Consider the following 72,089-nt stretch of genomic DNA (forward strand, 5'->3'; position numbering starts at 1 on the left):
CTCCCGTTCGGCCCGGACATAATTCGGCTGTGAGTCCCTCGCCAAGGACAGATTCTTTAATGATTCTAGCACGTCGCCGAAAGGCGAGTGTTGGAAGATGTCTGCGGCGCTGAATTCGAAGATCGATAACCGATCAAGCTCGGCATCCGTGGACGCAGATGGTTTGGAACTTATAGCCGGAAATGAGTCCGGAGTTCCGGTGACACATATATCACATAAGGCTAAGTCTATGTGCGGCTTCAACGCCGCGGAATCTTTGGCCTCCGTGGCGGGGTTGAGCTTCCCGTCCTCGGATGGCGCAATTTGCTCCGGATCTAAGGCCAGAGTAGTTACAGGAGCTATCTCCTAGATGTGGTTCAATGACAGATTTAAGTCATGTTCATCGAGGTGACAGGGAGCGGCTGCCGCGGTCTCGAATCCGTTGAAGATCAAGTCTCCGTGGATGTCCACGACGTGATTCAAGCTCCCGAATCTGACCTGATGGCCAGGGGCGTAGCTTTCGATCTGCTCCAGATGGCCAAGCGAGTTGGTCCGCAGTGCGAAGCCACCGAATACGAAGATCTGTCCGAGGAGGAAGACTTCCCCCTGGACAGCATTGTTGTAGATGATTGAAGGAGACACCAAACCTCTTGACGACGGCACAGTGGAACTGTCAATGAAAGCACCAATGTCGGTGTCAAAACCGGCGGATCTTGGGTAGGGGGTCCCGAACTGTGCGTCTAGGATCGATGGTAACAGGAGACGGGGGACACAATGTTTACCCAGGTTCGGGCCCTCTCTATGGAGGTAATACCCTATTTCCTGCTTGATTGATCTTGATGAATATGACTATTACAAGAGTTGATCTACCACGAGATCGTAATGGCTAAACCCTACAAGTCTAGCTTGTATGACTATGGTTATGAGTATCCTGATCCGGACTAAGCCCTCCGGTTTATATAGACATCGGAGGGATCTAGGGTTACATAAGGTCGGTTACAGAGAAAGGAAATCTTCATATTTGATCGCCAAGCTTGCCTTCCACGCCAAGGAGAGTCCCATCCGGACACGGGTGAGAGTCTTTGGTCTTCGTATCTTCACAACCCATCAGTCCGGCCCATGGCTAACAGGCTGGACGCCCGAGGACCCCTTAGTCCAGGACTCCCTCAGTGTCCCTCAAGATAAGGTGGTTCATGAGTCATTTTACCTCCTCTAGTCGCAACTCTAACAGCAAAGTCATGTATGTTGTTATTCATTACATCAAGCAATTCTCTTTGTGATTTAGCAACTTGTTCTAACTGCGTTTGTACCAGAGAAGCATGTTTTCCAACACCTCCAACATCATTTGAGATTCTAAATAACAAGTCACTCAAGCGAGCAATCATATCAAAATTGCATTTCAATTGTTTCATAACATTTGCATTGAAGTGATATTTTTTTCTAATGTAATTTGCAAACTCATAAAGGCATTGACTAGGGTGCATATTGTGAGGATTGTCATTAGCATTGAACTTCATTAGAGAATTTACCTCTACCACCTTAGGCAGTGGTGGTGGTGTATTAAGCCCATGTATTTCTTCAATAGGAGGTAAATTTTTAACATCCTCAGCTTTAATACCTTTTTCCTTCATAGACTTCTTTGCCTCTTGCATATCTTCAGGACTGAGATATAATATACCCCTCTTCTTTGGAGTGGGCTTAGGCGGTGGTTCAGGAAGAGTCCAATCATCATAATTTTCCAATATGTTTTTCAATAATTCCTCAGCTTGTCCAACAGTTCGTTCCCTGAAAACACAACCAGCACAACTATCTAGGAAATCCCTAGAAGCATCTGTTAGTCCATTATAGAAGATATCAAGTATTTCATTTTTCTTAAGAGGATGGTCAGGAAAAGCATTAAGTAACTGGCAAAGCCTCCCCCAAGATTGTGGGAGACTCTCTTCTTTAGTTTGCACAAAGTTAAATATTTCCTGTAAAGCAGCTTGTTTCTTATGAGCAGGGAAATATTTTTCAGAGAAGTAATAAATCATATCGTGGGGACTACGCACACAACCAGGAGCAAGAGTATTGTACCAAGCCTTAGCATCACCCTTTAATGAGAAAGGAAATAATTTGAGAATAAAGTAATAGCGAGTTTTCTCATCATGAGTAAAAAGGGTGGCTATGTCATTGAACTTAGTAAGATGTGCCATAACAGTTTCAGTTTCATGACCATGGAAAGGATTGGATTCAACCAAAGTAATTAACTCTGGGTCGACAGAGAATTCATAATCCTTATCATCAATAAAGATAGGTGAAGTAGCAAACTTAGGATCATCTTGCATTCTAGCATTCAGAGATTTTTCTTTAAACTTGCATAATAATTTCTCTAGATCATCTCTACCCGTAAGAGCAAAAATATCTCTAGTTGTCTCCTCATTCATAATATAACCTTCCGGTACCTTAGGCAATTCATATCTAGGGAGGCTAGTTCTAGCAGGTGTTTCAGGAGTTTCAGTTTCAAGCTCATCATCAGATTCAACAACATCATGTTGTATTACTCTAGCAATTTGTTCATCAAGAAATTCACCAAGTGGCACATCATCATTATCAAGCAAGGTACTAGCATCATCATAAGCATTATCCGTAGCAGAAGTAGCATCATCAATAACTTGTGACATATCAGAATTGATAGCATGTGGTGGTGCTGCAAGTTTACTGATAACAGAAGGTGAATCTAAAGCGGAACTGGATGGCAGTTCCTTACCTCCCCTCGTCTTTGAGGAAAAAATCTTAGTCTTAGCATCCTTCATATTCTTCATAGTGATAAACTGATAATAATCCCAGGTGACTCAACAAATATAGTTATGGTCCCCGGCAATGGTGCAAGAAAAAGGACTTGATAACCCACAAGTATAGGGGATCGCAACAGTTTTCGAGGGTAGAGTATTCAACCCAAATTTATAGATTCGACACAAGGGGAGCCAAAGAATATTTGAAGCTATTAGCAGCTGAGTTGTCAATTCAACCACACCTGGAGATTAATTATCTGCAGCAAAGTGATCATTAGCAAAGTAGTATGCTAGTTTTGATAATAGTGATAGTAGTAACAATAACAATAACAGTGATAACAGTAGTTTTGTCACAAGTGCAACAGTAACAATAGCAATAGTAACTTATAGCAAGAACAATATAAGATAAATTCGTAGGCATTGGATCGGTGACTTGTGCTACCTCTTGAGCACTGCGTTGGTTTTCCCTTGAAGAGGAAAGGGTGATGCAGCAAAGTAGCGTAAGTATTTCCCTCAGTTTTTGAGAACCAAGGTATCAATCCAGTAGGAGGCTACGCGCGAGTCCCTCGCACCTACACAAAACAAATAAATCCTCGCAACCAACGCGATAAGGGGTTGTCAATCCCTACACGGTCACTTACGAGAGTGAGATCTGATAGATATGATAGGATAATATTTTTTGGTATTTTTGTGATAAAGATGCAAAGTAAAATAAAAAGCAAAGGAAATAACTAAGTTTTGGAAGATTAATATGATGAAGATAGACCCCGGGGCCATAGGTTTCACTAGTGGCTTCTCTCAAGAGCATAAGTATTTTACGGTGGGTGAACAAATTACTGTTGAGCAGTTGACAGAATTGAGCATAGTTATGAGAATATCTAGGTATGATCATGTATATAGGCATCACGTCCAAGACAAGTAGACCGACTCCTTCCTGCATCAACTACTATTACTCCACACATCGACCGCTATCCAGCATGCATCTAGAGTATTAAGTTCATAAGAACAGAGTAACGCCTTAAGCAAGATGACATGATGTAGAGGGATAACTTCATGCAATATGATAAAAACCCATCTTGTTATCCTCGATGGCAACAATACTATACGTGCCTTGCTGCCCCTACTGTCACTGGGAAAGGACACCGCAAGATTGAACCCAAAGCTAAGCACTTCTCCCATTGCAAGATAGATCAATCTAGTAGGCCAAACCAAACTGATAATTCGAAGAGACTTGCAAAGATAACCAATCATACATAAAAGAATTCAGAAGATTCAAATATTGTTCATAGATAAACTTGATCATAAACCCACAATTCATCAGTTTCAACAAACACACCACAAAAGAAGATTACATCGAATAGATCTCCACGAGAGAGGGGGAGAACATTGTATTGAGATCCAAAAAAAGAGAGAAAGCCATCTAGCTAATAACTATGGACCCGAAGGTCTGAGGTAAACTACTCACACTTCATCGGAGGGGCTATGGTGTTAATGTAGAAGCCCTCCGTGATCGACGCCCCCTCCGGCGGAGCTCCGGAACAGGCCCCAAGATGGGCTCGTGGGTACAGAAGGTTGCGGCGGTGGAATTAGGTTTTTGGCTCCGTATCTGATCGTTTGGGGGTACGTAGGTATATATAAGAGGAAGAAGTACGTCGGTGGAGCAACAGGGGGCCCATGAGGGTGGAGGGCACGCCCTAGGGGGGTAGGCGCGCCCCCTACCTCGTGGCTTCCCTCTTGGTTGCTTGACGTAGGGCCCGAGTCTCCTGGATCATGTTCGTTCCAAAAATCACGTTCCCGAAGGTTTCATTCCGTTTGGACTCCGTTTGATATTCTTTTTCTGCAAAACTTAGAAATAGGCAAAAAACAACAATTCTGGGCTGGGCCTCCGGTTAATAGGTTAGTCCCAAAAATAATATAAAAGTGAATAATAAAGCCCAATAATGTCCAAAACAGAAGATAATATAGCATGGAGCAATCAAAAATTATAGATACGTTGGAGACGTATCAAGCATCCCCAAGCTTAATTCCTGCTCGTCCTCGAGTAGGTAAATGATAAAAACAGAATTTTTGATGCGGAGTCCTACTTGGCATAATTTCAATGTAATTCTTCTTAATTATGGTATGAATATTCAGATCCGTAAGATGCAAGACAAAAGTTCATATTGACATAAAAATAATAATACTTCAAGCATACTAACTAAGCAATTATGTCTTCTCAAAATAACATGGCCAAAGAAAAGTTATCCCTACAAAATCATATAGTCTGGCTATGCTCTATCTTCACCACACAAAATATTTAAATCATGCACAACCCCAATGACAAGCCAAGCAATTGTTACATACTTTTGACGTTCTCAAACCTTTTCAATCTTCACGCAATACATGAGCGTGAGCCATGGACATAGCACTATATGTGGAATAGAATGGTGGTTGTGGAGAAGACAAAAAGGAGAAGATAGTCTCACATCAACTAGGCGTATCAACGGGCTATGGATATGCCCATCAATAGATATCAATGTGAGTGAGTAGGGATTGCCATGCAACAGATGCACTAGAGCTATAAGTATATGAAAGCTCAACAAAAGAAACTAAGTGGGTGTGCATCCAACTCGCTTGCTCACGAAGACCTAGGGCATTTTGAGGAAGCCCATCATTGGAATATACAAGCCAAGTTCTATAATGAAAAATTCCCACTAGTAAATGAAAGTGATATCATAGGAGACTCTCTATCATGAAGATCATGGTGCTATTTTGAAGCACAAGTGTGGTAAAAGGATAGTAACATTGTCCCTTCTCTCTTTTTCTCTCATCATTTTTTTATTTGGTTCTTTTCTTCCTTTTTTATGGCCTCTTTTTTTTCGTCCGGAGTCTCATCCCGACTTGTGGGGGAATCATAGTCTCCATCATCCTTTCCTCACTTGGGACAATGCTCTAAAAATGATGATCATCACACTTTTATTTTCTTACAACTCAACAATTAGAACTCAACAATTACAACTCAATACTTAGAACAAAATATGTCTCTATGTGAATGCCTCCGGCGGTGTACCGGGATATGCAATGAATCAAGAGTAACATGTATGAAAGAATTATGAACGGTGGCTTTGCCACAAATACAATGTCAACTACATGATCACGCAAAGCAATATCAACTACATGATCATGCAAAGCAATATGACAATGATGGAGCGTGTCATAATAAACGGAACGGTGGTAAGTTGCATGGCAATATATCTCGGAATGGCTATGGAAATGCCATGATAGGTAGGTATGGTGGCTGTTTTGAGGAAGGTATATGGTGGGTGTATGATACCGGCGAAAAGTGCGCGGTATTAGAGAGCCTAGCAATGGTGGAAGGAGGAAAAGTGCGTATAGTCCATGGACTCAACATTAGTCATAAAGAACTCATATACTTATTGCAAAAATCTACAAGTTATCAAAGCAAAGTATTACGCGCATGCTCCTAGGGGGATAGATTGGTAGGAAAAGACCATCGCTCGTCCCCGACCGCCACTCATAAGGAAGACAATCAATAAATAAATCATGCTCCGACTTCATCACATAATGGTTCACCATACGTGCATGTTATGGGAATCACAAACTTTAACACAAGTATCTCTCAAATTCACAACTACTCAACTATCAAGCATCAAACTTCTGATAGTATTCAACACACTCATAAGAATTCTTACAAATCTTGTATGCCTAGCATATTAGGATTATTTAAGCAAATTACCATGCTATTTAATACTCTCAAAATAATCTAAGTGAAGCATGAGAGATCAATAGTTTCTATAAAACAAATCCACCACCGTGCTCTAAAAGATATAAGTGAAGTACTAGAGCAAAAACTATATAACTCAAAAGATATAAGTGAAGCACATAGAGTATTCTAATAATTTCCAAATCATGTGTGACTCTCTCAAAAGGTGTGTACAACTAGGATGATTGTGGTAAACTAAAAAGAAAAGACTCAAATCATACAAGACGCTCCAAGCAAAACACATATCATGTGGTGAATAAAAATATAGCTCCAAGTAAAGTTACCGATGGAAGTAGACGAAAGAGGGGATGCCTTCCGGGGCATCCCCAAGCTTTGGCTTTTTGGTGTCCTTAGATTATCTTGGGGGTGCCATGGGCATCCCCAAGCTTAGGCTCTTGCCACTCCTTGTTCCATAATCCATCAAATCTTTCACCCAAAACTTGAAAACTTCACAACACAAAACTCAACACAAAATCTCATGAGCTCCGTTAGCGAAAGAAAACAAAAGACAACTTCAAGGTACTGTAATGAACTCATTCTTTATTTATATTGGTGTTAAACCTACTGTATTCCAACTTCTCTATGGTTTATAAACTCTTTTACTAGCCATAGATTCATCAAAATAAGCAAACAACACACGAAAAACAGAATCTGTCAAAAACAGAACAGTCTTTAGTAATCTGTAACTAACGCAAACTTCTGGAATTCCAAAAAATCAGCCAAAATAGGATGACCTAGAAAATTTGTTTATTGAACAGCAGCAATTGGAATCAATATTTTATCACGTTTTGGTGATTTTTAACAATTGTTTTCGTGAACAGAAAGTTTCTGGAATTTTCTGTAAGATCAAATAACTATCATCCAAGAAGATCCTATAGGTTTAACTTGGCATAAACACTAGTTAAAACATAAAAACACATCTAAACAGAGGCTAGATCAAATATTTATTCCTAAACAGAAGCAAAAAGCAAAAAACTAAAAATAAAATTGGGTTGCCTCCCAACAAGCGCTATCGTTTAACGCCCCTAGCTAGGCATAAAAGCAAGGATAGATCTAGGTATTGCCATAATAATGGTACGGCAAGTCATGAAATATTTTCTCATATTCTCTACGTTCAGCATCAAGTTTTCTTTGAGGCAAGCAAAAATAATCAAAAGGGCTAAATTTAATGGGACAAAAGTCCCCAAGATCAATCTCGGGAGGTATGGGTTCCTCCCTTGGCCCTTTTTATTGCACAACCAATTCATCATTACAAGCATTCTTTTGGCAAAAAGTCACAAGCCTTCGTTCAAGAGAAAACCTAATCCATTATTCTGAATAGCAAAATCATCATTAAGCTCGGAAATTCTATCAACTAGAACATCGGCTGGAACCTTTTTCCTAAGATTTTCACTATAAGCAACATGATCCAAAGATTGTAAACGCATCATGTCTTCTTGATTAAAAAGGATAGCTTCTGTGGGAGGATGACTAGCATCTACCCTATAATGCGCAAAGATTTCTCTAGCCTCTTTCATTATGAATCTAAACTCATGAGCCAAAAAGATAGTGGCGGCATGCTTAACAGAAGAATGCTCAATATTAGAAAATTCTAGGAAAATTCTTTGTATGCTAGGATGCATATGAAGAAATTGCCTTTCAAGTTCAACAATACTATACGTGCCTTGCTGCCCCTACTGTCACTGGGAAAGGACACCGCAAGATTGAACCCAAAGCTAAGCACTTTGCCCATTGGAAGAAAGATCAATCTAGTAGGCCAAACCAAACTGATAATTCGAAGAGACTTGCAAAGATAACCAATCATACATAAAAGAATTCAGAAGATTCAAATATTGTTCATAGATAAACTTGATCATAAACCCACAATTCATCAGTTTCAACAAACACACCACAAAAGAAGATTACATCGAATAGATCTCCACGAGAGAGGGGGAGAACATTGTATTGAGATCCAAAAAGAGAGAGAAAGCCATCTAGCTAATAACTATGGACCCGAAGGTCTGAGGTAAACTACTCACACTTCATCGGAGGGGCTATGGTGTTGATGTAGAAGCCCTCCGTGATCGACGCCCCCTCCGGCGGAGCTCCGGAACAGGCCCCAAGATGGGATCTCGTGGGTACAGAAGGTTGCGGTGGTGGAATTAGGTTTTTGGCTCCGTATCTGATCGTTTGGGGGTACGTAGGTATATATAGGAGGAAGAAGTACGTCGGTGGAGCAACAGGGGGCCCATGAGGGTGGAGGGCACGCCCTAGGGGGGTAGGCGCGCCCCCTACCTCGTGGCTTCCCTCTTGGTTGCTTGACGTAGGGCCCGAGTCTCCTGGATCATGTTCGTTCCAAAAATCACGTTCCCGAAGGTTTCATTCCGTTTGGACTCCATTTGATATTCTTTTTCTGCAAAACTTAGAAATAGGCAAAAAACAACAATTCTGGGCTGGGCCTCCGGTTAATAGGTTAGTCCCAAAAATAATATAAAAGTGAATAATAAAGCCCAATAATGTCCAAAACAGAAGATAATATAGCATGGAGCAATCAAAAATTATAGATACGTTGGAGACGTATCAACTTGTTGGATGATATTCATCATGAGACAGTTATAAGCTAGGGCGATACAGCACTAGCTCCAGTTCATCAATATAATGTAGGCATGTATTCCGTAAATAGCCATACGTGCTTATGGAAAGAACTTGCATGACATCTTTTGTCCTACCCTCCCATGGCAGCGGGGTCCTATTGGAAACTAAGGGATATTAGGGACTCCTTTTAATAGAGAACCGGAACAAAGCATTAACACACGGTGAATATATGAACTCCTCAAACTACGGTCATCACCGGGAGTGGTCCCGACTATTGTCACTCCGGGGTTGCTGGATCATAACACATAGTAGGTGACTATAACTTCCAAGATCGGATCTAGAACATGGATATAATGGTGATAACATAAACGGTTCAAATCTGAATTCATGGCGCCGAGCCCAAAGTGACAAGCATTAAGCATGGCAAAGTCATAGCTACATCAATCTCAAAATATAGCGGATACAAGGGATCAGGCCCTAACAAAACTGACTCGATTACATGATGGATCTCATCCAAGTCTGCACCGACCAGCGAGCCTACAAAGGAATTACTCACTCCCGGTGGGGAGCATCATGGAATTGGCGATTCAGAAGGGTTGGTGATGATGAAGAACGAAGATCCCCCTCTCCGGAGCCCCAAACGGACTCCAGATCTGGCCTCTCGAGGAAGAACAGGAGGTGATGGCGGCTCCGTCTCGTGGATCGCGATAATTCTATCTCCCTTATTTTTTTATGGAAAAATAGGATTTTATAGCGTCGGTTTCAGGGTCTGCGGGGCCACCAGGTGGGGACAACCCACCTGGGTGCGCCAGGAGGGGGGCGCCCTGGTGGGTTGTGCCCACCCAGGTGCCCCCCTCCGGTGGGTCTTGGCTCAAGAAATTCTTATTTATTGTATAAAAAATCCTCGCAAAGTTTCGTTCCATTCCGAGAACTTTTTTTGCTGCACAAAAACAAGACCATTGTAGTTCTGCTGAAAATAGTGTCAGTCCGGGTTTAGTTTCATTCAGATCATGCAATTTAGAGTCCAAAACAAGAGGAAAAGCGTTAGGAAAAGTAGATACGTTGGAGACGTATCAATCCATCACGGAGGGTCGGCAGTGATACGTCCATTTTGCATCATGTTTTCTTACTATTATTTAGGAAATTTTTATCCATAATAATGTTTTTTGGAGTAATTCTAATGCCTTTTCTCTCATAATATGCAAGGTACACACAAAGAGGGAGAATTCCGGCAGCTGGAAATCTAGACCTGAAAAAGCTATGTCAGGCTACCTATTCTGCACAACTCCAAACAAGCTGAAACTTCACGGAGAATTTTTCTGGAATATATGATGAATATTGGAGCAAATAACTACCAGATTGGGCCCACCAGGTGGGCACAACCCACCTGGGCGCGCCAGGGAGCCCAGGCGCCCCCTGGTGGGTTGTGCTCACCCAGGCCCACTTCCAGTGCCCATCTTCTGGTATATAGGTCATTTTGACCTAGAAAAAATAAGGAGAGGACTTTTGGGATGGAGCGCCGCCATCTCGAGGCGGAACATGGGCAGGAGCACTTTTGCCCTCCGGCGGAGCGATTTCGCCCGGGGAACTTCCCTCTCGGAGGGGGAAATCATCGTCATCATCATCACCAACAACTCTCCCATCTTGGGGAGGGCAATCTCCATCAACACCTTCAACAGCACCATCTCATCTCAAACCCTAGTTCATCTCTTGTGTTCAATCTTGTTACCGAAACTATAGATTGGTGCTTGTGGGTGGCTAGTAGTGTTGATTACATCTTGTAGTTGATTACTATATGGTTTATTTGGTGGAAGATTACATGTTCAGATCCAATATGCTATTTAGTACCCCTCTGATCTTGAGCATGATTATCATTTGTTGAGTAGTTACTTTTGTTCTTGAGGTCACGGGAAAAATCATGTTGCAAGTAATCATGTGAATTTGATATGTGTTCGATATTTTGATAGTATGTATGTTGTGATTCCCTTAGTGGTGTCATGTGAAAGTCGACTACATGACACTTCACCATATTTGGGCCTAAGGGAATGCATTGTGGAGTAGCAATTAGATGATGGGTTGCGAGAGTGACAGAAGCTTAAACCCCAGTTTATGCGCTATTCCGTAAGGGACCGATTGGATCCAAAAGTTGTGCTATGGTTAGAATTTATTCTTAATACTTTTCTCGTAGTTGCAGATGCTTGCGGGAGGGTTAATCATAAGTAGGAGGTTTGTTCAAGTAAGAACAACACCTAAGCACCGGTCCACCCACATATTAAATTATTAAAGTAGCGAACACAAATCGAACCAACATGATGAAAGTGACTAGATGTAATTCCCGTGTACCCTCAAGAACGCTTTGCTTATCATAAGAGACCGTTTTGCCTGTCCTTTGCGTCAAAAGGATTGGGCTACCTTTCTGCACTTTGGTTACTACTATCGTTACTTGCTCGTTACAAATTATCTTGCTATCAAAATACTCTGCTACTTACAATTTCAGCACTTGCAGACATTACCTTACTGAAAACCACTTGTCATTTCCTTCTGCTCCTTGTTGGGTTCGACACTCTTACTTATCTAAAAGAGCTACAATTGATCCCCTATACTTGTGGGTCATCAACGCCATTTTCTGGCGCCGTTGCCGGGGAGTGAAGCGCCTTTGGTAAGGAAACATTTATATAGTGTGCTGAAATTTATTGTCACTTGTTACTATGGAAAACAATCCTTTGAGGGGTTTGTTCGAGGTATCTTCACCTCGACTGGAACCACAATTAGCTACCCCTCAACCTACTGCACCTATTGAAAACATTGAATATGAAATTCCTTCGGGTATGATAGAACAACTGCTAGCTAATCCTTATGCAGGAGATGGAACTGAACATCCTGATATGCACTTGATATATGTGGAACAATTTTGTGGATTGTTTAATCTTGGAGGTTTACCCGGAGATGAAGTTATGAAGAAGGTTTTCCCTTTATCTTTGAAGGGAAAAGCATTGGCACTGTATAGGCTATGCGATGATATTGGATCTTGGAATTGGAATCGATTGAAATTGGAGTTTCACCAAAACAATTATCCTATGCATCTAGTTCATCGTGATCGGAATTACATATATAATTTTTGGCCTCGTGAAGGAGAAATTACCGCTCTAGCTTGGGGGAGGCTTAAGTCAATGTTATTATTCATGCCCCAATCATGAGCTCTCAAGAGAAATTATTATCCAGAATTTTTATGCTCGGCTTTCTCGTAACGATCAAACCATGCTTGATACTTCTTGTGCTGGTTCTTTTATGAAGAAGACTATTGAATTCCGATGAGATCTTTTGGAAAGAATTAAACGCAACTCTGAAGATTGGAAACTCGACGAAGGTAAAGATCAGGTATTAAACTTAAGTATGATTGTGTTAAATCTTTTATGAATACCGATGCTTTTCAAAAGTTTAGCACTAAATATGGACTTTACTCTGAGATAGTAGCCTCCTTTTGTGAATCATTTTCTACTCATGTTGATCTCCCTAAAGAGAAGTGGTTTAAATATCACCCACCTATTAAAGAAGAAACTAAAGAACTGGTACCAATTAAAGAAGAAACCATAATTTATAACGTTGATCCAGTTGTTCCTTCTGCTTATATTGAGTAGCCACCTTTCCCTGTTAGGATAAAGGAACATGCTAAATTTTTGACTGTGGTTAACAAAAGCTATATTAGAACATCTAAACCTGATGAACAATTCAAAGTAGAACCTAGTATTGCTATGGTTAAAGATCTCTTGGAAGAAGATATGGATCGGCATGTTATTTACTTCTGCGAAGAAGCTGCTAGAATTGCCAAACCTGACAAAAAGGATAAACATAGACCTGTTGTTGGCATGCCCATTGTCTAAGTTAAAATAGGAGATCACTGTTATCATGGTTTATGTGATATAGGTGCTAGTGTGAGTGCTATTGCTTACACCTTATATCAAGAAATTATGAATGACATAGCACCCGCAGAGATAGAAGACATAGATGTTACTATTAAACTTGCTAATAGAGATACTATATCACCAACTGGGATTGTTAGAGATGTTGAAGTCTTGTGTGGGAAAATAAAATACCCTACTGATTTCCTTGTTCTTGGTTCCCCACAAGATGACTTCTGTCCCATTATCTTTGGTAGACCTTTCTTGAACACTGCTAATGCTAAGATAGATTGTGAGAAACAAACTGCCGGTGTTAGTTTTGGTGATGAGTCTCATGAGTTTAATTTCTCCAAGTTTAGTAGAAAGCTTCATGAAAAAGAATTACCTAGTAAGGATGAAATAATTGGTCTTGCTTCTATTGCTGTTCCACCTACTGATCCTTTAGAACAATATCTGCTAGATCATGAAAATGATTTACATATGCATGAAAGAAATGAAATAGATAAGATTTTCTTTGAACAACGTCCTCTGCTTAAACACAATTTGCCTATTGAAACTCTAGGAGGTCCTCCTCGACCTAAAGGTGATCCTGTGTTTGAATTAAAACAAATGCCAAACACTTTGAAATATGCTTATCTTGATGAAAAGAAGATATATCATGTTATTATTAGTGCTAACCTTTCAGAACATGAAGAAGAAAGATTATTGAAATTTCTAAGGAAGCACCGAGCTGCTATTGGATATACTCTTGATGATTTAAAGGGCATTAGTCCCACTCTATGTCAGCACAAAATTAATATGGAACCTGATGCTAAACCCGTTGTTGATCACCAACGTCGGTTAAATCCGAAGATGAAAGAGGTGGTAAGAACATAAATATTAAAACTTCTGGAAGTAGGAATAATCTATCCCATAGCTGATAGTATATGGGTAAGTCCTGTTCATTGTGTTCTTAAGAAAGGAGGTATTATTGTTGTTCCTAATGATAACAATGAACTTATTCCACAAATAATTGTTACACGCTATAGAATGGTAACTGATTTTAGAAAATTAAATAAAGCAACTAGAAAAGATCATTACCCTTTTCCTTTTATTGATCAAATGTTAGAAAGATTATCTAAGCACACACACTTTTGCTTCCTTGATGGATATTCTGGTTTTTCACAAATACCTGTTTCTCAACCTGATCAAGAAAAGACCACTTTTACTTGTCCCTTTGGAACTTATGCTTATAGACGTATGCCTTTTGGTTTATGAAATGCACCTGCCACCTTTCAAAGATGCATGACTGCTATATTCTCTGACTTCTGTGAAAAGATTGTCGAGGTTTTCATGGATGACTTCTTTGTTTACGGGAAGTCTTTTGATGATTTTCTAAGCATTCTTGATCGAGTTTTGCAGAGATGCGAGCAAACAAATCTTGTCTTGAATTGGGAGAAGTGCCACTTTATGGTTAATGAAGGTATTGTCTTGGGTCCTAAAATTTCTAAAAGAGGTATTGAAGTGGACAAAGCTAAGGTTGATGCAATTGAGAAAATACCATGTCCTAAAGATATCAAAGGTATTCGTAGTTTCCTAGGTTATGCTGGTTTCTATAGGAGATTTATCAAAGACTTTTGTAAAATTTCTAGGCCTCTTACCAGTCTTTTGCAAAAGGATATTCCTTTTGTTTTTGATGATGATTGTTTAGAAGCCTTTGAAATCTCTAAGAAATCTATCCCATAGCTGATAGTAGATGGGTAAGTCCTGTTCATTGTGTCCCTAAGAAAGGAGGTATTATTGTTGTTCCTAATGATAACAATGAACTTATTCCACAAAGAATTGTTACACACTATAGAATGGTAACTGATTTTAGAAAATTAAATAAAGCAACTAGAAAAGATCATTACCCTTTTCCTTTTATTGATCAAATGTTAGAAAGATTATCTAAGCACACACACTTTTGCTTCCTTGATGGATATTCTGGTTTTTCACAAATACTTGTTTCTCAACCTGATCAAGAAAAGACCACTTTTACTTGTCCCGTTGGAACTTATGCTTATAGACGTATGCCTTTTCGTTTATGAAATGCACCTGCCACCTTTCAAAGATGCATGACTGCTATATTCTCTGACTTCTGTGAAAAGATTGTCGAGGTTTTCATGGATGACTTCTTTGTTTACGGGAAGTCTTTTGATGATTTTCTAAGCAATCTTGATCGAGTTTTGCAGAGATGCGAGCAAACAAATCTTGTCTTGAATTGGGAGAAGTGCCACTTTATGGTTAATGAAGGTATTTTCTTGGGTCATAAAATTTCTAAAAGAGGTATTGAAGTGGACAAAGCTAAGGTTGATGCAATTGAGAAAATACCATGTCCTAAAGATATCAAAGGTATTCGTAGTTTCCTAGGTTATGCTGGTTTCTATAGGAGATTTATCAAAGACTCTTGTAAAATTTCTAGGCCTCTTACCAGTCTTTTGCAAAAGGATATTCCTTTTGTTTTTGATGATGATTGTTTAGAATCCTTTGAAACACTCAAGAAAGCCTTAATTTCTACACCTATTGTTCAACCACCTCATTGGAACTTGCCTTTTGAAATTATGTGTGATGCTAGTGATTATGCTGTTGGTGCTGTTCTAGGACAAAGAGTTGATAAGAAACTGAATATTATTCATTATGCTAGTAAAACTCTAGACAGTGCTCAAAGAAACTATGTAACTACTGAAAAAGAATTCTTAGCAGTGGTGTTTGCTTGTGATAAATTTAGACCTTATATTGTTGATTCAAAAGTAATAGTTCACACCGATCATGCTGCTATTAAATATCTTATGGAAAAGAAAGATGCTAAACCTAGACTTATTCGATGGGTTCTCTTGTTGCAAGAATTTGATTTACATATCACTGATAGAAAAGGAGCTGAGAACCCCGTAGCTGATAACTTGTCTAGGCTTGAAAATGTGCCTGATGACCCACTACCTATTGATGATAGTTTTCCTGATGAGCAGTTAGCTACAATAAATGGTTCTCATAACACTCCTTGGTATGCTGACTATGCTAATTATATTGTTGCTAAATATTTACCACCTAGCTTTACTTACCAACAAAAGAAAAAAAATTCTTTTATGATTTAAGACACTGCTTTTGGGATGACCCACATCTTTATAAAGAAGGAGTAGATGGTATTATTAAACATTGTGTACCTGAGCATGAACAGGGACAAATCCTTCAGAAATGTCACTCCGAAGCATATGGAGGGCATCATGCTGGAGATAGAACTGCTCACAAGGTATTGCAATCTGGATTTTATTGGCCTACTCTCTTCAAGGATGCCCGTAAGTTCGTCTTATCTTGTGATGAGTGCCAAAGAATAGGTAATATCGGTAAGCGTCAAGAAATGCCTATGAACTATTCACTTGCTATAGAACCATTTGATGTTTGGGGATTTGATTACATGGGACCTTTACCTTCCTCTAATGGGTATACACATATTTTGGTTGCTGTTGATTATGTTACTAAATGGGTAGAAGCTATTCCAACCAATAGTGCTGATCACAAAACCTCTATTAAAAGGGACAATTACATTTTACCCCTAGTTGGTTCCTACCCACGGGTTTTGCCCTTACTTTTCGAGCTTGCTCAGTTTTGCCCTTACTTTTTTCGTCGAGGTCCCTCGAATGCCCTTTGACCGTTTGACCAAAACTTTGAAAATTCATAACTAATTCATATGAACTAAGAAAAATGCAAATAAGATATAAAAATGTTCAGATAAACATTACCTTTATGTGCATATCATTTGCATTCAGGACAAACACACCCTTTTAACTACGTGAGTTAATCAATGTTATTAACATTATTAAAAATAAAAAGGTATGAACAATATTTTTTTCATGAATAAAAACTACATGCAAATGTAGGTGATGTTTCTGAACATCCTAATATCTTATTTACATTTTTCTGAGTTCGTATCAACTTGTTATGAAGTTTCCAAATAATGGTCAAAGTCGTTAGAATATTCTTAACAAGATGATACGAACTCGGAAAAATGCAAATAAGATATCTGGATGTTCAGAAAACATCACCTCCATTTGCATGTAATTTTTATTCATGAAAAAATATATTGTTTATACCTTTTTATTTTTAATAATGTTAATAACATTAATTACCACAGGTAGTTTAAAGGGTGCTTTTGTCCTGAATGCAAATGGTATGCACACAAAAGTAATGTTTATTTGAACATTTTGATATCTTATTTGCATTTTTCTGAGTTCATATGAATTAGTTATGAATGTTCAAAGTTTTGGTCAAACGGTCAAAGGGCATTTGAGGGACCTCGACGGAAAAAGTATGGGCAAAACTGAGCAAGCTCGAAAAGTAAGGGCAAAACCCGTGGGTAGGAACCAACTAGGGGTAAAAATGCAATTGTCCCCTATTAAAATGCTTAAGGAAGTTATTTTCCTAAGGTTTGGAGTTCCCAGATATTTAATGACTGATGGTGGTTCACACTTTATTCATGGCGCTTTCCGTAAAATGCTTGCCAAATATGATGTTAACCATAGAATTGCATCACCTTTTCATCCTCAGTCTAGTGGTCAAGTTGAGCTTAGCAATAGAGAAATAAAATTAATTTTACAAAAGACTGTTTATAGGTCCAGGAAGAATTGGTCTAACAAATTAGATGATGCACTTTGGGCTTATAGAACAGCATATAAAAATCCTGTGGGTATGTCTCCTTATAAAATGGTTTATGGAAAAGCTTGTCATTTGCCTCTTGAGTTAGAACATAAAGCATATTGGGCAGTCAAAAACTCAACTATGATTTCAAACTTGCCGGTGAAAAGAGGTTATTTGATATTAGTTCATCAGATGAATGGAGAACCCAAGCTTATGAAAATGCAAAATTATTCAAAGAAAAAGTTAAAAGATGGCATGAAAAGAGAATCCAAAAGCGTGAGTTTAAAGTCGGAGAATATGTTCTTTTGTACAACTCTCGTTTCAGGTTCTTTGCAGGAAAAATCCTCTCAAAATGGGAAGGCCGATATATTATCGAGGAGGTTTATCGGTCTGGATCCATCAAAATAAATAATGCTGAAGGTACCGACCCGAAGGTTGTCAATGGGCAACAAATAAAACATTATATCTCAGGTACGCCCATTAATGTTGAAAGTAATATTATCCAAACTTCGATACCGGAAGAACACATAAAAGAGTCCTTCCGGAACACTCTAGAATCGCGAGAATAATGAGGTACGTGACACGGTAAGTAAACGGACTCCGAAAAATCCGCAAAAATATTTTTTGTCAGTTTTGGAATATTTAGAAAAATAGGAAAATAAGAAACTTCTAGGAAGCGTACCCTGGTGGGCACAAGACACCAGGGAGCCTGGCGCGCCTAGGTGGGTTGTGCCCACCTGGGACACCTTCCGGACTCTTGCTTGTTCCCCAACATAAAAAAATCTTTATATACCCCCTGAACCTGTTGACCACCGTATCACGGAGAAATCCTCTATTCTGTTTTCTTGCTGTTTTCGGTCAGATCTATCAAGCTTGGCATCATGTCTTCCTCCTCCTCCAACAACATGGAAGAAGATGCTTGGTTGATGAAGATGAGCTAAGAGGGAGGAGCCCACGGACGCCGTCAAGGGAGACAAGGGCAAGGAGGCTACTGTAGAACCAACCTCGGTGGCAGAACAAGCACTGCCGGCCGAGGAGGAAGAAGAAGATATCCTTAAGCCTTACCTTGCTCATCTTACCCCTACTGAGATTGAAGCCTTTCGCATCATTGAAATAGTTTGGGTGCAAAACAAGTATCTCACTCGTGAAAATATTCTGCATCAAGAGCATATCATCCACCTCTGCAGCATCATCCCCCGCTTGGAGAATCTCTTGATCCTTAAGGATATGATCGCTTCATCACCACCACCATCTTCTTCATCACCAAAGGAAAATTTAGTTTCGGGTATGGGCAGTCCCCTTGGCTTTCGCCAAGCTTGGGGGAGGTGCCCCGGTATCGTATCATCCCACTATCTTTTTGCCCGTACTATTTTAGTTCGGTCTTTTGCTTTACATGAATAAAAGTTTAGTTCGATCCTTTCTTCTTTGAGAGTTTGCTTAGTGATCTATCCTTGTAATCATGTGTAGGATATATAATAAAGTTTAGTTTGAGTTTTTGCTTTGTTTACTTTCTTGCTGCAATTAAAAGGAAAGGAAATAAATAAAAGAAAGGAAATAAATCAAGATGATCGTATACTAATCTTATGGTAGGTGACGGCACCACATAAGGAAAAGTATAAGTAGAAAATTTTATTAGAGATTGACAAACATAGCATTAGTCAATGATGCAACTCATGAAAGAATTAATAATGGAAGAGAAGATTCACATATAAATATACTATCATAGAAATGTTTTGTGATTGTGAGCCCCCATCAAAATATTATACGCCAAAATTGTTGACGTTGGACAAGGAAGACAACTTAATGATTTATGTTTGTTCATAAGTCATATTGTCATAGATCCTTTAACATGTGGTGCTTGCCCCTATCTTTGCTAGCCAAAAATTCCGCACTAAGTAGAGATACTACTTGTGCATCCAAAAACCCTTAAACCCAAATCTAACTTTTTAAGTGTCCACCATACCTACCTAGGGATTGAGCAAGATCCCTCAAGTAAGTTGTCATCGGTGCAAAAAGGCAATAAAAATTGCTTCTAAATGTGTGAGATCATTTAGTGTAAGAGAAAATTGAGCGTTTCACGAACTTGTGATGGTGAAGAATAAAAGCGACAGACTGCATAATAAAGGTCGCTATCACAAGGGGCAATGCAACGTGACGTTCTTTTGCACTAAGGGGTTGAGCATACAAACAAATAAGCGCATGGCAACCTCTGCTTCCCTCTGCGAAGGCCCTATCTTTTACTTTTATGCAAAGAGTCAAAGTTTTCTTTCTATTCCTTTTTATTTTCTCCTTTGGCAAGCATCATGTGGTGAGGAAAGATCTAGGCACATATGTCCAGTTGAATATGGGTGGCGTGAGTTATTATTGTTGACATCACCCTTGAGGTGAATACGTTGGGAAGCGAAACTATAAAGCCCCTATCTTTCTATGTGTTCGGTTGAAACGTTTTGCTCATGTGTATGCAGTGAGTGTTAGCAATCATAGAAGACTATAAGATGGTTGAGTATGTGGACTTGCCTAAAGGGTCCGATACGTGACCCTTCCTGAAAACATGATGAATTGTAGTTGCAAAGTTGATTGAGAACATAGTTTGTTGGTTTCTAATAGAGTTTTTGCTTTCTACTTCGATTGTGTGATGAACTGTTACTTATTCATGAGAAGTATATGATAAAAGCTCTATGATAAAAGTCCTATGTTTAAATTTGTTGCTGTTATAATAATCTACATGATGCTTCTATGTCCGTATTTTGTTTTTATCGACACCTCTCTCTCAAAGCATGTGGACATGTTTTTCGATTTTGGTTTTCGCTTGAGGACAAGAGGGGCCCAAGCTTGGGGGAGTTGATACGTCCATTTTGCATCATATTTTCTTACTGTTATTTATGATGTTTTTATCCATAATAATGCTTTTTGGAGTATTTATAATGCCTTTTCTCTCATAATATGCAAGGTACACACAAAGAGGGAGAATTCCGGCAGCTGGAAATCTGGACCTGAAAAAGCTACATCAGGCTACCTATTCTGCACAACTCCAAACAAGCTGAAACTTCACGAAGAAATTTTATGGAATATATGATGAATATTGGAGCAAGTAACTACCAGAGGGGGCCCACCAGGTGGGCACAACCCACCTAGGCGCGCCAGGGAGCCCAGGCGCGCCAGGGAGCCCAGGCGCGCCCTGGTGGGTTGTGCTCACCCAGGCCCACCTCTAGTGCCCATCTTCTCGTATATAGGTCATTTTGGCCTAGAAAAAATAAGGAGAGGACTTTCGGGATGGAGCGCCGCCGTCTCGAGGCGAAACTTGGGCAGGAGCAGTTTTGCCCTCCGGCGGAGCGATTCCGACGGGGGAACTTCCCTCCCGGAGGGGGAAATCATCGTCATCATCATCACCAACAACTCTCCCATCTTGGGGAGGGCAAACTCCATCAACACCTTCAACAGCACCATCTCATATCAAACCCTAGTTCATCTCTTGTGTTCAATCTTGTTACCGGAACTATAGATTGGTGCTTGTGGGTGGCTAGTAGTGTTGATTACATCTTGTAGTTGGTTACTATATGGTTTATTTGGTGGAAGATTAGATGTTCAGATCCAATATGCTATTTAGTAGCCCTCTGATCTTGAGCATGATTATCATTTGTGAGTAGTTACTTTTGTTCTTGAGGTCACGGAAAAAATCATGTTGCAAGTAATCATGTGAATTTGATATGTGTTCAATAGTATGTATGTTGTGATTCCCTTAGTGGTGTCATGTGAAAGTCGACTACATGACACTTCACCATATTTGGGACTGAGGGAATGCATTGTGGAGTAGCAATTAGATGATGGGTTGCGAGAGTGACAGAAGCTTAAACCCCAGTTTATGCGCTATTCCGTAAGGGACCGATTGGATCCAAAAGTTTAATGCTATGGTTAGAATTTATTCTTAATACTTTTCTCGTAGTTGCAGATGCTTGCGGGAGGGTTAATCATAAGTAGGAGGTTTGTTCAAGTAAGAACAACACCTAAGCACCGGTCCACCCACATATCAAATTATCAAAGTAGCGAACACAATTCGAACCAACATGATGAAAGTGACTAGATGAAATTCCCGTGTACCCTCAAGAACGCTTTGCTTATCATAAGAGACCGTTTTGGCCTGTCCTTTGCCTCAAAAGGATTGGGATACCTTGCTGCACTTTGGTTACTACTATCGTTACTTGCTCGTTACAAATTATCTTGCTATCAAACTACTCTGCTAGTTACAATTTCAGCACTTGCTGACATTACCTTACTGAAAACCACTTATCATTTTCTTCTGCTTCTTGTTGGGTTCGACACTCTTACTTATCTAAAAGAGCTACAATTGATCCCCTATATGTGTGGGTCATCCGGCGGCCCTAGTCCTTGACCCCATCATCGATGGGTACCACCTCACTAGAGTCCTTATGGACGGAGGGAGCAGCCTCAATCTGATCTATTCAGATACAGTGAGGAAAATGGGTATTGACCCGTCAAGGATCTAACCTAGTAACACTACCTTCAAAGGGGTAACCCCGGTGTGGAAGCCCGCTGCTCGGGCACCCCGACTTTGGAAGTGGTATTTGGTTCACCGTACAACTTCCGCAGCGAGGACTTGATCTTCGACATTGTTCCTTTCCACAGCGGCTATCACGCACTCTTGGGCCGGACAGCGTTTGCTCATTTCAACACTATCCCCCATTATGCATACTGAAAGCTAAAAATTCCCGGACCTAAGGGTGTCATCATAGTAAACGGCAAGACGGAGCGCACACTCCGTACCAAGGAACATACGGCAGTCCTGGCAGCCGAAATTCAAACTAATATCGAGGGGCCCCACTATCAGCCTGCCGTCAAGGCATGGGAAGCAAGGAAACAGGTCCGAGCTTTATCTACATTTGAGGAACATCCCTACGCTCCGCGTAAATAGGGATATGCCCGCCACAGCATGCCCACCCAATTCACATATTATGTGCCTCATCAGCACAGTTTCACACTCAAAATACCATGTGTAGCTATGGGGACCAAATTCACCTAAAAACCAAGTGTTCGGCTCAACCGAACTATGGTCATACACGTCTCCGGACGTTGAAAAGGTACCATTACGAAGCTATTTGGCATTAAGCTAGAACAGCTCGGCGACCTGTCAAGGCTCCTAGTCAAGGACTCGTCGGTCGATTCTCAACAACTCTTCGAAGTCCCCCTCCCCAACAGAAGCAAAGGCGCAGACGTGCAGTGGGGCACAGTAGGGATATCAACCCACGCTTCAAGGCCTTGTGTAAACCTTTCATCCGTAAATCTTTTCCTTTTCTTTTATAAAGTGCCTGTAACAGATGACTTGGCAGTTCGAATTGTATGGATAGACGTCATGAGCCTTTTGGAAATAAACACCACTTTTTACAGTGCTCTCGTAGTCTCTTATATGGAATCTTTCTTCCACTCTTCGACGCCACTATAAACTAGTTTGGCACAATTTTTCCTTAAGGCAGCAATCGGGTAATAGACCAGGGGCTCAACCATAATACTGGCCCTATGCCTCAAGTCTGGCACTATTCTTTGTTTACGTGTTCGGCATCTCGGGTATTGCATTATATGCATCGGTTCCAAATTATGTCTTGGGTTAATAGTTGGGTTGCCCGACTCCTGTGCTTACCTTCTTATGTTCCGCTCATCAGACTAAGGAAGTAAAGGGAGAACCACTACGATTGTACTTTCGGCTAGCCTAGTTAAGTACCACAGTGGAGAAAGCCGAAAAATGACTATCATAATAAGCAAGAACTGGTCAGCAATCCGATGACAAGTATGAAACTAAAAATCGATGGTGATTACCCCATGTTACACGAAGGGTTTGTCTTTGAACAAACCACGTGATAAAAGGCATATGCCTCGGCTCTACCATACATCACAAAACACTAGGGGCTAGTTACTAGCCCTCGCAGCCAAGCTCCTATTGCTAAGTGAAGGTAATAAAGCGACATAGTCTGATTGCCTTGTTCCCCTCACGCACTACCGCCTCCGGGCACCAAGACGTCGGATAAGGGTCACAATGCGGAGGTGAAACACCCCTCGTAGCATCTACATGGGGGCTGAAGCCGACGACTAGAGACTTTCAGATTCAAAACGAATGCACATGAGTCAAAATAAAACCAAAACATATTCAAGTATGATAAACCATACAAAGGGCCACATTAAGCAAAAGGTCTAATTGTCATTACATGATAGTTTACTCAAGGATTACATCTTTGGGACACCGGTCCTCTATCGCCCGAGCACCATCCATAACAATGGGGAAATACTGTTAGGGACGATGATGCTCCGTTCCAATAGGCGGAGGACTGGTGGCCATCTCAACTGGCTTGATTTTCGGCTAGTGCACCATGGTCTTTGTGAAGGCCATCCGCGCCCCTTCGATGCACGCGGAGCGCTTCACAACATCAACCCGGGAGGACGCGTCGCGCACCTTCTGCACCAGGCCAATGTAACTACTCGGTATTGGCTCTGCGGGCTCAGCCATCCGATGCAGCTCCATCAGCTGCTTCATCTGGTTGCTAAGGAGGGGAGGATGTTCAGGCGCTTGGAACTACGCCCAGAACAACTTGTGTTCTGTATCACCCTCCCATGTGGCGTAGTGCCTTGCCGCATCCGCCGCACTCCTCGGGAGCTCCACAAATGCGCTTGAAGAATGCGAGACTCGTGTGAGCAACGCGAACTTCTGACCACCAAAGACACTTTGCAGTAAGTATGGCTTACCATCTGCAATTTGCTTCACTTGGCGGAGCTCCTCCCGGGTGCTTCGCGCCTTTGTCCTCGCCTTCCGGATCTCTTGCCATATTTTGGACAGCGCGGTGGTTTTCTCCTTATTTTTCTGCTCAAGGTCCTCATATTTAGTGATGGCATCCTAGGGCTCTTGTTGTACTTTGGCCACTCTGTCCTTGTGCTTCTCACTCATGATTTTCACCATCTTGAGTTCGGCGGCCGCTTGATTGGCCGCCGCCTTCTGTTCGGCTACCGCCTCTTTGGCCTTCTTTAGTTCGGCCCTAATGCCTTAGACCTCCGCGGCGGTAGCTGCAGACATAATTAAGCACCTTTTGCTTAGGGCTAATCCCGAACACCTTGATCAATAAAATACATGTAAAGTCTCGACCGAGCTAACCTTGCGCTTCATCAAACCGCTTGTTGACGAGGTCAAGCTCCTCATCGGAGCTCTTGAGCTTCCGATTCATCTCGTCCAGCACCGCGGCATTAGCAGCCACCGCAAGAGCTGAGGCCTGCAATAGCAAAACAAAACCCCGCATAGTTCAGACTCCCGATTGCATGATTTTTTGATCCTCTGTCGGGTTTTTCAAACCTGACAAAGTCTCGGGGGCTGCTATATACAAGGGGTGTATAACTTTGTTCAAAAATCAGTTTTGTGAAAAGAACATTACATGGCTTACCTCGAAGCCCGTGAGGAGGCCGTTGAAGGCTTCCTTCAGTCCGCTGTTAATAGACCGAATACTCTTTAAAACCACGTCCATCAGGGCATGATGTTCTGCTACGATGTAGGAGTTGTTCACCACCTCCTCCGTCACGTCCGGCCACCCTGCCGCACCCTGATCGTTGGTGTTCGGCGCTGGCGGCGGGGCCCTAGCTCCCCCCTCGGTGGAGGGTGGAATTGACGCCTCTGAGGTCCCCGGGGGCTCTGGAATTGTCTTTTGGGAGGGCTCGGGCTGGCCGAGTTCCCCCTCTTTGTTCACCAGGAGGGATCCCTCCTCCTAGTCTTCGGGAGCCGAGGTGTTAGCCTCGGCCATAATCTTGTCGCCGCTACCTCCCATGTCCAGGCCGGGAGGGGTCCTTCGGGACAGCACCTCCCCGGTCTCCCCGACGACCGAAGGAGGTGAAGAGTGCGATGCAGACCCGCTCTCCGCCAGTTCGACTGGCAGAGAAGTCCCCACTGAGGGTTGATCAGCGGGGTGGGCGCGCGGTGGACTGCAACATAAAGGGCACGCATGCTATCAACAAATAGTATATTAAAACAAACACCTAAAGAGCATCCTAATTCATACCTTTCTGCAGGGGGCTTGACCCTGGGGTTCCTCTTCGGAACCTCTTCGGACGCCGTAGACTCCTTATCAATGTCCGAGTTGTTTTTAGGCAGGATCAGCTTGGGCCTGCGTTGCTTCTTTGGGGCATGAGGGGGTTGTTCCCCCTCAGCGCCATTCGATGCTGACCTCTTCTTCAAACTGGAGGAGCCGCTCTCCTCCTCGTCCTCCTCCTATTCCGCTTGGGTGGAGGGGGTCTGGGTGTCTCCGGATTTGTTACCCGGATGCTTTCTTGGGCGGAGATCTTCCCTGGCCACCGGCACCTCCTCCTTCTTCTCCTCCCTGTTGTCTGGTGCCTTGTACGACACCACGGTCAGCATCTCCTCCAGTTGAGTTGACCGAGGGTCTTCGAGCAACAGGGCCGGACTGTCGATTTTCTTGGCCTTCCCGAGCCAGCCCTGTGGAATTAGGAAAACGGGGAGTAAATCTCCTGTAAGAACAATATTCGAACATAGAACAGTTAGAGCTTTATTACCTCCTTTGGGGGGTGTGCGGTGTCGAGACCGATGTCCTCCTCGCCTTTTGAGGCTTGGACAACACCTTCCACAGCTTGTCGTGGGTAGTAACGTAGATGTACGGTATGATGACTGGATCCGTGAGCTTGTAGGACCACATTGGGGTGTCCCTCTGTTGGCATGGGAGGACGCGGCGGCAGAGCATTACCTGGACAACCTTGGTCAGCTGGGCACCCACCTTTATCATATTGGAGACCCGCTTTTGCAGCGCCTCCACATCAGCAGTGGACCCCAGTCAGGACTTTTCTTGGTCCACGAGGTTAGCCTCGCCGAGGGTCCGGATCTGAATTCGAGAGCTGCCGTCCAGGCCGCATCCCGTGGTTCTGTGATATAGAACCACTCCTTCTGCCAAATTTTGACAGTATCAATGAATGCGCCCTCCGGCCACTCGACCCGGGCAAGCTTGCTGATCATTGCCTCCCCCCCGAGTCCACCTGTTGGCCGTCAAGTATCTTCGGCTTGACATTGAAAACCTTTAGCCATAGGCCTAAGTTTGGCCGGACTCGCAAGAAGGCCTCGCAGATGACGATGAAGGACGAGATATGGAGGAAGGAATTCGGGTCCAGATCATAGAAACCCAGCCCGTAGAAGAACATCAGCCCCCTGACCAAGGGGTGGAGTGGGAAGCCCAATCCCTAGATGAAGTGGGGGATGAACACCATCCTCTCGCCTGGTCGAGGCATGGGGACGACCTGGCCCTCCTCTAGGGCCCGGTGAGCGATTCTGGCCTGGAGCTAACCGGCGCGCTTCAAGTCCTCAATGTCGTCGTTGGTGACGATGGAGACCTCCCACTTGCCTCCTGCGCCGGATCTGGCCATGGCTAGATCCAGGGAACGGCTAGAGAGAAGCGCTTGAGGAGAGTAGATTTGGGGGTGCTAGAGCTCTGCTGATTGGAGGAGAGAAGATTTGGCAAGAGGAAGGAGAAGGCGTACCCAAATAAGCGGTGGCCGCTCCTCTTTTATAAACTGTTGTGAATCCGAATAGTCCTTTAACTGCGCCACGGGCTTCGCTACTTCCCGATATTATCATGTCGTTGTGCGCGAATGGGGGAATTGAAATCATTGATCAATCCCTTAAAAAATGGGCATGATCTCTACCTCGATGGGACGTGCCAATAGAGGCGCTGCCTCGAACCACAAATCAAGCTTTAACAACGGTTCGATGTATATGATCGGGTGTGACCCTTCACCGAAAAGTTGTCAGGCAAAGGTACTACTCACACTTGGGCAGTTAGGCCTTCGGGGCTAAGTAATATCTGCAGCTCGGATTCTGAACACTGCCTCGTTAGCACATGCCGAATTCTAGCTTAATAGATCCGGGAAATTGGTTAAAGAAGGTAGTGTAGAACATGGAGAAGGAGAGGAACTCACCCCGCAAGCCGGAGGCGTCGGGTATATCAAGATCTCAAGACACGATGAAGCAAGGCGGTTTTACTAATGGATCACAACAAAGCCTCGGGTCCGGATGGTTTTCCCGCTAAGTTCTATGAGAACTTCTAGTAAGTAGATACGTCCATTTTGCATCATGTTTTCCCATTGTTATTTATAATATTTTTTGTCCATATTTTACTTAATGACCTGAAATTTTATGGATAATTATTTTGGAATATATAAAAAAATACTGAAGGAAGAAGTACCAGAGAAGAGTCACCATTGATGTCTGCTAGAACTACGTCGGTATTTCCCCAAAGAGGAAGGGATGATGCACCACATCGACGGTAGGTATTTCCCTCAGTGATGAGACCAAGGTTATCGAACCAGTAGGAGAACCAAGCAACACTACATAAACAGCACCTGCACACAAATAACAAATACTCGCAACCCGACGTGTAAAAGGGGTTGTCAATCCGTTTTGGGTAACGGCGACAAAAATTGGAAAAAGGACGGGATAAAGTTGTAATAGATTGGATACATAGATCGCAAAAAAATAAAGTGCAGCAAGGTATTTTTGTATTTTTGCTTTAATAGATCTAAAAATAAAATCAAATAAAAATAGATCGCAAAGTCAAATATAATAAAGAAGAGACCCGGGGCCGTAGATTTCACTAGTGGCTTCTCTGGAGAAAAATAGCAAACGGTGGGTAAACGAATTACTGTTGGGCAATTGATAGAACTTCAAATAATCATGACAATATCCTGGCAATGATCATTATATAGGTATCACGTCCAAGATTACTAGACCGACTCCTGCCTGCATCTACTACTATTACTCCACACATCGACCGCTATCCAACATGCATCTAGTGTATTAAGTTCATGGAGAAACGGATTAATGCAATAAGAACAATGACATGATGTAGACAAGATCTATTTATGTAGAAATAGACCCCATCTTTTTATCCTTAATAGCAACGATACATACGTGTCGGTTCCCCTCCTGTCACTGGGATCAAGCACCATAAGATCGAACCCATTACAAAGCACCTCTTCCCATTGCAAGATAAATAGATCACATGGCCAAACAAAACCCAAATCTCGGAGAAGAAATACGAGGCTATAAGTAACCATTCATATAAGAGATCAAAGAAGACTCAAATAACTTTCATGGATAAAAAGATAGATCTTATCATAAACTCAATGTTCATCGGATCCCAACAAACACACCGCAAAAAAAGAGTTACATCATATGGATCTCCCAAAGACCATTGTATTGAGAACCAAAAGAGAGTGGGGAAGCCATCTAGCTACTAACTACGGACCCGTAGGTCTACAAAGAACTACTCGCGCATCATCGGAGAGGCACCAATGGACATGCTGAACCCCTCCGTGATGGTGTCTAGATTGGATCTGGTGTTTCTAGAACTTGCGGCGGCTAGAATTGATTTTTGTCGACTCCCCTAGTGTTTCTGGAAGATTATGGTATTTATAGAGCAAAGAGGCAGTGCGGGAGGCCAACGTGTGTCGACAAGGGTGTGTACAACCTCTCAGTGGCAACCCTGTCTTAAAGGTCATGTTTTGGACAACGATGAACCTATGAGCTATGGAGAAGCGATGGTGGGCCCGGATTCCAACAAATGGCTGGAAGCCATGAAATCCGATATAGGATCCATGTATGAGATCAAAGTATAGACTTTGGTGGACTTGCCCGATGATCGGCAAGCCATTGAGAATAATTGAATCTTTAAGAAGAAGACAGACGCTGATGGTAATATCACCATTTGTGAAGCTCGACTTGTCTCAAAGAAGTTTCCGACAAGTTCAAGGAGTTGACTATGATGAGACTCTCTCAATCATAGGGATGCTAAAGTCTGTTAGAATTATGTTAGCAGTTGTTGCATTTTCATTTACGAAATCAGGTAGATGGATGTCAAAACAAAGTTTCCTTATGGTTTCCGTGAGGAAAGGCTGTATGTGACACAACCAGAAGGTTTTGTCAATCCTGAGGATGCTAAAAGGTATGCAAACTCCGGCGATCCTTCTATGGGCTGGAGCAAGCATCTCGGAGTTGGAACATACGCTTTGATGAGGTGATCAAAGCATTTGGGTTTATACAAAGTTTGCAAGAAACTTGTATTTGCAAGAAAGTGAGTGGGAGCACTACAACATTTTGACAAGCATATGTGGATGACATATTGTTGATCGGAAATGATGTAGAATTTCTGGAAAGCATAAAGGGTTGTTTGAATGGAGTTTTTCAAAGGAAGACCTGTGTAAAACTGCTTACATGTTGGGTATCAAGATCTATAGAGATAGATCAAGACGCCTGATAAGACTTTCACAGAGCACATACCTTGACATGATCTTGAAGGAGTTCAAGATGGATCAGTCAAAGAAGGATTTCTTGCCTGAGTTGTAAGGTGTGAAGTTAAGACTTGAAGCTCGACCATGACAGAAGAAAGACAAAGGACAAAAGTCGTTCCCTGTGCATTAGCCATAGGCTCTATATGATATGCCATGCTGTGTACCGCGATGTGCCTTGCCACGTCTCTAGCAAGGGGGTATAAGAATGATCCAGGAGTGGATCATTGGACAGCGGTCAGAATTGTCCTTGGGAATAAGGAAATGTTTTCTCGATTATGGAGGTGATGAAGAGTTCGTCGTAAAGGGTTACGTCGATGCAAGCTTTAACACCTATCCGGATGACTCTGAGTAGCAAACCGGATACGTATAGTGGAGCAACCATTTGGATTAGCTCCAAGTGGAGCATAGTAGCAACATCTACAATATGAAATAGAGATTTGCGAAGAACACACGGATCTGAATGTTGCAGACCCATTGACTAAAACCTCTCTCGTAAGCATAACATGATCAAACCCTAGAACTCATTGAGTGTTAATCACATGGTGATGTGAACTAGATTATTGACTCTAGTAAACTCCTGGGTGTTAATCACATGGCGTTGTGAACTAGATTATTGACTCTAGTAAACTCTTGGGTGTTAGTCACATGGCGATGTGAACTATGAGTGTTGATCACATGGCGATGTGAACTAGATTATTGGCTCTAGTGCAAGTGGGAGACTGTTGGAAATATGCCCTAGAGGCAATAATAAAATGGTTATTATTATATTTCCTTGTTCATGATAATTGTCTATTGTTCATACTATAATTGTATTGATCGGAGACCGTAATACATGTGTGAATACATAGACCACAACATGTCCCTAGTAAGCCTCTAGTTGACTAGCTCGTTGATCAATAGATGGTCATGGTTCCTGGCCATGGACATTGGATGTCGTTGATAATGGGATCACATCATTAGGAGAATGATGTGATGGACAAGACCCAATCCTAAGCATAGCACAAGATCGTGTAGTTCGTTTGCTAGAGCTTTTCTAATGTCAAGTATCGTTTCCTTAGACCATGAGATTGTGCAACTCCTGGATACCGTAGGAGTGGTTTGGGTGCATCAAACGTCACAACGTAACTGGGTCACTATAAAGGTGCACTACAGGTATCTCCGAAAGTGTTTGTTGGGTTGGCACAAATCGAGACTCGGATTTGTCACTCCGTATGACGGAGAGGTATCTCTGGGCCCACTCGGTAATGCGTCATCATAATGAGCTCAATGTGACTAAGGAGTTAGCCACGGGATCATGCGTTACGGAACGAGTAAAGAGACTTGCTGGTAATGAGATTGAACGAGGTATGGGGATACCGACGATCGAATCTCGGGCAAGTAACATACCGATGGACAAAGGGAATTGTATACGGGATTGATTGAATCCCCGACATCGTGGTTCATCCGATGAGATCATCGTGGAACATGTGGGAGCCAATATGGGTATCCAGATCCCGCTATTGGTTATTGGACGGAGGTTGTCTCGGTCATGTCTGCATGGTTCCCGAACCCGTAGGGTCTATACACTTAAGGTTCGGTGACGCTAGAGTTCTATGGGAAATAGTATGTGGTTACCGAAGATTGTTCGGAGTCCTGGATGAGATCCCGGACGTGACGAGGAACTCCGGAATGGTCCGGAGGTGAAGATCGATATATTGGATGGAGGGTATTGGAGTCCGAAATTGTTCTGGGGGTACCGGGTGACGACCAGCATGTCCGAAAGGGGTTTCGGAGGCCCCGACAAGCGTTGGGGGGCCTTATGGGCCAAGGGGAGGGGGCACATCAGGCCAATAAGGGGTTGTGCGCCCCTCCCACCCCATCTCACGTAACGTGGTGAGGTGGGGGCGCCTCCCCTAGGGCAGCCACCCCTCCCGGCTTGGGGGCAAGTTTCCTAGGGGTGGGGGCGCCCAAACCCATCCAGGGTTTCCCCTGTGGCCGCCGCCCCTCCCCTAGGGAACCCTAGGGCGCCTCCTCCTCCCCCCTTCCCCTATATATAGTGAGGGAGAGAGAGGGCAGCCGCACACCCTTCCCCTGGCGCAGCCCTCTCCTCCTCCGACACCTCCTCCTCGTCCATAGTGCTTGGCGAAGCCCTTCCGGAGAACCGCAAGCTCCACCACCACACCGTCATGCTGCCGGAGCTCTCCCTCAACTTCTCCTCTCCCCTTGTTGGATCAAGAAGGAGGATACGTCCCCGGGCTATACGTGTGTTGAACGCGGAGGCGCCGTCCGTTCTGCGCTAGATCGGATCTTTCGCGATTTGAATCGCCGCGAGTACGACTCCATCAACCGCGTTCTTGTAACGCTTCCGCTTAGCGATCTTCAAGGGTATGAAGATGCACTCCCTCTCTCTCGTTGCTAGCATCTCCTAGATTGGTCTTGGTGACACGTAGGCAAATTTTGAATTATTACTACGTTCCCCAACAATTTCATCGCATAACTATTGACTTTCGTGCTTGCATAGGGAATCACAAACCTTAACACCAATATTCTTACTATAGCACAATTACTCACCAACATAACTCACACGTCACATCATCATCATATCTCAAAACTATTACAATGAATCAAGTTTATTTTGTCCAATGATCTTCATGAAAGTTTTTATTATATCCTTCTTGGATATCTATCACTTTGGGACTAATTTTCATGTGTTGCTTTTGATAAGCTCAAACAAATATAAGTGAAGATCATGAGCATAATATATGTATTCTCTCAAATTAATTTAAGTGAACCAAGAGAGAATTTCTTAAAAAAATTACTAAATCTGAAATAAATCTAAGTGAAGCATGACATCATTTCTTCAAAAATAACAAAGCATACCGTGCTCAAAAAGATATAAGTGAAGCACTAGAGCAATTCCCTAGCTCATAAAGATTTAAGTGAAGCATAGAGAGCAATTCTAACAAGTCATGGCATAATTTTGTTTCTCTCAAGTAGGTGTGTCCAGCAAGGATTCAAGACTTAAAACAAAAAGCAAAACTCATATCATACAAGACGTTCCAAGCAAAACTCATAGTATGTGAAGCATAAAAATATAGTTCCGAGTAAAATACCGATGGTCGTTAGAAGAAAGAGGGGATGCCACTCGGTCATCCCTAAGCTTAGTTGCTTGCTTCTCTTTGGATAATAGCTTGGGATGCCATGGGCATCCCCAAGCTTACGCTCATCTTACTCCTTATTCCTTAATCCATCGTAACAATCACCCAAAACTTAAAAACTTCAGTCACACAAAACTCAACAAAACCTTTGTGAGATCCGTTAGTATAAGAAAGCAAATGACTAATATAAGTACTGTATCAAACCAATTCATATTTTATTCTTGCATTATATCTACTGTATTCCAACTTTTCTATGGCAAAAACTCTTCAAAGAAAACCATAGAATCATCAAAACAAGCACACAATGCAAAGAAAACAGAATCTGTCAAAAACAGAACAATCTGTATCAATCTGGATATTTCAAATACTTCTGTAACTCGAAAAATTCTGAAAACTTAGGACCACATGAGAAATTTGTATATTGATCTACTGCAAAATAATTGGTATTTTATCATGCTTCTGTGATTTTTAATAATTCTTTGACTGGCGTGCAAAGTTTTTGTTTTTCAGCAAGATCAAATCAACTATCACCCAACATAATCCTAAAGGCTTTGCTTTGCACAAAAACTAATTAAAACACAAAAAACACAATCATAACAGTAGCATAATTGTGCAAACACTCAATACCAGAAAGCAAAAGAAAAAAATACATTTTATTCATTGGGTTGCCTCCCAACAAGCGCTATCGTTTTACGCCCCTAGCTAGGCATAAAGCAAGGATCTAAGTATTGTCATCTTTGTTTCTAGATCCATAATATGCCCTCATGATTGATTCATATGGTGGCCTAATTCTTGTTCTAGGGAAGTGTTCAATACCCTTCCTTATAGTGGAAATTGAAATTTAATATTGCCTTCTTTCATATCAATCACAGCACCAATAGTACGTAAAAACGGTCTACCAAGAATAATTGGACAAGACGGATTGCAATCAATATCAAGAACAATAAAATCTATGGGCACAAAATTCCTATTTGCAAGAATAAGAACATCATTAATTCTTCCCATAGGCTTTTTAATAGTAGAATCCGCCAAGTGCAAATTTAAAGAACATTCTTCAATATCTGTAAGACCAAGCACATCACAAAGAGATATCGGACTTGTAGAAACACTAGCACCCAAGTCACATAAAGCAAAACACTCATAATTTTTAATCTTGACTTTGATAGTAGATTCCCACTCATCATGTAATTTTCTAGGAATGGAAGCTTCTAATTCCAACTTTTCTTCCAAAGCTTTCATCATAGCATCAACAATATGTTTAGTAAAAGCTATATTTTGTTCATAAGCATGGGGTGAATTTATCATGGATTGCAATAAAGAAATACAATCAATCAAAGAGACACTATCATAATTAAAGTCTTTGTAATCCAAAAGAGTGGGCACATCACTAGTTAAAGTTTTGACCTCTTCAAACCCACTTTTGTCAATTTTCTCAACAAGATTTTCACCCTCCGAATTATCGGGACGCCTTCTAGCTAAAGTTGACTCTTATTTAGTCCCTTTATCATCAATATTAACTTTACTAAACAAAGAAGCAATAGGAGAAATACCAATCATTTTAAGATCTTCATCATTTCTATGAAAACAATCACTAGAGAATGCTTTTTCTAAAAATTCTCTTCTAGCTCTAAGCATAGCAATTCTTTTCTTACTTTCATCGATAGAAACATAAAGTTCTTTAATTGATTCCTCAACCTTAGGCACAAAAAATTTCATCTTGAGATTTTCCACATCATGAGAAATTCTATCAACACTTCTAGACAAATCATCAATCTTATTCAACTTTTCTTCCATTGAAGCATTGAATTTTTTTTAGTATTGATAAATTATTTAATATTATTCTCACGATGAGAGGTGTTCCTATTATTATTATAAGAAGGCACTACTGCAGGATGTTGCTAACGCGACACTACGATCACAGACCCTTCGACGAAACTGTGTGCGATGCCATAATCGCAAACAGTGGTGTAAAATAACCGTCAAAAAAGGTGCAAAACGTTTGCGATGGAGGATGCATCAAACACAATTCAGATTTTAGTTGCATGTGCGATGCAGGGCATATGGTTCAACTCAATTAACTGTTTGCGATGAGGATGAACAAAAGAAACGGGCAGCCAGATGAAGGTGTGTGCGATGTACAACATACGGCTCACTCGGATGAACTGTTTGTGATTAGGCAACACACAAAAAATGGTCAGCCCGATCAAGGTGTGTGCGATGTACATCATATGGTTCACTCGGATGAACTTTTTGTGATTAGGAAAGAGAACGGAAACGGTTCAATATAACAAGATGTGTGTGATACGCGGCAAGCAGTTCTGTAATCAGAAATGTGTGCGAAGACCGATAATAACGCAGACGATTGCTTCTAATAAGACGTATGTGATATGCTCTGTCTACACAACATCTATTGGCCATTGTGGGATGGGCGGTCATCCGGATACGCCATAAGGATGTGAAGAGGCATTCCTATCAGCAAGGACTAGCTGTTCCACCAGTAGCTCATGTAAGAAAACTATCAAGTTAAGTGTGCTCAGGCTGGAGTAGCCATCAGATGGGTGACTGGATGGGAAGTTGTGTCGATGTTAAATTAGCTGATGGGATAGGTCATTTCGGTCAAATGACCGAAATGCCCCATTCCCTCAGCTAATTTAACCTCGAGGTCCTTGTTTTTTATTTTTGAACACATGTTAAAGAAGGTCTACCGCATTACTTTTTGACAATGTGCGATACATCGCATACAGTTGATCCATCCGACCTATTTGTGATGGAATAGGCTGTGTGTGTTGTGGGCAAACGCTTGCTAGTATTCAACCGTTTGGGATTGATGAATTCATCACCGACGGGTTCCCTAGTGTGGTCCGTGTTCATCCGATCATCATCTACTTCTTGTGCTAGCTCGATGCTAAGTTTCCATTAATTGATGGGGTTTTATGAACACGCCACCATTTCCCGCCATTTCCTCACCTGTTTCCCGCCACCCTGCTATATTGCACATAGGGGGCATGCGATGCACGGAGGTGACAAGCGCAGCCTGTAGCACATCCACCATTTCCAAGCATGCCAACCCACCAAAGCGCCGCCTCTGCCATCAACCTCATCGACGAGGAAAACGAGCAGGCGCCACGGCCCGTCGAGGCTGAGGCGCTCCCCGGCAACACGATGGACGATGCCGTGATGCGCGTCATCGCCAGGGTTGAGCAGACCTTTGGCGCATGGCGCTTGAGCGCCGCGGCTCAAGATAGACATGTTAGCGCCGACAGGCTGCAGCTCGCCGCACAACATGATCGATGGTGCGCCGCAGAGTAAGCTAGGCGCGTCCGCACCGATAGGCTGCGGCTCGCCGCATGGCGAGACCGTTGGAGCGCCGCAGAGCGAGAGGCGCGGCGCGCCGCACAGCAAGAGCGGATCCATCGGCGCTTGCCTGCTGTCAACACGGCGTTGCAGCTGTGTACACGTCCCGTCAGTACCCCCATTCCTCGCCAGGAGTGGGCAGAGGCCCTCAGCGCCGTACTTGCACCAGAGGCCGGCCGCGCCGTACTTGCACCGGACGCCCGCCGCGCCGTTCGCATGGGTGCCGCCATTCGCCTTGTCCATGGCCCGCTGGATGCTAACGTGCTGGTCCATAGGCTCGACCGCCTCCATGGCCCAGGTGTCCACCTGGGCGCAGTAGAGGAACAAGGCCGTCGCATCCTCGAGCTGGTGATCTCCGATGAAATAGCCAACTTGGAGCTCGAGATCGCCCTCCAGATGTACCGCGAGCATGTCGACCGCTTGGACAAACGGCTGCACGAGTTCAGGCAGACTGAAGAGCTACCCTAGGCAAGGGTTGCTGGTCATGGTCTCATGGACGCGTTTTATTTTGAAAAGTCGTTTCGACGTGGATAGCTATGTATTCACAACAATCATAGTATTGCTCTGTTTATTGCTCTGTTTCAATGTGTGTACTCTGTTTTCCATTCTTATATGTTCTGTTTCAATGTGTGTATATACGCTTTCCATTCTGTATATGTGGATGATAACAGCTAGATTCGAATTAGTATACAAAAACAGATAGAAAAAGGAATTCATAATATATATATATATATATATTAATTGTTCATTATATCATCAAAGAATATATATATATATATATAATATCATCACATATATGTGATGATACTTAACTACTAGGTACAATGCATAAAATTGGAAATGAACAATACTAAAACTAATAATCCCTCCTGGGGCCAGTATTTCGGCAGCCCCTCGCCAGCAGCTCCCTGGTGTGCGGCGTCTTCCCAGTGCTGAGGCAGTACTCCGACTCCTCCGCCTCGCAGCACTTGACGTATCGATCTGCCTCTTGCTGGCGGACGCGCGCGGCCGATCTTGACATTTCGTTGGGCGCCCACCGGAGCTCCTCGTCGGTGGCACGCTGGAGCTTATCGACCCACCTCCACGCAGCGACGAGGCGCCCAACGCCTATGACCTTCCTCGTGAAGTACCCGTCTTCGTACACCTCCTCGGCATGACGACGCTCCCGCCCCCAAAGCTCCGCCGCCTCCTTTTTCCAGGCGGCATCACGGGCTTCACAAGCCGCCTGGTACCTGGCTTCCTCCTCCGCCATCTCCTTATTGAACGCCACTTGCCTGGCTTTCTCAGCCGGCGGCAGCGACTTCCACAGACAAAGATTGTACTGGCCCCAAAACCAATCCAAAGTTGGGGGGTCCGGCACAACCTCGTCAGGCGGCGCGTAGGGGTCCTCGTCGCTGCTAATCGAGTGAGCATCCTCGGGGGGCGGCGACTCCTCGTCGGTGCGTGGGCAGACCGGCGGCGCCATGGCAGAGATTTGTGTGTGAGAGAGAGAGGGAGAGCGAGGGGAGGATGTAGATGAGAATGCAGGCGGGACGGCGTGAGCAAGGTAGTATTTGTTGGCGCCGGAATCTAGATCGATGGGGATAGTACACACGTCGGTCGCCGGAATTTACGAGTACTGTAGTTTGAATTACACACAATTCCCGAATCCACGAATCCCGATCCCCATTCCCGCACCCCCTTCTTGCAAAGATGACGCCGTGGAAACGCTTCGTGAAGGCTCGTACTATGGCCGCGTCCCCCCCCAAGCGCCGCCGCCTGCGTCGAGAGCGCGGCCTCCTACGCCGAGAGTGCCGCCACATCCGCATTCAGCACCGACGCTTCCGCCGAGAGGGCGTCTGCGGCAGCCGACAGGGCAGCTGCACAAACACCGAGAGCGCTCGAGCGCCCATCCGTGCCGCCGATGTCGCCCTAGCCCGGGTCGAGGCCATCCATGCCAAGATCGAGGATGCACACGCCAAGATATTCCAGGCCACCTCGGACTCCAGCATGCAACCCACATCTGAAAAGGCGGTGGTGGCCATGGAGCACCTGCTTCCTTATGAGGTCGCCGAGCGGGAGCTGGAGATGCAGGAGGCGGCGGAGATAGAGGAGAGCTGGGAGGAGGAGTTGCGTGTGGCTGAGGTTGAGGTAGAGAAGAGTCTGTCCGTCGAGGAATCGGTGGTGGAGTACCAATGCGAGCTCTGGCGCAGCCACTACTACGAGTACTAGAACCTTGAGGACGAGCACGAGGACAAGGACACGGTCGACTTCAGCAGGGGGGCGCGGAGTCCACCAGCGGTGGCATGTCGCCAGGACAAGTCATAGACATCTCATCCTACACCGGCGATGCATAGGCCGGCGCGGCGGCGGATTTTTAATTATGCGTACTTAGACTTTGTTTTTAATGCTGGTCTTTTGTTAGAGCAATGTTTAGGTCAACTGGCTCTGTGTAATTACTAAAATTGCTCGATTCAGTAAGTGTGGTATGTCTGCTGTACGCTCTTTTGTGTGCCCAAATTAGCAAGCGATGTTAAATTATGCAATGACGTACCCGGGGAAATTTCCACCAAAATTTGAATTATCAAACACATCCCATGCGCGTAAAGCAGAAGAATCGTTTGCGATGCACACAATCATTCAAAGTGAATGGTCCGGCGGCACCGCGTGCGTTCAAAGTGAATGTGCCCATGCCTTGAGACCAAATTTGAATTATCAAACTCATCCCATGCGCGTAAAGCAGAAGAATCGTTTGCCATGCACACAATTGTTCAAAGTGAATGGTCCGGTGGCACCGCGCGTAGATTTTCCCTCCACATTTCCAAAATTTTGGCCTACCGCCAAAATATCTACCCCGGCCACCCATCCCCCCTTCCCCACCCCCTTTTCTCCCCGACCACAAGTCACATTTCCCTTGTTTCCTCCTTCCTTCCTTGCTAAGCTATAGCCGCTTCCTCGCTCTCGCCGTCTCGCATCCTACTGTCGGGTTCGCCATGGTCTTCTTCAAAGACATCTCGAGCGGTTCCTCCTCCAGCAACTACTCCTTCACCACCCGGGTATGCCTCTCTTCTCTCTCTCGGGCTATGACTTGGAATGAAGGATTTTTACCTGGAGGTCGATTTGAGTCATTTCTTCCTCTTGTAGCTCCCTAAGACCATCAGTGGCAACGAATGGAGCGGGGTAGCTGAAGATCTATCTGCTCATTGTCACCATCGATCCCCATGCGTGAAGCTAGTTGCGTTTGATTCCGTGGACAATGGGAGGAAGTTTCTTGCATGTGCAGAGAAGGTTAGACCCTCTTTCGTTGTTACAAATCATTTGTTAGATGTGATTCAGATACTGTCACGGTCCCAACCCATTCATACCACACCTTCAACCAAACGCATCCTAAGACAGTGTCACAGTTTGTACCTAGTATCTTAAATTGTTGCCATCTCATCAACGGTGCCATTAGAAAATTATTTGGCACCGCTTCAGCAGTTTGTGCAGCCAACTTTGGTCCACACATCCGAGCAGCCAAGCAGTAAAATACTAAATATTTATGGCACGAAGGAACTGGGCATCGGAGCAACTACATGCTTCGGAGTCCGGGTCCGTGATTTTTTTCCGCTGCATCGGCTCGCCAGTGCAGGGCACCGGTGCGAGCTGTAGCGACAGTTGTCTTTACACCAGTTTTGGCATACATAGTGGACGGCCTTAGTGCTAGTAGTTTTATGATACTAAATTTGTGCATGTACACACCTGCTAGTATCAATTTGCTGTCATCCAAACAGTGTCGCTATACTGTTGCAGTTATATTTACCTTCCTCATAAAATGTTCAATTTGTTATTTATTGTACATGAGTAAGAACTTGTAGCGTCGTTGTAGTTAATTATAGCTTCTAATGTTCCAGAATTTGGTTGTTGTCTCAGTACCAATTATTTCATTTGCACATTGATATTTTTGAGAAGACATGTCATAATTAACATGTTTCTTCAGTTTTTCAAAATAAGCATTGGTGATTTTCTATGTTGCTATAAACCCATTTACCCTACAATTGTTACTGATCTAGTTTTAAATATTATAGGATGAACGGAAGTGTTCTTACTTGGAGTGGGTTGATCAAGAGTGGCCACAGTCTTTGAAGATGTGCCTAATGAAGCTCTGGAGCATGTATGAGGAAGAGAACACACATAGGCTTAGAGAAAGTCTTGTCAACGCTGAAGAATATTTCAAGATGCGGGATAAAAAGTTGAAGGTGGAGAATGAGCTTAGATTTTTTAAATCAGACTTTGCTAAGATGGTGTTGGCGAAGGAGGATGCACTTTCCCAGTTGGCCCGTGCAAAACGGGTTCTTACTGAACTGAAAGCAGAGGTGGATAAGACGAGCCTAGATGATCTCGATTAGGGAAATGAATATATTGTTCTTATGAAGTTGAACTAGCTATATGTTGTACTGTGTTGTTTTCATGTATCTACCGTATTGTGATGTTATAATATATTTATGTGCCTGATATGAAATTGGCAAACAACTGTTCGATATGAAATGTGAATTTGCGTAATACTGGAATTATTAATTGTAAACTAATAAACCTGCTAAATGTGCTTGCGATGGATAGCCCAATGCCACACAGTTTTCTTCATCAAATCGTGTGTGATATAGTTGATAAAAGCAAACAGTTAACCAAGGAAGATCGTGTGTGATAGTTACACCTTTCACACACGAGCCTACACATAAAACTGTGTGGGATGTACGTCCGAACGGAAACATTTTCCCTGGATTGATTGTGTGGGATCTACATAAGAACGAAAACGTATTCCTTGGATTGACTGTATATGATATACATACGAACGGAAATGTTTTTCTGGGATTCACCATGTGGGATGTACATACCTACGGAAATGATTTTCTCGGATTACCGTGTGGGATGTACATACCTACGGAAATGATTTTCTGGGATTACCGTGTGGGATGTACATACCTACGGAAATGATTGGGTTTCGATGCCTCGCCCGATCGCACACGGCCCCTGATACGTCTCCAACGTATCTATAATTTTTTATTGTTCCATGCTATATTATATTCTGTTTTGGACATTATTGGGCTTTATTATACACTTTTATATTATTTTTGGGACTAACCTATTAACCGGAGGCCCAGCCCAGAATTGCTGTTTTTTGCCTATTTCAGAGTTTCGCAGAAAAAGAATATCAAACAGAGTCCAAACGGAATGAAACCTTCGGGAACGTGATTTTCGGAACGAACGTGATCCAGAGGACTTGGACCCTACGTCAAGACATCAACCAGGAGGGTACGAGGTAGGGGGCGCGCCTACCCCCACTCAGGCGCGCCCTCCACCCTCGTGGGCCCCCTGTTGCTCCACCGACGTACTCCTTCCTCCTATATATACCTACGTACCCCCAAACTACCAGATACGGAGCCAAAACCAAATTCCACTGCCGCAACCTTCTGTACCCGTGAGATCCCATCTTGGGGCCTATTCCGGAGCTCCACCGAAGGGGGCATGTGTAACATCCCAAATTTTCAATTTGGAATGTTATACATTAGATCATCATGCATACATATTTTATTGCATTTTGTTTTGCGATCCTAGAAATTCTACGCAACTCAAGGACCCACGGAGAGAGTTGGGGATTTCATTATTTTCATATTTGGATTTTCTCAAATTTCGAAAATAGGATCATTTGTTTTAATTATTTTTCTCTCCGAAAATATTTCATATCAAATATATGAGAGGGGAGAATATGACTTCTCCAAAAATAATGAAATATTGGAGGAAAACATTAAAAACAAATATTTGTTATTTTATTTTATTTGAATTAGGAAAAATACGCGTTTTTCAAAATTGCATTTTAGGCCCAAATAAATGTTCATCTTGTCCGGCTTATGTTTAGAGGACGGCGAAAATTTATTTCGGGATTTTTGGAGTCCATTTATTATTTCTTTTCTTACTTTTTCTGCACGTCCGATTTAAAAAAACGAACCGACTCGGGCCGCCGTGGGCGACCCGGACTCTGCCTCGCCCCGGGCTTTATAAGCCGCCCCGCCGCCAGCCCACCCCAGCCCACGCCGCCCCTAAGCCTAACCCTAGCCCCGAGCTGCCGCCGCCGTCGCCCGCACCGCCGCCGATCGCCGCCGCCCCGCCGGAGCCGACCGCCGCCGCCCGTTGACCCGCCGCCGCCGCCCGCTGACCCGCCGCCGTCGCCGTTGACCCTCCGGAGGTAGTCACCACCGCCGCCGCGGTTTTCGAGAGAAAAACCGTCGGTTTTTTAGGAACCCGGTTTATTTTCTTTTAGATCGGTTTTATTTTTTCTTTCGGTTTAGTCTATTTCGCGGACGTTCGTCCGTACATTTGTTTTAACGAACGGTTTTCGTCGTTTAACCGCAGACAGCGAACGTTCGTTCGTTAGCCTGTTCGTCAGTTTTTCTTTTTCTCGGATTTTTCGCGATTATTTTCGATCGCGATTTCCGATCTGTTTTTCGTTTTAGTATATCTTTTCGCTCGTTTATCAGAATCAGGCGATTCAAGCGCCTAGAGTTTCATCTCGAAACCCTCTTTCTGATTAACCAACTCAAACAACTTTTTGCTACTGTAAAATTTGACTTAGGTTCAGATTAGTAAACGAAGGTTGTTTCTTTCGCCGTTTGAGTTTCGTTGCTGCGTTCGATTTGATTCTTTTTGCAAACTGGAGTTCTTAAGTTCAACTTTCTTGTTAGATCTCTTATTTTGAGTTTTATCTGTGCACCCTTGCTTGATTGCTTATGTATGTATTGTTTGTTTGCGATAGAGTACCCGGAGTGCGAAGCGTGCTACTACGAGTCTCTAGGTTTCACGGATCATCAGCAAGGCAAGTAACACTTTGATCATACCTCTTTACCACTCAGTTTTATTGCATTAGATCAATCCTCAAACTATTGCATGATTAGGATCTGATTAAAATGTGGGTTTTGGGAAGTAGTTTAGGTAGTACCTATTGCCCTGTTTATATCAAACCATTGGGAGTTGCTTCTACGTTTGCTTGTATTGCTATGCTATGCTCGTAGACGTGGATTGGGTTTGAGTGAATTTTTCCATGACAGATGTGAGATTCTTAATTAATGGTTCGGTAGGCTGAGCCTCTTCTGGGGCAGAAAATTGGTCTATACCCACAGTTGCTTTTGTTTTTTCGTATGGCACTCTTAGGGTGATTTGCGAAGTTGTTGTTTCTGACTGTAGCCTGTAAGAAAAGAAGTGTGTCTGCATCGATCGCATCAAGATTAATCTATGTTATTTTTCATACGCATTTCATTTCACTGGGCTGCGGTTGGCCTTAGCTTTAGTAGCAGGGTTGGCGCTTTCTTTTCAATGAGGGAATGGCTGGCGCTATCACCCATGGCACCTTCATCCTCAGCAAGAAGTGAGTAGTTGGCATTTCCGGTTTAGGTGGCTACTTTAATTTACATCTGGGTGGATTGAGGCACCTGGAGAACCCAGTGTTGCCTGTATTTTTGGATATCCCGGAGTACCCGTGTGATCATCCTATGGACCACCACCCAGACTCAAAGGGATCATGAGATTATTCATACTAGAAACTTCCTTGTGCAGCCACAAGCTATTATGGGCTCTAGCATAGTTGATTAAGCCGTGTGAACTCTTACAGTGCTAGACTAGCAGATGTAAGGGAAAGTAGGTGTAACTGTCTACCCATCGTAAGGTGCTAACGCTTCTAAAAGACTGTGTCTCGGTCATCCATTTCTCAAACACCATGTAGTGCGAGAAATCAAGCGGAGGCGATCGAGTCTTGTTGGGAAAAGTGCGCAAACCTCTGCAGAGTGTACAATCTAATCATGGTTAGCCGTGTCCCCGGCTATGGACATCTTGAGTATCTAGTTCTTGGATTATCATGTGAATCTCATCATCATGTTACTTAATTTAATTTGATTGGGTTAATCACGTTCTTAATTGGGATTGAGTTGGAGGTACCTTCTCAATGTTTAACAACCACCATGATAGTTAAATAAAATTTATTCCTTTGTGGTAGGGAAAAATTGACTTTTCGCAAAACTGTAACCATAGAGCTTTCCACCAGCCATATATGCATGTAGTGATAGCATTATTCTGTTCATTACTCTCTATGTGTTACATTGCCAGCATATTCCATGTGCTGACCCGTTTTCGGGCTGCAACGTATCATGTTGCAGACTTTTCAGACGACGAGTAAGGTGCCACAGGTAGTGGTCTTATACTCAGTGATGCCATTGGAGTTGATGGACTCACTTTATCTTCCAAGCCTTCCACTGTTATCGTTTTTAGATGGCCTTAAGCCGTATTTATTATATTAAGTTCTCTTTTGAGACATTCAATGTAATAATTGTGTGATTGCTACTCTGTTATAAAACCTTCAAGTACTGTGCGTGTCAGCATTACCGATCCAGGGATGACACTGATGCACAAAGACTAGACCGTTTGAGGTCTGGTCGCTACAAAGATGGTATCAGAGCACACGCTGACTATAGGACACGACCACTAAGCTAAAGCCCTAGATCACTACTCTCTTCTCATTTCTAACTCCTCTCCTCTCTTCCACTCTTTTAGGATGGCGGATGCAAGGAATAAGTTCGCCCAACCGGATGAGGATACACCTTTTGGACGACACTTGAAGAAAGTTACTAAGTACTTGAACATCGGAATACCAAGCTTCACCGGAACCTACAATGCCACACTACTAGAAGAGGAGTGCTGGAGGATTCAAGTTCAAGTTCCAGGAAGGACGTTGATGCCAGTCACTGAGCCCATAGAGTTTTCCTTTGATGCACCAACCTGGAGTCTAGGAAAGAGCATGGCAGCCCACATCACCATGCGACGCATTGGAGAAGTGTACCACAATGATCTCAAGGATACTATCTATCAGATTTGTGGGCGCCGAGACGAGCAATGGGAGATGATCAGCACCAGGAAGGATAGATCTATTGCAACTTTCATTCAGGAGTTAAACCAGCACATTCGTCGCCAGGAGAACCAGATGTGCCCAGACATGATAGAACTGAAGAAGGCAAAGACAAGGATCATGGAACTGAGGAAGAACTCAAGGCTACACGCGATGGATATGAGGAGGAAATCGCAACATTGTTGCAGAAGAATATCGACCTGATAAAGAAGCTAGGAGTTTTCATGGGAGACCCAGCACCAGGAGGAGATGATGACGATTCTGCTTGCCCGGAGAACTACATCATCATCGACGACACTGACTCAGACCCCAGTGATGATGATTCGGAGGATGAAGCCGGAGCAGATATCAGGGAGTCTTCGACTGAGCAAATTTTCTAGTAGACCACCAAAGTAGTAGTAGTATTCCACCATGTATATAGTATAGTCCAAACACTTTGTAACGATAGATAGATCGATTGTATGCCTTGTTTGAATTGATTGGAGTGATATGATTGTGTTTGTCTCATGTGCATATGGGTAGTGTTTTCCCTCTAGACCTCATTCTATCCTATTTTCTCATCTTTTCTAAACCCATCAGATGCCTCCGAGACGCGACACCGGATTTGTTTTCCCATCGGAGATCACTCAGTTGATTCAGCAGCAGAATGCCCTGATGCAAGCGCTAGTTCAGAACCAAGGCAACAACAACAACAACCCACCACCACCACCACCTGTTGATCACTTAGCCCGTTTTCTTAGGCTGAATCCGCCGGTGTTCTCCAGTAGCACCGAGCCGATTGTGGCAGATGATTGGCTCCGTAAGGTTTGAAGGGAGCTGACCACTGCAGGATGCACAGATGCGGAGAGAGTGCGTTTTGCCGCACATCAGCTTGATGAACCCGCAACATCATGGTGGGAGAATTACACAGCCACTCACCCCATTGACACCGTCACATGGGACCAGTTTCAGCAAGCTTTCTGTACTGCCCACGTTTCAGCAGGAGCTATGGCCATGAAGAAGCGTGAGTTTCGCAACTTACGCCAAGGAGGACGTACCGTTGGCTAGTACGTGGAGGATTTTAGTAAGTTAGCACGTTATGCCCCAGATGATGTTGCTACGGATCTAGCTAAGCAGGAGAAGTTTCTGGAAGGACTGAATGATGAGCTGAGCATGCAGTTGATGGTGGCAACTTTTAACAACTACCAGGAGTTGGTAGACAGAGCTCTCATGATTGCAGGGAAGCACCAGCAGATTGAGAGCCATAAGAGGAAGTATGGACAAGGAAAGTACAGTACAGGAGCTCATCAGAAGCCTCGTTTTACCCCGAACTCGGGAGGACACCTTCAGCATAACCATGGAGGTCACACTCATAATGGAGGAAGTTCGCACAATCATGGTGGCCCCAAGAATGGCAATGGGAACGGAGGAAGCAACGGACAGAACCGTACCAACCCATCAACCCCAGCCAAGAAGGATCTACGCCACGTGACGTGCTACAAATGCCAGAAGACCGAACATTATGCCAATGAATGTCCTAAAACCAAGAATGGAAATGGCAATGGAAGCTCGGGGAAGAAGCCGAACCCTTTCAACAGAGGACAGGTGAACCACGTGAATGTGGAGGAGGTTGAAGCACAGCCTGATGCAGTAATAGGTAAGTTTTTGGTTAAGTCATTTACTGCAATCATTCTTTTTGATACTGGTGCATCACATTCATACATATCAAGGGGATTTGTGGATAAGTTTAAGTTGCCCACCAAAGTTCTTAGAACACCTATGTTAGTAACCTCGCCAGGAGCAGAGTATATGGCAAGCCAAGGATGTTTTCAGATGCCATTGACCATAGGTAGGCATGTTTTCCCCTCAGACCTAATATTTTTGGAGTCGCAAGGTTTGGATGTGATTTTGGGAGTGGATTGGCTATCGATGTATGGAGGAAACATCGATTGCGCCAGTAAGAAAATTTTGCTTACTACCCCAGAAGGAGGAAGGATTAAGTATGTATCCCGGCATGTGCCGAAGAGGACTCAAGTGAATTCCTTATCAGGAGTTGTACAGGAGGAAGTGCCAGTGGTGAAGGATTTCCCTGACGTATTTCTAGAGGAGTTGCCAGCCATGCCACCGAATAGAGACATCGAGTTTTTGATTGAGGTTTTCCCAGACACTGGGCCAATATCTAAGAGACCGTACAAGATGCCCGCTAAGGATTTGGAAGAAATTAAGAAGCAGATTAAGGAGTTACTGGATAAAGGATATATTCGCCCAAGTTCGTCACCTTGGGGATCACCCGTACTTCTAGTGGAGAAGAAAGATGGATCGTTGAGGATGGTTGTTGATTATCGTGGATTGAATGAAGTAACAATCAAGAACAAGTACCCACTGCCGATGATCAATGATCTGTTTGACCGACTACAAGGATCCAAAGTATTTTCCAAGATTGATTTGCGATCAGTATACCACCAGTTGAAGATTCGAGAGCAGGATATACCCAAGACAGCTTTTACCACAAGGTATGGGCTATATGAGTACACCGTTATGTCATTTGGCCTGACTAACGCACCCGCCTATTTCATGAACATGATGAACAAAGTGTTTATGGAGTTTTTGGATAAGTTCGTCGTAGTGTTCATTGATGATATTCTGGTCTATTCGAAGAATGAAGAAGAGCATAAGGAGCATTTGCGTTTGGTACTTGGAAAGCTCGGAGAACATCAGTTATATGCCAAGTTCAGCAAATGCGAGTTTTGGTTAAAGGAAGTTGGGTTCCTTGGACATGTTATATCCGGAGAAGGAATCGCAGTAGATCCCACCAAGGTTAACACTGTGACAAATTGGGAGTCACCCACGACAGTTGGAGAAATCCGGAGTTTTCTTGGACTCGCAGGATACTACCGGAGATTTATTGAGAATTTCTCGAAGATTGCAAAGCCTATGACGGAGTTGTTGAAGAAAGACACCAAGTTCAATTGGACTGAGGAATGTGAGGCTAGTTTCCAGGAGTTGAAGAAACGTTTGGTTACAGCGCCAGTGTTGATTCTGCTAGATCAACGCAAGGATTATGAAGTATATTGCGATGCTTCTCGTCGAGGACTTGGAGTAGTGCTAATGCACGAGGGAAGAGTTGTTTCATATGCCGCACGACAGCTTAAACCCCATGAGTTGAATTATGCTATACATGATTTGGAGTTAGCAGCCGTAGTGCATGCGTCGAAGACATGGAGACATTTTCTCATCGGAAACCATTGTGAGGTATACACGGATCACAAGAGTTTGAAGTACATTTTCACGCAGAAGGAGTTGAATCTCAGGCAAAGGAGATGGTTGGAGCTCATTAAGGATTATGATATGAGATTGCATTATCACCCAGGGAAGGCTAACGTAGTAGCCGATGCGTTGAGACGCAAGAGCCATGTCAACACACTCATGACCGGAGAGTTACCCAGGGAGTTAGCAGAGGATCTTCGCGAACTATGTTTGGAAATAGTTCCAAGAGGCTATGTAGCAGCATTGGAGATTCAGTCTACTTTGATGGATAAGATCAGAGAAGCTCAGAAGACGGACAAGGAAATTGCTGAGATAAAGGAAAGGCCAAGGGATTTCGTGAGGATGAGCACGATACCTTATGGTTTGAGGACCGCGTTTATGTGCCCAATGATCCGGAGTCAGGAAGTTGATCTTGCAAGAGGCCCATGATTCACCATATTCGATTCACCCAGGAAATACCAAGATGTACCAGGATTTAAAGGACAGTTTCTGGTCGACCGGAATGAAGAAGGATATTGCGGAGTATGTAGCAGTTTGTGATGTATGTCACAGAGTAAAGGTAGAGCATCAGAAGCCAGCAGGATTGCTACAACCATTGCCGATACCCGAATGGAAGTGGGATAAGCTAGGCATGTATTTTATCACAGGATTGCCCAGGACTCGTTCAGGCTATGACTCGATATGTGTTGTAGTCGATCGTTTGACAAAGGTAGCTCATTTCATCCCAGTAAAGAACACTTATACAAGTGCTAAGTGAGCAAAGATATACATGACCAGGATCGTATGTCTGCATGGAGTTCCAAGGACCATTGTATCAGATAGAGGAACCCAGTTTACTTCAAAGTTTTGGAATCCATTGCACGAAACTTTGGGTACCAGGCTAGAGTTCAGTACAACCTTTCATCCACAGACAGACGGACAGACCGAGAGAGTCAATCAGATTTTGGAGGACATGCTGAGAGCTTGTGCGCTAGATTATGGATCTAGTTGGGACGACAATTTGTCATATGCAGAGTTCTCTTACAACAACAGTTATCAATCCAGTTTGAAGATGGCCCCTTTCGAAGCTCTGTACGGAAGGAGGTGTAGGACACCGTTGTTGTGGGACAAAGTTGGAGACCGCCAGTTGTTTGGACCAGATTTGATTAAAGAGTCTGAACAGAAGGTGAAGTTGATTCACGATATGCTCAAGGTAGCCCAGTCCAGGCAGAAGAGTTATGCAGATTCTAAACGCAAGGAGACAGTTTACGAAGTCGGAGATAGAGTTTATCTTCGAGTATCACCACTTCGAGGAGTGAAGCGATTTGGAGTTAAGGGAAAGTTAGCGCCACATTTTGTAGGACCATACAAAGTCTTGGAGCGTATGGGAGAAGATGCTTACAAGTTGGAATTGCCCGGAGGATTGTCGGGAGTTCACGATGTGTTCCACGTTTCTCAGCTGAAGAAGTGCCATGCAGAGATGGCTGAGATACCACTGAGAGATACAGTGCCACTGGAAGCGATTCAGCTGGATAGCGATTTGACCTATGAGGAGAAACCAGTCAAGATTCTCGAATATGCCAGCCGAGTCACCCGCAGCAAGGTTATCAAGTTTTGCAAAGTTCAGTGGAGTCACCATACCAAGGATGAATCCACCTGGGAGCGAGAGGAAGATCTACGGAAGGACCACTCTCACCTATTTTCTAGCCAACCCGAATCTCGAGGGCGAGATTCATCTTAAGGGGGGTAGGTTTGTAACATCCCAAATTTTCAATTTGGAATGTTATACATTAGATCATCATGCATAACATATTTTATTGCATTTTGTTTTGCGATCCTAGAAATTCTACGCAACTCAAGGACCCACGGAGAGAGTTGGGGATTTCATTATTTTCATATTTGGGTTTTCTCAAATTTTGAAAATAGGATCATTTGTTTTAATTATTTTTCTCTCCGAAAATATTTCATATCAAATATATGAGATGGGATAATATGACTTCTCCAAAAATAATGAAATATTGGAGGAAAAATATTAAAAACAAATATTTGTTTTTATTTGGATTTTATTTGAATTAGGAAAATACGCGTTTTTCAAAATTGCATTTTAGGCCCAAATAAATGTTCATCTTGTCCAACTTATTTTTAGAGGACGAGGACAATTTATTTCGGGATTTTTGGAGTCCGCTTAGTATTTCTTTTCTTAATTTTACTGCACGTCCGATTTAAAAAAAACGAACCGACTCGGGCCGCCGTGGGCGACCCGGACTCTGCCTCGCCCCGGGCTTTATAAGACGCCCTGCCGCCAGCCCACCCCAGCCCACGCCGCCCCTAACCCTAACCCTAGCCCCGAGCCGCCGTCGCCCGCGCCGCCGCCGCCGATCGCCGCCGCCCCGCCGGTGCCGCCCGCCGTCGCCCGTTGACCCGCCGCCGCCGCCCGTTGATCCGCCGCTGCCGCCGTTGACCCGCCGGAGGTAGTCACCGCCGCCGCCGCGGTTTTCGAGAGAAAACCGTCGGTTTTTTTAGGAACCCGGTTTATTTTCTTTTAGATCGGTTTTATTTTTTCTTTCGGTTTAGTCTATTTCACGGACGTTCGTCCATACGTTCGTTTTAACGAACGGTTTTCGTCGTTTAACCGCAGACAGCGAACGTTCGTTCATTAGCCTGTTTGTCAGTTTTTCTTTTTCTCGGATTTTTCGCGATTATTTTCGATCGCGATTTGCCATCTGTTTTTCGTTTTAGTATATCTTTTTTCGCTCATTTATCGGAATCAGGCGATTCAAGTTCCTAGAGTTTCATCTCGAAACCCTCTTTCTGATTAACCAGCTCAAACAAGTTTTTGCTACTGTAAAATTTGACTTAGGTCCAGATTAGTAAACAAAGCTTGTTTCTTTCGCTGTTTGAGTTTCGTTGCTTCGTTCGATTTGATTCTTTTCGCAAACTGGAGTTGTTAAGTTGAACTTTCTGGTTAGATCTCTTATTTTGAGTTTTATCCATGCACCCTTGCTTGATTGCTTATGTATGTCTTGTTTGTTTGCGATAGAGTACCAGGAGTGCAAAGCGTGCTACTACGAGTCTCTAGGTTTCACGGATCATCAGCAAGGCAAGTAACACTTTGATCATACCTCTTTACCACCCATTTTTATTGCATTAGATCAATCCTCAAACTATTGCATGATTAGGATGTGATTAAAATGTGGGTTTTGGGAGGTAGTTGAGGTAGTACCTATTGCCCTGTTTATATCAAACCATTGGGGGTTACTTCTACGTTTGCTTGTATTGTTATGCTATGCTCATAGACGTGGATTGGGTTTGAGTGAATTTTTCCATGACAGATGTGAGATTGTTAATTAATGGTTCAACTTAAGGTGACTACTTTAATTTACATCTGGGTGGATTGAGGTACCTGGAGAACCCAGTGTTGCCTGTATTTTTGGATATCCCGGAGTACCCGTGTGATCATCCTATGGACCGCCACCCAGACTCAAAGGGATCATGAGATTATTCATACTAGAAACTTCCGTGTGCAGCCACAAGCTATTATGGGCTCTAGCATAGTTGATTAAGTCGTGTGAACTCTTACAGTGGTAGACTAGCAGATGTAGGGGAAAGTAGGTGTAACTGTCTACCCATCGTAAGGTGCTAACGCTTCTGAAAGACTGTGTCTCGGTCATCCGTTTCTCAAACACCATGTAGTGCGAGAAATCAAGCGGAGGCGATCGAGTCTTGTGCGGAAAAGTGCGCAAACCTCTGCAGAGTGTACAATCTAATCATGGTTAGCCGTGTCCCCGGTTATGGACATCTTGAGAATCTAGTTCTTGGATTATCATGTGAATCTCATCATCATGTCCAGCGCCCGGTAAACGGCGGGTCTTGGCCCTGCTCCTCTTTGGCATCGTCGTCCATACCATCAATGTCTTTGGAGCCGTAATCGAGTATGTCGGTTAAGTCTTCGATAGTGGCTATGAAGTGGGCGGTGGGTGGGAAGCGAAATTCTCCATGATCAGCCTCTAGGTTGAACCGGACATAATTCGGCTATGAGTCCCTTGCTAAGGAGAGGGTTTTTAATGTGTTTAGCACATCACCTAAAGGTGAGCGCCGGAAGATGCCCGCGGCGCTGAATTCAATGATCGGCGCCTGACTAGGCTTGATGGGCGCGGATGCACGTGGTTCGGAACCTATGGCCGGAGACGAATCCGAGGTTCCGGTGACGCAGATCCCGCTCGAGGTTGGGTCTGTGTGCGGCTCCAATGCCGCTGAGTCTGCGGCTTCCGTGGCGGGGTTGAGCTTCTCGTCCTTAGAGGGCGCAATCTGCTCCAGATGTAGGGCCGGAGCACTTATAGGTGCTATCTCCTGGGTATGGTCCGATGACAAATTTAGGTCATGTTCATCGCGGTGGCAGGGAGCGGCTGCCGTGGGCGCGGATCCATCAAAGATCAAGTCTCCGCGGATATCAGCGACGTAGTTCAAGCTTCCAAATTTTACTAGATGGCAAGGGGCGTAGCTGTCGATCTGCTCTAGATGGCCAAGCGAGTTGGCCCACAGTGCGAAGGCGCCGAACACGAGGATCTGTCCGGGGAGGAAGAATTCCCCCTGGACGGAATTGTTGTAGATGATTGACGGGGCCATCGAACCTTTTGGAGATGACGCAGCGAAACTCTCAATGAAAGCACCAATGTCGGTGTCAAAACCGGCGGATCTCGGGTAGGGGGTCCCGAACTGTGCGTCTAAGGTCAATGGTAACAGGAGACTGGGGACACGATGTTTTACCCAGGTTCGGGCCCTCTCTATGAAGGTAATACCCTACTTCCTACTTGATTGATCTTGATGAATATGAGTGTTACAAGAGTTGATCTACCACGAGATCGTAATGGCTAAAACCCTAGAAGTCTAGCCTGCATGATTATGGCTATGATTGCAATATCCTCTACGGACTAAGCCCTCCGGTTTATATAGACACCGGAGGGAACTAGGGTTGTACAAAGTCGGTTACAGAGAAAGGAATCTTCATATCCGGGCGCCTAGCTTGCCTTCCATGCCAAGGAGAGTCCCATACGGACACGGGAGAAAGTCTTCGGTCTTGTATCTTCACAGCCCATCAGTCCGGCCCATACCAACAGGCCGGATGCCCGAGGACCCATTAATCCAGGACTCCCGAAACACCGCTTTCGGAATCCGCTCACAACCGGAGAGAGCTCGAAGTCGATCCCCGAGCCAGCCGTCGCCGCCATGGCCTGGAAGCTCAAGCATCCCGAGCACTACCGGGCATCAGTCAGACGCAGCGAGAAGAAATGGCGAAGCAGAGCCACAGAGGGAGCAATGCCGACCATGGCCTCACAGACGAAGGCGAAGACGGCAAGGAGAATGATGGACTGGGGATCCAAGTGGAGCGCATTCACTTGGTAGTGAGACAGCACGGCTTTGAAGAAGGTGGAGAAAGGGGGGATCAGGCCAGCCCAGAGGGCGTGAAGATGGAAGGGGATCTCCGTGGCTGTCCTATCAATCGCAGCGCGGGATGCAGGCCAAGCCACCGTCGCCCCCACTCATTGGAGTCGGCGGCGAGCACTGGGCAAACCTTGTCCATCCCTTCCTAGTTGAGCACCACCGACCGCTCGACGGTGGGCTCGAAGGCCAGCAGCGCTTCGGCTGAGGCTGGGGGCTTCTTCTTCCCCTTCTTCTTCCTACTCGGCGCCATGGCGATGGAGAGGGTTGGATCGTGCTCGGGTCGGAGGAGGAGATCGCTATTTTCTGGAAGGCGGAAGAGTTGGGGGAGCGCGCTGCTAGCGATGGAGGTGGAGCTGTGTAGACAATGGCGGCCGCCTAGCCTGGCGGATATCAAGGCCGCGTGGGGAAGTGGAGGAGCCCACATACCATCGAGCACCACGCGTCGATCGAGGCTGCAGGCGGTTGGGCCCTGCGGCGCTCCGCACTTGCCCTTTGGCTTCGCCTCGAAGCCAAGTTCGATCGCGCCTTGGGCCCAGGGGCTACTGTCGGTGTCCTAGGAACGGGGGTACCTAGACTTGCTTGCCTTCGGCCCATGGCGTGGCTCTACCAACGGCCCGGTACGGCCCAGCTTCGGCTGCAACAACTCAAGACCATCACGAGGGGCCAAGCCTCGCGAGGCGGGCGACACCAAGACCTCACTGGGGCGGCCTCGCTAGGCTGGCTCCCGAGGAGCGGATATATCTATGCAAGTGGCACCTCGCGAGGTTCGCATGACGTGAGCCATGACGACCAAGGCCAGGCGGGCGCCAGCGGGCGCAGTGTGCCAGTTTCCTCTTTGGTGCTAAAGAGGCAGGCGTAGGCGAGGAGTGCCGAGGCATCAGGCAAAGGTTTCCATATCGGTGCAACAAGACCAAGACCAGCAGGACTGAGGACGGACGTCACCACGGAGCCCACAACAGCGTCACCATCAGAGCCTTTGGCAGGAGAAGACCACCTTTTGTCAGGATAGCTTGTACTAGTTGTCTCCCTTCAAAATTGGCTGTTGTGGGATCCCTTCCCGCCTACATTTGGGAAGAGGACCAGGGCCTCTATAAATAGGACTAGCCACCACCATGGGGGGGGGACGGATCTTGGACGAGAGAACCCATCTTGGATCGGATCCACTCCACCAAGGCCATCTCACCAGCTCATCGAGCTCAATAACACCTCTCCTCCGGAGGCCGTTCATCCACTGTACTAGTTCATCCTTAGCCCTCGAGGCAATCCACCACCACCACATTGGTTTAGGGTATTACACCACAATGGTGGCCCGAACCAGTATAAACCTCTGTGTCTCGTGTTCTTTGGGTTCATCGAGCTAGGCCGTGAGACTGTTGAGCGAGCAAACTAGGGAGAGAGAGTTCTTCGTGCGCACCCTAGAGTTCGAAGCTCACAAGGGTTTGCCGGAACCCAGAATCCGGCAGAGCTCTTTTGGTATGCCATTGTGAATAGTTTGCCATGATATTGTCAAGCAATTTGGTAGCTTCACCCAAAGTAATTTCCATAAAAGTACCACCCGTGGCGGAATCTAAAAGATTGCGAGAAACAAAATTCAACCCCACGTAAAAAATTTGTATGATCATCCAAAGATTTAACCCATGAGTTGGGCAATTCCTTAGCATCAATTTCATCCTTTCCGAACATTGTGCAACATGCTCATGTTCAAGTTGCTTGAAATTCATGAACCGGGTTCTAAGGGAAATAATTTTCACGGGCAGAAAATACTTAGTAAAAAGCATCTTTGCACTTATTCCAAGAACCGATACTATTGCGAAGCAAAGAAGAAAACCAAATTTTTGCATGATCTCGCAAAGAAAACAGAAATTTCAACTTCACTACATCATTGTCCACATCTTTTTTCTTTTGCATATCGCATAATTCCATGAATGTGTTAAGATGGGACGCGACATCCTCATTAGGAGTACCGGAAAATTGATCTTTCATAACAAGATTCAGCAAAGCGGTATTAATATCACAAGTCTCCGCACTAGTGGCGGGAGGAGCAATCGGAGTGCTAAGAAAATAATTGTTGTTGGTATTTGAGAAATCACACAGCTTGGTGTTCTCTTGAGTCATTGTGACTACCCAACAAGATTGCACTCAAAAACAGATCTGGCGAGAAAACGACGAACGAAAAAGGAGGGCGAATAAAAACGGCAAATTTTTGTGAAGTGGGGGAGAGGAAAATGAGAGGCAAATGGCAAATAATGTAAATTGCGAGGAGATGAGATTTGTGATTAGGAACCTGGTAGATGTTGATGATGTCTCCCCGGCAACGGCGCCAGAAATTCCTTTTGATGTCTGCTAGAACTACATCGATATTTCCCCAAAGAGGAAGGGATGATGCAGCACAACGACGGTAGGCATTTCCCTCAGTGATGAGACCAAGGTTATCGAACCAGTAGTTGAACCAAGCAACACTACGTAAACAACACCTACACACAAATAACAAATACTCGCAACCCGACGTGTAAAAGGGGTTGTCAATCCCTTTCGGGTAACGGCGCCAGAAATTGGCAAAAGGACAGGATAAAGTTGTAATAGATTGGATAAATAGATCGCAAAACAAATAAAGTACAGCAAGGTATTTTTGGTTTAATAGATCTGAAAATAAAAGCAAATAAAAATAGATCGCATAGGCAAATATAATAAAGAAGAGACCTCGGTGCTGTAGATTTCACTAGTGGCTTCTGTCGAGAAAAATAGCAAACGGTGGGTAAACAAATTACTATTGGGCAATTGATAGAACTTCAAATAATCATGACGATATCCAGGCAATGATCATTATATAGGCATCACGTCCAAGATTACTAGACCGACTCCTGCCTGCATCTACTACTATTACTCCACACATCGACCGCTATCCAGCATGCATCTAGTGTATTAAGTTCATGGAGAAACGGGGTAATGCAATAAGAACGGTGACATGATGTAGACAAGATCTATTTATGTAGAAATAGACCCCATCTTGTTACCCTTAATAGCAATGATACATACGTGTCGGTTCCCCTTCTGTCAGTGGGATCAAGCACCGTAAGATCGAACCCATTACAAAGCACCTCTTCCCATTGCAAGATAAATAGATCAAGTTGGCCAAACAAAACCCAAATATCAGAGAAGAAATACGAGGCTATAAGCAATCATGCATATAAGAGATCAAAGAAGACTCAAATAACTTTCATGGATAAAAAGATAGATCTGACCATAAACTCAAAGTTCATCGGATCCCAACAAACACACCGCAAAAAAGAGTTACATCAGATGGATCTCCAAGAGACCATTGCATTGAGAATCAAAAGAGAGAGAGAGAAAGCCATCTAGCTACTAACTACGGCCCCGTAGGTCAACAAAGAACTACTCACGCATCATCAGGGAGGCACCAATGGACATGATGAACCCCTCCGTGATGGTGTCTAGATAGGATTTGGTGTTTCTGGAACTTGCGGCGGCTGAATTGATTTTTGTCGACTCCCCTGGGGTTTCTGGAATATTGGGGTATTCATAGATGAAAGAGGCGGTGCGGGAGGCCACCGTGGTGGGCACAACCCACCAGGGCGCGCCTAGGCCTCCAGGCGCTCCCTGGTCTTTTGTGCTCACCACGGGCCCGCTCTTCGGTACTTCTTTGGCCCACTGGATGTCTTCTGGTCCAAAAAAATCCACAAAAAGTTTCGCTGCATTTGGACTCCGTTTGATATTGATTTCCTGTGATGTAAAAAACATGCACAAAACAACAACTGGTACTGGGCACTATGTCAATAGGTTAGTACCAAAAAATGATATAAAATGACTATAAAATGATAGTCAAACATCCAAGAATGATAGTATAACAGCATGGAACAATCAGAAATTATAGATACGTTGGAGACATATCAACCATGGGCCCACAAGTCAAGGGGCGCACCCTGGTGCCTTGTGTAGCCCATAGATGCCCACCAGTGCCCATCTTCTGTGAGGCCATTTTCCCTATCAAAAATAAGAGAATACTTTTGGGATGAAGCGTCGTCGTCTTGAGGCGAAACCTAGGCAGGAGCACTTTTGCTTTCCGGCGGAGAGATTCTGCTGGGGATACTTCCCTCTGGGAGGGGGAAATCAAAGCCTTCGTTATCACCAACGTTCTCTCATCATGGTAGGAGTCATCTCCATCAACATCTTCACCAACACCATCTAATTTCCAAACCCTAGTTTATCTCTTGTATTCAATCTTTGTCCAAAATCTCAGATTGGTACTTGTGGGTAGCTAGTAGTGTTGGTTACATCTTTTAGTTGATGCTAGTTGGTTTATTTGGTGGAAGATCATATGTTCATATTGTTAATCATATATTATTCACCTCTGATCTTGAGCATGAATATGATTTGTGGTTGTTCTTGAGGACATGGGAGAAGTCTTGTTATAAGTAATCACGTGAAGTTGGTATTCGCTCAATATTTTGATGAGATGTATGTTATTCTTCCTCTAGTGGTGTCGTGTGGACGTCCACTACATGACACATTACCATGCTTGGGCCTAGAGGATGGCATTGTGGAGTAGAAAGTAGATGATGGGTTGTGAGAGTGACAAAATTTAAATCCTAGTTTATGTGATATTCCGTGATGGGTTGATTTGGATCCAAATGTTTCATGCTATGGTTTTATTTATATTAATTCTTCTTTCATAGTTGCAGATGCTTGTGAGAGGGGGTAATCATAAGTGGGTTGTTTTTTCAGGTAAGAACAACACCCTAGCACCGGTCCACCCACATAAAAATTTATCAAAGTAGTGAACACGAATCAACTAAACATGATGAACATGACTAGATGAAATTCCTATGTGTCCTCGAGAACACTTTGATCATTATAAGAAATACTCTTAGCTTGTCCATTGCAATATAAGGATTGTGCCACCTTGCTGCACCTTGTTACTTGCTATGAATTATCTTGCTATCGTACTATCTGTTACTACTCTTTTACAGTAGTTGTAGAGAATACCTTGCTGAAACCGCTTATCAATTCCTTCTACTCCTCATTGTGTTCGACACTGTTACTTATAGAAAGTACTACAATTGATTCCCAATACTAGTGGGTCATCAGAAGTCATCAATCCGGATCTCCTACTTTTGTTTAGCTACCTACATGCTGGCCAACTAGAATTGTTTCTCTTAAACTTCGGCGGGATTATTTTATTACCTAGGGTTGACCAGGCTACAACAATATAGACCTATTTATCTCCTTAATGTTAGTTTTAAAATCTTCACGAAAGTTACAACGATTAGGCTAAATTCGGTTGCTAAACATGTGGTTCGTCCTTCACGGACTGCTTTTATGCAAGGCAGACACATCCTAGATGGATTTATTATCCTTCATGAAACAGTACATGACTTACATCGGAAAATGTTAAATGGGGTGGTACTTAAAATCGACTTTGAAAAATCTTATGACAAAGTCAAGTGGTCTTTTCTTCAACATACTCTTAGAATGAAAGGATTATCTGCAGAGTGACGCAATATGATCCATAGTTTCGTTTGTGGAGGTAGTGTAGCCTTTAAAATCAATCATGACACTGGCCTATTCCTAAACGAAGAAAGGATTGCGACAAGGTGACTCATTATCTCCCATGCCATTTAGTATAGTGGTGGATATGTTAGCTGTAATGATTGAGCGTGCTAAGGTTGATGGCTAGATTGATGCGGATAGTGAATCATCTAGTTAATGGTGGTCCCTCTATCCTTCAATATGCCGAGGATACAATGCTCTTCATGGATTATAACATCGGGAAAGCGAGAAATCTGAAAGTAATTTTATCAGCATTGGAGCAACTCTCAGGTATTAAGATCAATTTTAATAAAAGTGAATTGTTTTGCTTTGGCGAGGCAGCGGACCCTGCCAAGAAAAAAATGTAGCAATAAATAAATCCATGGAATAATATTTGTAAAATAGTTCCATTGAGTCCAATGTTGGTTATGGAAGACGAGGCTCACTTGTACGCTGATCTGTTCGGATGCGGGTTAGGCCAGTTTTTGATCACATATTTGGGGGTACCGATACATTATCGGAGACTTACAAATGTTGAATGGAAACACATCGAGGAGAGTCTACAAAAAAGACTAAGTAGTTGGAAAGTTAAACTGCTATCTCTGGGTGGAAGATTGGTCCTCATAAATTCAGTACTAAGTAATATGGTACTATATATTATTTTCTTCTTCCAGTTGCCGAAAGGAGTTTTACATAGATTGGATTACTTTCAATCAAGATTCTTTTGACTAGGAGATAGCGAGAGAAAGAAATACTGGCTAGCTAAATATATTGTGGCTTGCCATCCCAAAGACCAAGACGAGTTGGGCATTGGTGACCTTGAGGTTAAGATAGGGCACTCCTCAGCAAATGGTTGTTTAAGAGAGTGACAGAAGACGGTGTAGGGCAAACCCTCCTAAGAAGAAAATGTGCGGGTTCCAAGGCGGTATCCCAAGTATACTAGAAGCCTGGGGATTCTCACTTTTGGATGGGTCTAATGGCTACGAAAAAAATACTTCTTCCTCTATGGATCCTTCTCGATTAAGGATGGCTCAGAAATTAGATTCTGGGAGGGTAAGTGGCTAGGCAATGCTACACTCTGGGAACAATATTAAGCTCTATACAACATTGTGCGTCACAAGGGTGATAGTACCGCCACGGTTTTAGAATCATTTCCGGCCAATGTGACATTGATAAGAGATTTAATTGGACCCAGACTCCAATCATGGAACATCCTGCTACAGCGGTTCTCCATGGTGCAATTGTCACATGGGTCCGATGTATTTCATTGGAACCTACATGGGAATGGAAAATTCTCAGTGGAGTCTATGTATAGAGCTTTACTCCAGTCTGATGTGCCAGGTGATAATAACAAGAAGATCTGGAAGATGAAGATAACTCTTAAAAATAAAATCTTTGCATGGTATCTTCGTCGCGGAGTCATTCTTACTAAAGATAACCTTATTAACAAGAGTTGGCATGGAAGTACGCAATGTGTCTTTTGCCAGCATGATAATGAAGGAAATATGCCCTAGAGGCAATAATAAAGTTGTTATTTTATATTTCCTCATTCATGATAAATGTTTATTATTCATGCTAGAATTGTATTGATCGGAAACCTAAATACATGTGTGAATACATAGATAAACACTATGTCCCTAGTGAGCCTCTACTTGACTAGCTCGTTGATCAAAGATGGTTAAGGTTTCCTGACCATGGACATGAGTTGTCATACGATAACGGGATCACATTTTAGGAGAATGATGTGATAGACAAAACCCATCCGTTAGCTTAGCATTATGATCGTTCAGTTTTATTGCTATTGCTTTCTTCATGTCAAATACATATTCCTTCGACTATGAGATTATGCAACTCCCGGATACCAGAGGAATGCCTTGTGTGCTATCAAACGTCACAACATAACTGGGTGATTATAAAGATGCTCTACAGGTATCTCCGAAGGTGTTTGTTGAGTTGGCATAGATCGAGATTAGGATTTGTCACTCCGAGTATCGCAGAGGTATCTCTGGGCCCTCTAGGTAGTACACATCATAAGATGCCTTGCAAGCAAAGTGACTAATGAGTTAGTTGCAGGATGATGTATTACGGAATGAGTAAGGAGACTTTCCGATAATGATATTGAACCAGGTATGAAGATATCGACGATCGAATCTCGGGCAAGTAACATACCGATGGACAAAGGGAATAACGTATGTAGTCATAACGGTTCGACTGATAAAGATCTCCATAGAATATGCAGGAGCCAATATGAGCATCCAGGTTCCGCTACTGGTTATTGACCGGAGAGGTGTCTCGGTCATGTCTACATAGTTCTCAAACCCGTAGGGTCCGCACGCTTAACGTTCGATGACGACATTGTATTATATCAGCTATGTGATTTGGTGACCGAATGTTGTTCGGAGTCCCGGAAGTATATTAGGCCTATTGGGCCACAAGAGGGGAGCACACCAGCCCACAAGGGGTTGGAGCACCCCCCATGGCAGCCGGCCAAGTCGGGACGGAAAGGGGGAGGATTCGGCCTCCCCTTCCTTCTCTCTTCCCCCCTTTCCTTTCTTCTCCGGCAATTAAGGAAAGGGGGCACCACTTGGGAAGGAACCCCAAGTAGGATTCGGCCTACTTGGGGCGCCCTCCTGGGTTCTGCCTCCCCCCTCCCACCGATATGTGGCACCCTGGCTCAGGGAAAACCGGAACGCCCCGTATTCCAGCCCAGAGATCGAGGAGAAGTCTTCTGGAATACGGCACTGCTTACCATAGAACAAACCAGCTTTCTATTATTACACGAATATGAATAGAAGGTCTCCGATATTACAATGAATAACATCGGCACGGAGACACTACGCCATCCTAAGTTACTCTATGCAAGCAGCAGAACAACTCGAAGCAGCGGAAAAACTTCTAGTAGCGGAACAACGACAACGGTGGTGAACTCCACTCCGCAGGGACTCTGGCTGGAACGCTTATCCTAGCTCGCGAGCACAGGAACAACACCAAACAAGCAAGCAATCCAAGCACGACCTGCAAGCTGGCATGACACGCCAGGTCAGTACATTGAATGTACTTGCAAGCTCACAACGGCCACCGTGTCTACCAAAGACACAACGACCACCGTCGTGGTCCGTCCTAAACAGGGACAAAAGCACTTATCATCCATTCTACGGGCACACAAGGTTATATCCGCCTACCTGATCAGGGTAAGGACGCCCATAACCTTCCCTTCCCATAACGTAAGCGTGGTTGCACTGGTCAGTTTCAATATGGTGGCACCATGACTCAGCCAACAGTTGTTCAAGTTCAATTTAATTCGGTTAAACTTGAATGCAAATATGCTGAGCCATGATAAAATAACATGATGTAATTACAATGCATGAGCATGATATCAACATACGACATAACTATCCACTATATCAACAATGAATCATATCCAACTGAGCATGGCATACTGACTAACATGAACATCACAAGTACATACTTCTCAGAAACATAGCATGACCACTAGCATCAACAATAAATATCATGCAAGAACATAACAACAATGCAAGCATTTAACCAACGGGATGCAATGAAACATGTATAACAACGGTACTCGGGACAGACGGCAGTTATGCACCGAAGACCATCACCAACATCAATAGGTACTACTAGCAAGCATAAGCATATGAAAGGAATACTAGCAACTAGCAGGGCATGATAACCAGGTGCATAACAACATAGCAAGAAGGTAAGCACTAACCCAGAAGCATTACCGAAACAACGATAACCATATTTTAAACAAGTAAACATTTAATAAATATTCAAGTTAAAACCATGGCTACTGCATGACCATCATGCAAGTGGGTATTGTGGCTTGCCTGGGGGTGAAGAAGGCACCGGGAAGGAGTGCGGTGAAGCCGCAAAAAGATTTGTCAGAAACAGTTCTCTCTCGGAGGGGCTGTTTACCTGCAAGGGCAAAAAGGTCATTTTCAGAATGTTAAAGCATGGTGAAAATTATACCAACAGAACGGGCTCGACGAAACGAAGACGTGGGCTTTGGAATCACCTCATTTGGAGTTGTGGTTAAAAAGATATGAAGGGTTAAAGTTCAGGGACTTTTCTGCAAAAATATCATCACAAACAAGCCCCTGAGTAGATAAGGCAGAAGCGCAAAGTTAGAAATATGCTTTCTGTTTAAGAAAACGCATTCTGGGCTGAAACAGATATGAAATACGCTTTTAGTAAAAGAAAGCGTACTTTGAGCTGAAGCAGAGGGAAAATGCGCTTTCCCGTAGGTGAAAACCTACGCAACCGAGTACGCCTCCACTTAATCCAGTCAGGAGGGGCGGGGCCCGGCCTAGTCTCGCTGACATCCGGGGCCCGCGGCCAGCTGGCAGGGAGGGGGTCTTCTCCTTCTTCCCCTCGCTCTCGCCGCGCTTGGCCGAGGCAGAGCCGGCCCCGACGATGATTGACGGCGGCACAGGTCACCTCAGCCGGCGCCCGACCTACCGGCGGGTTCAGGAGACCGAGGCACGCACGCCCATGTAGGTCTCGACCGCCGTGGAGCTTGGGGAAGAGCGGAACGTCGACCGCGGCGTAGCATGCCGTCGGCCACCGGTGGGCTCGTGGCTACAAGCCACTGGAGGAGGAGGAGAGGTGACGAGGTGGTTCGGTAGTGGTGGTGGAGGCCTCGGGAAGTGGTGGAGCGGAGGGAGAAGGTCAGGGTCGCAGGAATCGGAGGGACCCGAGGCGGCAATGGGAGGGAATCAGAGCTCCTCGAGCTCGGGGAAGTAGCTAGGCGGGGCACTGGGAGGTGGGTGAGGCGAGTGGTGAGCTCGGAGAGGCTCGGGGATGGCTATTTATAGCCGGGCGAGGGAGTGTCGCGCTTGCGTCGCCGCGGACACATGTGCGCGTGCATGAGCTCGGGGAAGGCGACGGAGAGGGAACGGACGAGGGACAGGGCTCACGGAGACGAGGCCGAGCTCATGGACAAGAGGAGAAGAGGCCGAACGCCATAAATGCCCGGTCGGCTACAAGCTTCCCGTGGGCGCGCGGCGATAAGATTTGACCGAGGGGCTGACGGAGGGGAAGAGGGCTCCAGGAGGACGGCGACGACGCAGGCCAGCTGTTGGACAGGCTCACGAGCGCGAAGGCGACGAGACGGAGAGGGGCCCGAGCAAGAAGACGCCCTGGACGCGGCTAACGCCAGCAGAGCGCGTGCATTGCATGCCAAAACTCGTGATCACCGCATGCACTGGTGCACACAGTGGCACACTGCCGGCCAAACAATGTCTGGGTGCTTGTCCTTCCTGGGGAGGTTGCAACTGTGGTGGTAGTTTGGTTAAAAGTGGCATGGTTAAATGGCAGTTAAGACCTGAAGTTTACTGCAGTAAACTTGATCGTGTACTGCTGCTCAACAGGGAGGTGATTGGGTCAAATGGAGTTGTCTGGGAGGTTGAGGTAAAGAAGGACTTACATCCTGGTAACTATGGAGGGGTTTCGATCCAGATTTAACAGAGTTGCTTTGCAACTGCCAAATATGGTCCAGAATGAAGATTTGGATGATGCACTCTGATGAAGCATCAACTTGAGCTCAAATTGGGCAACGCAGAGTCATTTGGTCCTATGAAGATGCTCAAAAAGCTCATACCAATTGGCCAAGCCAAACTGGTACTTGCTTTTCAAACATCTCCTCTCGACAAAAACTTGCAAAAATTCTAGAGAAATAATGGCTTGATGAAACATGCCCAAAATGGGTGGAGGTAAGTTATATGGATAATAGAAGGCCTAGAAAAATTGGCAGTCATAGTGGAGCAAGATAAAATATACTTGCTTCACAAACTGAAATTTTGGACAGAATCAAAGAATTCAAGATGAGCTCACATGGAGGCATGACATGAGCTCTACTTTGGTGGAGGGCTATGATATGATGATATGAACGACCATGCAAAATGGAAACTCATTTGGATGTGCCTAGCTTGCACCTCCTTCACAAAGCTTCTTTCTGGATAGAAACTTTGGAAAATCATAATTAAATAATTACTAGGCAAATGAGGTTGCATTTTGGCATGTGGCAATGATATGGACAGGAAAAGGTGTCCAAGGATTTTGAGGTCAATTGGGAAAACGAAAATAGCACTTGCTTCACAATGTGCCATTTAGGGTAGAATAGGAAATGAATTATTTGAGCATGATAATAAACATGACAAATGAAATATTTTCTCATATTTGTGAAAGATATGACACAAACAATTTATGAGAATTATTTGGGAATTTTAGGAGTGATGGAAATAAAGGCTGCTTCACAACCTAGGGCAATTGGAGTTATTCCTTTAATAGAAAAGAAATATCCCCAATAAAAGAGTATTGGGATTTGGGCTAGGATGAAAATGACAGGGTCTAGGGAAGGATTTGGATATGACAAGCCACTCTGGAAGCAAAGAAGAGTTCTTCTTCACTTTCCAGACCACAAAGCCATGGAAAAAGAAAACTCAAGCAAAAACCTCAGAAAAACAAAAGAAAAAGAAACAGCCAAAAATCAGGCTGTCACAAACCTTACCCCCTTAAAGAAATCTCTTCCTCGAGATTTGGTTGCTCAGGGAACAAATATGAAGATACTGACTTAAGGAAACTGTTTCCAACTCGGGTATCCTTTTTGTGATTTTTGTTCCCGCTAAATTTTTATCTGACTGGCCCTGGGGTGGTTTGCTTTAATATATCCATATTCTGACTGATCTTACCTTGCTTGTTCATGCTTATACAGGCTCCAATTTCTTTTTAGATCTGCTGACTTAGCTGACTGTGATTGATCCTCACGACTGAAATATATGTCGGTCTCACAAATCCAAGAGTGATTTCCGCTGGGTGTGTCATCCGGCACTGACAATCTTTCATGAAGTGGTGATCAGATTTTTCTTCTAGTGGACACCCAAGCTCTAACTCTTTGCATTGGGTTTCTCCACTAAATGCAGGTCCTTCAGGTTTCAAACAGTGAGTTGGGTCATAACCGCTTTCCCGACAGCTTCTAGCTTATCGCGGAAGTTTCTGAATCATCTTAACTGGTTCCACTGTCTTGAGTATCGGATCCGTACCAAATATTTGATTGTCGCATGTCGTGGCTAGCATAAGAGTTTGACCTGTAGGATAATATTTGCAGACTTGACTGACGGTGGTTCTGCACCATGCGGGTCTTGCAACAATTTTCATACCCACATCACTGGTTTTGCTCCTTCATTATCGTTTTCTTGGTCTGGATCCTTGGCTGAAAGAGCTGGGTCATATTGCTTCTTTGTATCACCATAGGTACGGTCGGTACAATTTTTCGGCAATCGTAGCCTATACTCATTTTTCTGACAAGGTACCCCATTTAAATGCCAGTTTCAACTCCCCTCAAGTTCTGACTGATTCTTGCTTCTGACCAAAATGTTGCGGATCTGATTCTTGGGATTCACTGCCATATGTTGTCAATTCACAGCGTACTACCTTGTACCAATGTCTTACTAAGGAAGATTGGCTGGCTTGTGCTCGAAACTTTCATCGGACAGCTTGCTGAAGAAGACTGGGTATCGTGCTTCAGAAGCTTACCCCCTTAAAGACTTTGCTGGGGAAAGACTCAGTACCTTATGCCAGAAGCTTTTGCGGTTGCTTACTAAAGAAGGCAGAGTACCTTGTATGGGAAATCATCCATGTATCATACTGAAGAAGATAGATGAATCTTGCCTTGGAAGCTTCTCGGGTATCTTGCGAGGGAAGATTGGGTTACTTACGCCAGAAACTTCTTATTGTGATATGCGGACCGATTTCCACATATATAACCATCTTAAAAATTTTGTTATTGATTTCTTGTATGAAATGGGGTTTTGCAGGACTATCCTCCTTTCTGAGTACATGCCATATTTTTGCTTGCTTCCAGTTACATCGGGTTCCAAAATCATCCTCAACGAAAAATTAAACTTGTATCTGAGCCATACCTTTGATAATATTCTATCAACCTTGCACACAATTTATCTTCTTGCTGATTTGATCATTTCTGCTATGAAGAGTGCATGCTGAGAGAGACTTGACACTCAGTAACATGATCAGATATCCCCCAATCTGAATGCAGTCGACTCAGAATTCTATACTGTTGTGAGGAGTGCACGTTAATGCAAACTTTATACTGACATTCCATCCAAGATTTCTTTTGTATTCAGACGAGCTATTTCCAATTTCCCTGCAGTCTGCTGACAATTCCATTCTGTTTAGCTGAGTTTCCAAATATATGCATTTCTTGGTGACTCTTCAGGTCCGGTGTCGGCTGACGAGCAACTTTAATAGGGGAAAAATTTGTAACACCGAAGGCCCAAAGAAGGAAACAAAAGAAACGACTAAAACAAAAGCACCCAAACATACTACTAATTTAATTAATCAAGCAATCGTCACATATTACTGCCACTCACACCATAATATGCATGCACACCTAAGCACACAAATCGCACGGAAACTCTGGTATTATGGTCTAATATGTTGTGGCGGTGTGCATGAAAATTATATCCATGTGTGGAAGGAGTTGGCGTAACCGAAGCTACACCAAGCACTAGCTGAACAGTGGCTGGATCTGGATGGACACACAGGTGAGGACGGACTTGAGGATCAAGTAGCGAGACACAAAAGTCACGACCACCTCATCATCAAGCGTACGAAGGGAATCGTACCCGTCCAAAGAATGAAATGACATGGCAAGATAAAGTGGAAGACTGGGTTTATTGGCATTGCCCTCTTCTGATAACAAAGATTAGCAAGGGTTGCCAAGGGGACGAGATGGAGGGCATGGATGATGATGTGGTCGCATTACACCAAGGAGCAGGCATGCTAAGAAAGATGGTGCAGGCGGTGGACCGAAAATGATGCCACCTACACTCACAAGATTAACTATTAGTGACAAAATAACAATCTATATGCATGCTATGGGACAAACAAATGCAACAATCAAGTGCAACAAACCAACTGGGGTCTATACTACCGCTTTCTAACGTTCGCGCGGGCTAGGGAATCCTACAGCCAAACCTGCTCTGATACCAAGCCTGTGGCACCCCGGCTCAGAGAAAACCGGAACGCCCCGTATTCCAGCCCAGAGATCGAGGAGAAGTCTTCTGGAATACGGCACTGCTTACCATAGAACAAACCAGCTTTCTATTATTACACAAATATGAATACAAGGTCTCCGATATTACAATGAATAACATCGGCACAGTGACACTACGCCATCCTCAGTTGCTCGATGCAAACAGCAGAACAACTCGAAGCAGCGGAAAAACTTCTAGCAGCGGAACAACGACAACGGTGGTGAACTCCACTCCGCAGGGACTCTGGTTGGAACGCTTATCCTAGCTCACAAACACAGGAACAACACCAAAGAAGCAAGCAATCCAGGCACGACCTGCAAGGTGGCATGACACACCAGGTCAGTACATTGAATGTACTTGCAAGCTCACAATAACCAGAAGCATTCAAGACAAACAACAGCATGGCAATTACAGGTTAATTAAGTATTATCATCAGATCATCAGGATAACATGGCATGAACAATATGGACATAATATCGCTAGGACAATATATGATCATGGCATGAACATATAAATCTGATGATACTAGCATGCAACATGATGACACTACATGCACCATTTATTCTGCTCAGGTTACCTCGTAACCATCACATGCATCACTTACCAACCTCGGACATTACACGATCATCTCAGGATCAAATCAAGCTTGGTATAAACAATACCGTAGTAATCATCAAATGACCACAAGGAGCTTGATCTTTACCCAGGATTCTCACACAATATCACGAATATCCAACAACTCGGTATCCTCGATACCCCGGTGATCATTCCGACGATCACAACCATGACCAACACTTGGTCTCAAACGGTGATCATTCCGGCGATCACAACCAACTTATCTCATCGTCGAACCGGGGTTCTCATTAATCAAGTTATTATTAATACGGTTGACTCACGGTGGGACCGGCACGAACTGGGCCCTTATCCGCGAGCGCGGCTATCGATAGATTTTAATATACACTCTGCAGAGGTTAGTACACTGTACCCACACCACGGAACCCATGGCCTCGCACTCCCATTCGGGTGGACCAACGGCGTTCCGACAAAACCGATCTACTGTCATGACACTCTCCCGGCCACTCCGACCAACTGCCCTTCGGGCTAAGTCCTGGGTGGCCCCGTGTCTACCAAAGACACAACGACCACCGTCGTGGTCCGTCCCAAACAGGGACAAAAGGACTTATCATCCAATCTACGGGCACACAAGGTTATGTCCGCCTACCTGATCAGGGTAAGCACGCCCATAACCTTCCCTAGTTGGAGGCACCGGCGAGAGGCACGACAATAGACCCAGTTAGGACCTTCCCATAAGGTAAGCGTGGTTGCACTGGTCAGTTTCGATATGGTGGCACCATGACTCAGCCAACAGTTGTTCAAGTTCAATTTAATCCGGTTAAACTTGAATGCAAATATGCTGAGCCATGATAAAATAACATGATGTAATTACAATGCATGAGCATGATATCAACATACGACATAACTATCCACTATATCAACAATGAATCATATCCAACTGAGCATGGCATACTGACTAACATGAACATCACAAGTACATACTTCTCAGAAACATAGCATGACCACTAGCATCAACAATAAATATCATGCAAGAACATAACAACAATGCAAGCATTTAACCAACGGGATGCAATGAAACATGTATAACAACGGTACTCGGGACAGACGGCAGTTATGCACCGAAGACCATCACCAACATCAATAGGTACTACTAGCAAGCATAAGCATATGAAAGGAATACTAGCAACTAGCAGGGCATGATAACCAGGTGCATAACAACATAGCAAGAAGGTAAGCACTAACCCAGAAGCATTACCGAAACAACGATAACCATATTTTAAACAAGTAAACATTTAATAAATATTCAAGTTGAAACCATGGATACTGCATGACTATCATGCAAGTGGGTATTGTGGCTTGCCTGGGGGTGAAGAAGGCACCGGGAAGGAGTGCGGTGAAGCCGCAAAAAGATTTGTCAGAAACAGTTCTCTCTCGGAGGGGCTGTTTACGTGGAAGGGCAAAAAGGTCATTTTCAGAATGTTAAACCATAGTGAAAATAATACCAACAGAACGGGCTCGAAGAAATGAAGACGTGGGCTTTGGAATCACCTCATTTGGAGTTGTGGTTAAAAAGATATGAAGGGTTGAAGTTCAAGGACTTTTCTATAAAAATATCATCACAAACAAGCCCCTGAGTGGATAAGGCAGAAGCGCAAAGTTAGAAATATGCTTTCTGTTTAAGAAAACGCATTCTGGGCTGAAACAGAGAGGAAATACGCTTTCAGTAAAAGAAAGCGTACTTTGAGCTGAAGCATAGGGAAAATGCGCTTTCCCGAAGGTGAAAACGTACTCAACCGAGTATGCCTCCACTTAATCCAGTCAACAGGGGCGGGGCCCGGCCTAGTCTCGCTGACACGTGGGGCCCGCGGCCAGCTGGCAGGGAGGGGGTCATCTCTTTCTCCCCCTCGATCTCGCCCGCGCCTGGCCGAGACAGAGCCGGCCCCGACGATGATTGCCGGCGGCACAGGTCACCTCAGATGGCGCCCGACCTACCGGCGGGTTCAGGAGACCGAGGTGCGCACGCCCATGTAGGTCTCGACCACTGTGGAGCTTGGGGAAGAGCGGAAAATCGACCGCGGCAGAGCATGCCGCCGGCCACCGGTGGGCTCGTGGCTACAAGCCACTTGAGGAGGAGGAGAGGTGACGAGGTGGGTCGGTAGTGGTGGTGGAGGCCTCGGGAAGTGGTGGAGCGGAGGGAGAAGGTCAGGGTCACCGGAATCGGAGGGACCTGAGGCGGCAGCCGAGGCGGCGATGGGAGGGAATGAGAGCTCCTCGAGCTCGGGGAAGTAGCTAGGCGAGGCACTGGGAGGTGGGTGAGGCGAGTGGTGAGCTCGGAGAGGCTCGGGGATGGCTATTTATAGCCGGGCGAGGGAGTGTCGCGCTGGCGTCGTCGCGGACGCGGGTGCGCGTGCATGAGCTCGGGGAAGGCGACGGAGAGGGGACGGACGAGGGGCAGGGCTCACGGAGATGAGGCCGAGCTCATGGACAAGAGGAGAAGAGGCCGAACGCCATAAATGCCCGGTCGGCTACAGGCTTCCCATGGGCGCGCGGCGACGAGAGCTGATGGAGTGGCTGACGGAGGGGAAGAGGGCTCCAGGAGGACGGCGACGACGCATGCCAGCTGTTGGACAGGCTCACGAGCGCGAAGGCGACGAGAGGGAGAGGGGCCCGAGCAAGAAGACGCCCTGGACGCGGCCAACGCCAGCAGAGCGCGCGCATTGCATGCCAAAGCTCGTGATCACCACGTGCACTGGTGCACACAGTGGAACACGGCCGGCCAAACAATGTCTGGGGGCTTGTCCTTCCTGGGGAGGTTGCAACTATGGTGGTAGTTTGGTTAAAAGTGACATGGTTA

The sequence above is a fragment of the Triticum aestivum genome, chromosome 5D (genome assembly GCF_018294505.1).
Source record: "Triticum aestivum cultivar Chinese Spring chromosome 5D, IWGSC CS RefSeq v2.1, whole genome shotgun sequence".
NCBI lineage: Eukaryota > Viridiplantae > Streptophyta > Magnoliopsida > Poales > Poaceae > Triticum > Triticum aestivum.